Raw genomic sequence first — 68,390 nt, 5'->3', positions numbered from 1 at the left:
GTAACTTACTTGGAACCTAACCTGGTCGGTTGCAGCTTTTCTTGAACAAACTCTAGGTTTGTTTCATGTCTTCTCCCTCCTCATAAACCTGAAGCAAGTTGTCAAAAATATCTTAGTCAATAAAAAAATAATCCTTGATTTTAGATATCTAAAAAAATTGTTGGATTTTTTAAATTAAAATTAATAAAGAGAAACATACATTATTTAGTTTTGTTAATAAAACTACAATTAGTACTGTATCCTGCTGAGAGCTGCAGCGTCCTCAAAACTATTACGAGAATGTCCACGGTGGAGCACGCCGGTTCTCATGAGGGCATATCTAAAATTACACAGTAAAAGTGTATAGGAAACATACTATCTTGTCAAAAAAGTAAAAAAAAAAACAAGTTTTACCTTGTTTTCAGGTATTTTTAATATGTTTTAGTCAAAATCAAATTTTAAATGTACTTGAAAAAAAAATCCATCCATCCATTTCCTACCGCTTGTCCCTATCGGGGTCGTGGGTGAATAAAACGTTTAAAAGTAAAAAACGTTATATTTCATTTTTGTACATATAACTAATATTTATAAAAATGGCATATACCAAAAAAAAATCTACTTTAAAAAACTATATAACTAATAATATATGTGAGCTATATTACAACAAGTAAAATAGCCTTCCAAAACCCCTCCTGCAATGTCAAATGATATTCCTTATTTCAAAAAGTATATCTAAGTTTTACTGTGAAGCAAATTGGTCTCTAAGTGCCTGATTAGAAAAGCATACATATAGCCACTCAATGATATTTACTTTGTGTTTGCATTGTATTACATGTCAAATATATTGAAAAAGGACAAGCAGTAGAAAATGGATGGATGGATACATATTATTTTCAGCTGCCTTCATGTGCATTTTTCACCGGTGAGATTGCACCTGAATACAAATGACATTTTATTCCATATCAATATGAATAAGCAAATTAGATGAAATGTTAAATCAATATAGTGTTGCATTCAAACCTATGTGGCAGTAATTATCTCTCCTTTCAGGAAAATATTATTTTTACTGTATTTCTTTATAAAAATGTGTTCATACACTCCTTTTCTGTCCCTAGTTGCTGAATTGTAGATTGATCATGGCTTTTTTATTGTGGCTTTGACGCCTTGGAAACATTAGTGTTGACTAAACTAATATCATAGTCTTAACTTAGAGTCAACATTTTCAGGATTGAATAAACTAATATTGTGGTCTTAACTCAAGAGTCTATACTCAGTATATTAAAGTAATATTATTGTCCTAACTCAGAGTCAACATATTCAGGATTGATTAAACTAATACTTTGGTTTTAACTCTGTTAACATATTCAGGATCAATGAAACTAATATTGTGGTCTTAACTCAAGAGTCTATACTCAGTATTGATTAAAGTAATGTTACTGTCTTAACTCAGAGTCAACATATTCAGGATTGATTAATCTAATACTGTGGTTTTAACTCTTGTCAACATATTCAGGATCGATGAAACTAATATGGTCGTCTTAACTCAAGAGTCTATACTCAGTATTGATTAAAGTAATATTACTGTCTTAACTCAGAGTCCACATATTCAGGTTTGATTAAACTAATATTGTGGTTTTAACTCAAGGTCTATGTATAGTCAGGATTGATTGAACTAACTCAAATTAGCTGTTCTGTAACTCGACTTTCAAAGTTTCCCATTTTAGGGTAGATCAACTGCGACTTCAGGTTTAGACTTAAGAGTTTGTTGAACCTCCTACCTGGAATATCCACCTGATGTCATTCTTGGGTATCTTTTCATCTTAGTATCTCTGAGGACATTACTCAGTAAAGCACATTATATCGCAAACATAAAATGCATTGTCTAAAATAAGGGATTTTAACAAAGTCTGTGCACAGTAAGTACAAGTTCTAGACTATTAAATCAACATGAAATCCCCAAATGCTGCTATAGCATCTCTCCTGGCTAGAATATCAGATTGAGACTGAGCTGTATAAGTTTAATACCCATTAGGAATACAGGCTGTTGGTTTCTATCTCACACTTTTTTCATGGGCCAAAGCACTCGAGCAGCGTAAACTGTCACACACGTTCATTAAAATATAGTTTGGAGATAGCTTGTAGCAGGTGGACTTGGACAAAGGACCACAAGTATAGTGAGTGTTGGTAGAATTTGGCTTGGCAGTGTTCAAGGGAAGAAATCAATTTGTGGACTGGGTCACATGACGAGAACTGTTTTTAATGCATTGGGTGAGGAAAGAATAGGAGTCATAAAGTACAACTTGTCTAAAGGGAATGGAGAATGCCTAGAATGCTTAGAGAATGCCAAGAGGGAATCTTTTCCAGGCGATAAAATGATCACATGTGTATGCATGCAACTACAGTTGAATTATTTATACTTTACTTTCATTTAGTCTGTTTTTACGCCCAGACAATATTATATTTCAATACAGAGTCTTGTCATTGGAGGGGTATCTTGAAAATGTTGTATCCTTGACCAGAGGTTTTCAAAATGCGACATTTAGCCTCCCCTCTGTCATCAGAACACAGGTGTGGGCATCCCTTTAACCCCAAAAAAATGATTTACCGATTTTCCTATAAATTAGCAGATTGGCAGCAAGTGGCAAATATGTAAAAAAAAAAACATGGCTCTCCATGCTAGATTATTTTGTTCTAAAGTTTATATAATGACTCCGAAAATATGTTTGACATATTTGATGCTAGATTATTTTGTCCTGAAGTTGTATAATGACTCCTAAAATATGTTTGTCATCTTTGTAATTCATAAGCTTTCATTTGAAACATCTTTGTAATGCATGCGCTTTCATTTAAAGGAGGAATGGAATGTTTTCTGGCCCATAGCGTAGCTGAACGTTAGTGACCCACTTTTATTTCCCAATAAAACACCTAATATCAAGAGCTAGTTTAAAAAAAAAAGATATCATTAAAAATGTTCCTCTATGACAGGGGTAGGGAACCTTTTTGGCTGAGAGAGCCATGAAAGCCAAATATTTTAAAATGTATTTCCGTAAGAGTCACATAATATTTTTTAACACTGAATACAACTAAATGCGTGCATTTTTAAGTAAGACCAACATTGTTAGAGTATAATACGTCTCTTATTATTTTTAATAAAATTGTTATTCTGAAGCTAACCAATAATAGAATACTTCTTACCATTAATGCGACTTCTTCAACAGGTGCGGTAGAAACGAATGGATGGATTAAAATGCATGACAATGTTTTATATTTTTAACGTTATTTTTAACACTGTGATTACCAGCGGAATTATTCATTACTTATCGTGTTAAGCAATGTCTGCTAAGATTTATCTGAGAGCCAGATGCAGTCATCAAAAGAGCCACAGGTTCCCTACCCCTGCTCTATGACATTCTGACAGTTAAATTGTATGTGTGTCAAAATATTATGGTATTTTAACAGTAATTTAAATTGTGTAAGCAAGTAATTCACTGTGCTTAATCATGATTAATCATATCTCAAAAGTGGGATTCATTTGATTTGAAAGAATAATCATTTGACAGCACTAGCACATAACCTTTTGGAGGGATTGTCATGGTAAAGTCTAATTTTAGTTTTGAAGTTAATTTTGATTAACATTTTAAATTGTATTTATTAGAGCTGTTAAAAATAACGAGTTAAATTATGTGATTAATCACACAATTTATTTTGATCGTACATGCTCCCTTCGTTAAAGGCTGAGCAGGTTGTTATACGGTCAATGATCAGATCAGTGCAAACGACAGTGCAAAGATGAGTGAGGAGACTCTGACTGGTGTGCTTGCTGGTATATTTCACTTCAAAATAAATCCTAACTAGACTTTAGATAAAAAAGTTTTGAGCAAATAAATGACGTGTTTCAAGTACCGGTACATGTTTTGAAATGTTCCTGTGTGACATTCTGCCAGTAACATTATGTGTGTCAATGTATAGGGGTCTTTTTAATGTTAATTTAGATCAGGGGTGTCAAACTCGCGGCCCGTGGGCCATTTACGGCCTGCAGGCCCATATTTTGTGGCCGTCTATTAAGTACTTAAGCTGATTGTTGGATTTCAGTGCATAAGAGTTCTTACTTCTCTGTGAAATCAATGCACAAATGTATACAAATGTAAGTGGCCTCTTAAATCATGTACAATGGCAGAAAGGAGAATACAAATCAATGAATTTGGTCAAGGGATTGTCAATGATTACCTTGCAAAAGCAGTTGAAGCAGGGCATGCTATCTATCTCTATTTTGATGGAAATAAATATACATACATACATATGTGTATGTATATATATATATGTATATATATATATATATAACTGTTATCTAATTTTGAGAAAAAAATCATATATTATCATACATCCCCATTGAAAAAAAAATTATATCACTGAAATATTTACTTAACTTATGATTTCAAAGCATGTTATCCATCATATTATACACTGTAAAAATGAAAATATAAATTCCGATAAAAATTACCATTTTTATATTTACAGTAAAACCACCGTAGATTTTACATAAGAAAACGCTAGAATTTTACCGTACAAAGTTTTTTTACTTTATTAAGCCTGAAAAAAACCCACCATCAATTTTCGGATGACATTTTGGGGATGAGCTACCAGTTTTTATTGCAAAATATAAAAATTTGTCCCTCACAAAAAATAAAAAATAATCAGATGCATAGGTAATTATGTAACAATATTATTAAGTGATTCATTATACATTCATATGCATATATTATTCACTGTTACATACCAGTGATGTGGCCCTCAATGAAAACGAGTTTGACACCCCTGGTTTAGTGTAATTTCCGCCTGCCCACCCTGGGCGGCTAATAGTTGAATATAATATAGCGATCTTGAATCACACTCTAAAAAATATTGGTCCAAACACAACAAATTACAGTGAAACATAACACACATTGGGCACCACAAAGAGAAAAGTGTCTCTGACCATCTCTTGGAATTCAAAAGTGTGAAAATATAGAAAATTTTACATTACATGTACAATCACTTAAGGCCTATCATAGCTTTGCATCACCATATCTGCTGGTAGAAGTAGTTAACACATTTAGTCACAGGGTTCACAAGTGAATACTTTATTCTCAGCCTCACCCCGACTCTACTTCCGGTGGCCCCCAGGTAAATTGAATTTGAGACCCCTGATTTAGATTATGTAAGCAAGTAATTCACTCTGATTAATCACATCTCAAACATGATGAATATAGTATAAGAAAGTAATTTAACACTATAGTAAAAATGTGTGCTGTCAAATGATAAATGTTTAAATCAGATCAATCACATGTATGAATATGGATTAATCTTGATTAATCACAGTAAATTAGAAAAAAAAGACCCAAATATTTAATTGTCACAATGTCATACAGCAATATTGTTTCTTTATTGCACTATATTTATTTGTAGTTTGGTAACAGTTTTATCTAAAGTACGCTCACGGTGTATTTTGAAGTGAAATATGCCAGCAAGCAGACCAATTCCTGTCTATTTTTTTCATTGACCTATGCATTGACCTATGCATTTAACTGATCACTGACCGTATAACCCAGGGGTCCCCAAAATTTTTGACTCGGGGGCCGCATTGGGTTAAAAGAATTTGGCTGGGGGCAAGGCTGTGTGTTTGTGTGTCTGTGTATATATATATATATATATATATATATATATATATATATATATATATATATATATATATATATATATATACACACATTATATATATACAGTATATATATGTATATGTATATATATATATATATATATATATATATATATATATATATATATATATATATATATATATATATATATATATATATATATATATATATATAGGACAAGCGGTAGAAAATGGATGGATAGATGGATTATATATATATATAATGTGTATATATATAAAGGGACAAGCGGTAGAAAATGGATGGATGGATGGATTATATATATATATATATATACTGTATATATATATATATATATATATATATATATATATATATATATATATATATATATATATATATATAAAATTTAGTGTTGATTGGCAACACTAAAAAAAATTGGCCCTAGTGTGTGAATGTGAGTGTGAATGTTGTCTGTCTATCTGTGTTGGCCCTGCGATGAGGTGGCGACTTGTCCAGGGTGTACTCCGCCTTCCGCCCGATTGAAGCTGAGATAGGCTCCAGCACCCCTCGTGACCCCGAAGGGAATAAACGGTAGAAAATGGATGGATGGAGGGATATATATATATCCCTCCATCCATTCATCTTCTTCCGCTTCTCCGAGGTCGGGTCGTGGGGACAGCAGCCTAAGCAGGTAAGCCCTGACTTCCCTCTCCCCTGCCACTTCGTCCAGCTCTTCCCGGGGGATCCTGAGGCGTTCCCAGGCCAGCCGGGAGACATAGTCTTCCCAACGTGTCCTGGGTCTTCCCCGTGGCCTCCTATTGGTCGGACGTGCCCTTAACACCTCCCTAGGGAGGCGTTCGGGTGGCATTCTGACCAGATGCCCGAACCACCTCATCTGGATCCTCTCGATGTGGAGGAGCAGCGGCTTTACTTTGAGCTCCCCCTGTCTGGCAGAGCTTCTCACCCTATCTCTAAGGGAGAGCCCCGCCACCCGGCGAAGGAAACTCATTTCGGCCGCAGCACGGTGGAGGAGGGGTTAGTGCATCTGCCTCACAATACGAAGGTCCTGAGTAGTCTTGGGTTCAATCCCGGGCTCGGGATCTTTCTGTGTGGAGTTTGCATGTCCTCCCCGTGACTGCGTGGGTTCCCTCCGGGTACTCCGGCTTCCTCCCACCTCCAAAGACATGCACCTGGGGATAGGTTGATTGGTAACACTAAATTGGCTCTAGTGTGTGAATGTGAGTGTGAATGTTGTCTGTCTATCTGTGTTGGCCCTGCGATGAGGTGGCGACTTGTCCAGGGTGTACCCTGCCTTCCGCCCGATTGTAGCTGAGATAGGCTCCAGCGCCCCCCGTGACCCCAAAAGGGAATAAGCGGTAGAAAATGGATGGATGGATATATATATATATATATATATATATATATATATATATATATATATATATATATATATATATATATATGTAATATATGTATATTCCTCACGCACTTATTGACTAAAAGAGTGTGCACTTGCCGCATGCCCGCGGCGCGATGTTACGTTATCGATGGGAAAATGCATTTTTAGATATGATATGATTTGCCTGAGCGGCTAGGAGACCCCAAGAGTAACAAGCGGTAAAAAATAGATTAGAAAGGACAAAAAAAAAAAAAAAACTTGAGACTTCCGGTGGGCCGGATTTTGGACGCTGGCGGGCCGTATTTGGCCCGAGGGCCGTAGTTTGGGGACCACTGGTATAACCCTTATCCTGCGGTTAAGGTAAACTCAAAATGACTTGCGTGATTAATCTGCAACTCGACATGATTAATGCGGTATTTTTTAATTTGTATTAATCACATGAGCTAAACGTTATTTTTGATAGCCCTAGTAAAAATATAACCTTTCGGAGGGATTTCAATTAAATTATGCTAAAGTAAAATATTATTTTGAAAATTAGTTTAAATAATATTGTAAATTATATGTATTAATCAGATTAATGAGCAAGATACTTTTTAAATTGTATTTAAGAAAACAATAATTATATCATTTATATTCATAAATAAATAAATTGATATACATTGTATTTTCTATGGACGCGATAATCACGACTGAAGTATGAGTCACAGGAAAACGTAACATCAGCCAATCATGGCAACGCTGTGACGAACTTCCTATATAGCCTTGTTGCACTTTTGTTTGCCACCTTCATGAATAAAAAAAACTGTTAGGAAAACCTGTTTGCTGTAGCATACAAAACAGATTAGATCTGGCTAAGGTGGCGCGCGTCGCTGGTGTTAATGCAAGCAGTAAGGACAAAAGTGTCTCACTCCCGCAAACAGACCAGACTTTATTGAACGTTCGCCGTCGCACGGAGACAACTTAAGTGAACAGAGCTCGCTTTGGACGCCACGTCCTGACAAGATAAGACGAAGTATTCGCTCATAAACCGCACCGGGCCTCCTATTCTTCTTCTTCTCCCTGCTGTTAGTCGGCTAGCAAGCTGCTAGCAAGGCAGCGATATAGCAAGTAGCTTATTAGCTCCAACAAAAGAGGGGAGGAAGCGGAAGGTCTGCTGACTGTCATCTGGAAACACATCGACGAAGAAACCCGATGTTGCGAAATCGCTGAATTATCCCCTTCGCTTCTGCGGAGAATGGCCGACCGCCGAATAGCTGCGCTAACACTGGCTCCACACCTTCATCGCACTCTCGTCTCCTCTTCTCTCCTGCAGGAAGCCTTCATTGCCATTGAGGGGATTTATGGGCTCACAAGGTAAACAGCAAGATGCCAAACACGAACGGAGACTTGTTTTTTTGTGTCGTTATGTGTGTCGTGACGTCATGCGATTCCCTTTTTGTTTACAGCCTCAAATTTGCGATCAGCTGATCGGCACGCAGTGTTTTGACGTGGCGTCACGCGCAGCTGTGCAAAATGTGACATGTCGTGATAGGGAGTAAAAGCCCTGACGACGTGCTTGTTTGGCTTTGCTTAAAACGTGCAACGTGATGCATGCAAGGCAATCATGGAGAAAGTAGCACTAAACTAGACTGGAGTGTTTTTTGTGTATGAGAGACTTTTTAATTGTGTTTGCATGTGTGTGTGCAGTTTCATCTGATGAAATGAGTGTGCGTGCCGGCCAGGGGAGTGATGAGGTGCTGGTGTCACAGGCTGTGTGGGACTACCTGGCGGCGGCCGGGAGGCCGTGGCTCCTCGACTTCCAGCACAAACAGGGCATGAGCGCCGGCATTATCCGGCGGGGAGAGCGAGGTGGCTGCTGTGCTGTGAGGCTGCAGCCTGTTGGAGGCTCCAGGCTTTCCGGGGTTACAGACGCACCCGTCTCCAGCGAGGCGAGGAAAGCTTTCATCGACCTGTGCCGCTGCGCCCGCAAAGAGATGAGCAAGCAGGAGGGAGGCTCCAAAAGAAAGAGGACCCTACTGCCATGCGTGGGGGTCCTGGAGCCCAAAGGAGAGGGGAACCCGCTTCACGCTCAGCCGCCACCGCCACAGCCTCGCCGCTCCCAGAGACAGCAGCAGCAGAAGTTCAGGAAGGCTGCCGAAGAAGAGGCCTGCTCCATGTTCCACGAGGTGGCCCACAGGAAGGATTGTGGGATGGCTTCCCACAGCGAGGCCGAGGACAACACGTCATGCTCCATTTGCATGGGAGACATTGTGGAGAAGACCACCCTGGAAAAGTGTGGCCACTCCTTTTGCCGCTCTTGCCTGGATCAAGCTTTCAAGGTGAAGAGGGCCTGTCCTGTGTGTCGGCTTGTTTACGGCCAGTTGATTGGTAACCAGCCCGCCAATGGCACCATGATTGTTGAGCGAGATCCGTACCTGCAGCTTCCGGGTCACGAAGGCTACGGGTGTATCTGCATCATTTACAGCTTCCCTTCTGGCTCACAGGCGGTGAGTACACCAAAATCAAATGTTATGAATTGCTCAGATTTATTCAAAAACTTTACCACCAACTCAAACTTTTACTGGCTAATTCCTTAGTTGCCTGAATTCTTGAGTCTCAATCGTTTGTGCCCCATGGATCAATTAAAGAAAATAACTCACTGTACAGTATATGTAGGAATGGGAATTTTACAACAACTCTTGATCATTTATTTTTTACAAACCTCATTTTGGTTTGCGACGCTTGGATAAATGTGAAATAAAGGAGGCAGTACACGAGTGGAATGAGGGAAATCACATCAAATGTTCACTTTTTACTTTGTTACATATGCTCTATATAAATAGTCAGTGGCATGCCATTTGTAGTTATTGGCCTCAACCCGAGTGAACCTAATGCTAACAAGCTAACACTATATCAGATGTGTTCATGCCATCGCCATGGGATTGATTGATTGATTGATTGAGACTTTTATTAGTAGGTTGCACAGTGCAGTACATATTCCGTACAATTGACCACTAAATGGTAACACCCGAATAAGTTTTTGAACTTATTTAAGTCGGAGTCCACTTAAATTGATTCATGATAGATATATACTATCTTCATAATACAGTCATCACACAAGATAAACACATTTATTATTTATATATTGTAATTTATATCTAAAAGGGACCATAAAGACTCGCCTGGTCCTCATGAATTCATCATTTACTGAGAGGACGACTTTCTGACTGTTGTACACTGTGGACAAAAGCCTGACTTTTTATTAACAATTCGGTACACTTTGTTTTTAAATCATATTGTTTTCTATATTATGGTTTTGTATTTAATTTACTTATACTTGAGTAAAAGAAATTAACTATTGTTGTCTGTTTATTGACATGGTATCAATGTAGAAGTATACTAAACTACTCCTCCGTACGTCATCAGATTTGTATAAACTACCCTGAAACTATGAAATGCGATGGAAACACAAACCACACACTTCTCAGAGAATCTCTAGTTCCAAGAACTAGAGGTTCCTGTAACTTAAAAGTTCCTGAACTTTTTTGGAAAAGGGCCTATAGACTTACATTGTTGATACCTTGACATGAAATGTGAGACGAGAGATGTGACGATCGCTAACAAAGTGAGTCTTCTAAGTGAACGATAAGAACCGATTTGCAATTGTGAGCTGCTTTTTTTTATGCACATGCAGACTGGACTGGCAAATGGACTTGACGGGTGTATTATTTTATTTTAGTTTTATTCATACTTTGTATAGATTCATACATTTTATTTTTGTGTGTAATTTCCCCAAAGTCTTGTTAAAATGGTCTTTTGCTAAAATTAATATCAAGGTCAAGGTCAAGGTTCAACTTTATTGTCCCCGCGGGGAAATTTGTCTTGGGCACAGTGCATCATTGCTTTCTTAACATACCCAAAAACAACAGAACAAAAACACAAGCACAGACACAACCACAACCATACAACTACCGGTAACATTTAAACATCAGAACATGGAGCTTGATAGACATAGGTGGCACTTTGATGTAGGCATAAAATCTACAGTATGGAGATAAAGATAAAGTACCAATGTGCATTGCACTAGAGCTCATGGATAAAGTGCTGTGTGCTAAAGTGCTTAGTTCTAAAGTGCTATGTGCTAAAGTGCTATGTGCTAAAAAAGTGCTAACCTATGTATTAAAATTAATTTTTATTAATATCAAATACAAATGTATGTCAGTGCCAAAGCATAGGCATATGGCTGCATCTTAAGGAATGTTTGTGATAGAAACACAACATAAATACAATTATAGTCAATATTTCAGAATTCCCACCAATAGAGTAATATTGGTGTACATTTAAATTATTTTGATCCATATCTTATCTTATAACTGCTACCAGTGATTTGTCCTTGATAAAAAAAACAAAAAAACTTTAATAACAAACCAGTCATTTGAACGGCTCTTTTGAAAGGAACGACTCTTCAAGATCTGGCTACCTTCAAAGAGCCATTAATCCTATCTCTCTGCTAGCGCCAAATTGTTCCGTATATGTTGAAATGTGTTGTAGTATTCCCCTTTTTCACTAAACCCCACCATAACTACAGTTTAAGTTAGGGCTACCAAATTTGGCCTGTCGAGTCGTTTCGTTTGGCCCGCCAAAGTTATGGGAATTTTAATATTTACATTTAAGCTGTTTGCACGTTGAAAATTGTTGGGTTTTGCCTGAAGCCTATCAACACATTTTCTCTTTGGTGCTTGGAGGCAATCCTTGTCTAGTTACACATGATTAAAATGTGCACACGGTGGCTTTAAAATAACAGCGTAGTAGTATTAACCTATATTCTTTACCCATTTGTTTTATTTTTTTTAGATTGTTAGCTACTGGCAAAAAGATTTGCACATGTTGGGAAGTTTTGTCATTGTAGTCAAGACTTAAAGTGAAATTACCGCAGCAGCTATAAGAGTATAGAAAGAGTACGTTTATAACGTATTGTAATGTCGGTTGAATGCCGATGAGACAGCATGACTGTGCACAAATCAGCCTTTTATTGGCATCTACAAAACAGCACTGTAAACCTTACAGCAAGAGGCACTCCACACTTCAATGCAGCCAACGGGGCTCAGCAATCCTTATCCTCTCTTACACACACACGCAAACGTGACTGCCTCGTATAGACAAACCCTGAATCACAGCTTATCACCCTACACAATACTCCCATTGGGACAATATCATATACAAACAGAATATAATAAAAAAAACATTCACAAATGGAGTAAAACGATGTCAACGAACCTCCGTAGAGTAAAAAAAAAAGTATTGTATTATTACGCTGTTAAAAGGGAACTGCCCTTTTTTGGGATTTTGCCTATCGTTCACAATCATTATGAAAGACATATCAGCAGATGCATTTTTTTTAGCTATACATAAATGTAAAAAAAAAATCCACTTACAGCGGAGCCAACGGGAGGTCCTCTATTCTGCCCATAAAACCCAACATTTATATTTTGTGACTTGAATATTAACCAAGTGTTAGTGATATTATTATTAACCCAGACAAACTAGTTATAGCTGTGCTGCGATCACTAGTGTGTGTGCTTATGTTTTCAATCCAGTGGTCATCTGCTTTTTCTCCTTGCTCATAGAAGTTTATTGCAGATAATTCACCTGAATAATAGAAGGACGAGGATGTAATTCGACATGTTGGTACGCTTTGACAGCCAATTTAGACCCGGTAATGGTGAGAACGACACGAAAAAAACCGCTTGGTTCCACCCACCTTTTCTCTGTGAGGATTATGAGTTATTTTTAATAAAAATGGGAATATCACAAAATCTTATCAGTCGGCATCCTAGTGACAGCAGACATTGCACAGTAAGTGATGTTGAATTATATTTGTTACTGCTCATGAAGTCTCCAGTGATTAATAATCAGTGATAAAGTTGGGGGGGAAAAAAGCCAATGTTGTGCTGTGTTTTTAAGTCAATGTTCCGCGTATGCTTAAAATGAGCAAAATACGTAAATATTACATGTTGTTATGAATATGTCTGTTACTACGTTACATATATACTTACATCATGTATATAAAACCTCAATGGCGGTGTTCGGATGTTTTTCACGGGATTTAGAGGCATAATAGAGTGACTCCCAAAGGCTCCATTGTTAGCGGACTTTTGATCGCATTTATTTTAATATTTAGAATGCATAGAAAAAAACAAACGCGTGGACCTAAGAAGGATTGTGAAATGATAGGCAAAATTCCCCAAAATGTGCAGATCCCTTTAAGAAAGCAGTCGTTTAAGTATGACAGTCAGTCCGAAGGGCGTTGAGATAGAAACTACCGTATTTTTCGGAGTATAAGTCGCACCGGAGTATAAGTCGCACCTGCCGAAAATGCATAATAAAAAAGGAAAAAAACATATATAAGTCGCACTGGAGCCCGGCCAAACTATGAAAAAAACTGACTTATAGTCCGAAAAATACGGTACTAGTTCTTTAGTAGAATAGGCCTAACTCCATTTCATTTTTGTTCCCTAGATACATTGTAACGTTTATACATCAGGATTTAAAAGGAATGATCTCAATACAGTGCAAGATTGACGTCTAACATGTTTAAGGGCTAAATTAGTGCTAAGTCTTATTGAATAACTACGGGGAATGTGGGCACCACAATGTTTGTGGGTGTTGATATGGTGCTTTTTTGTTTGTTTATGTATGTACAACACATGTGCCAACATGTATTATTTATTTCCCTTCTTTTTGTTTTTCGTTTTAATTTTTGTAGAAAGAGTGCCTCTGGAGTGGTTCTTTAATGTTTCCCTCTTGTTTTCCTAACAAAAATGGTGCTGCGGATGGCCGCCACGCTACTGTGCTCTCTCTAGTTGTTGAGTTTTTCTTTGTTTCTTGCATTAAACACGAAGGAGTCAAATTCCTTGTGTGTTAAACATATTTGGCCAATAAATCTGATTCCGATTTTGCTGAATGTTATAAAGGAATCCTGTTTTCATGCCAGTGTTGTGTCAACTGGAGTTGTACTTATCACTACCTGATTTACTCAGCGGTCAGATTCGTTTGCGCATGCTATGCATTACACATGCTCCAACATAACAACTTCTTGTCATCCTATACTTGTTACCGTACTGAAAATATCACAAACATAAGAACACATGTGCATAGAAGTGTTTAGATAAGCGACAACTATTTCAAATAACTTCAGTTATTACCGTTAAGTGCAAGTTTATTTATCGGTAGGTACAGCAATGTGACCACTAATATGTCACCAGAGTTAACGCTAAGATAGAAAGAGCAGTAAATATAAATAATGAACGATGTAGATGACAGACACAGATTGTCCATAACGAACACCATGTTCAAACATAAGGGTGTCCATATGTGCACTTGGCACCAGGACACCCTAGGCCGCGGTTCCATGATCGACTTTGTAGTTGTGTCATCGGATTTGCGGCCTCATGTTTTGGACACTCGGGTGAAGAGAGGGGCGGAGCTATCTACCGATCACCACCTGGTGGTGAGTTGGCTGCGATGGTGGGGGAGGATGCCGGACAGACCTGGCAGGCCCAAACGCATTGTGAGGGTTTGCTGGGAACGTCTGGCAGTCTCCTGTCAGAGAGAGTTTCAATTCACACCTCCGGAACGACTTTGAACATGTCACGAGGGGGGTGTTGGACATTGAGTCCGAATGGACCATGTTCCGCGCCTCTATTGTCGAGGCGGCTGATTGGAGCTGTGGCCGCAAGGTAGTTGGTGCTTGTCGTGGCGGTAATCCTAGAACCCGTTGGTGGACACCAGCGGTGAGGGATGCCGTCAAGCTGAAGAAGGAGTCCTATCGGGTTCTTTTGGCTCATAGGACTCCTGAGGCAGCGGACAGGTACCGACAGGCCAAGCGGTCTGCGACTTCAGCGGTCGCAGAGGCAAAAACTCGGACATGGGAGGAGTTCGGGGAAGCCATGGAAAACGACTTCCGGACGGCTTCGAAGCAATTCTGGACCACCATCCTCCGCCTCAGGAAGGGGAAGCAGTGCAGTGTCAACACCGTGTATGGTGGGGATGGTGCTCTGCTGACCTCGACTGCGGATGTTGTGGATCGGTGGAGAGAATACTTCGAAGACCTCCTCAATCCTACCAGCACGTCTTCCTATGAGGAAGCAGGGCCTGTGGAATCTGAGGTGGGCTCTCCTATTTCTGGGGATGAGGTTGCCGAGGTAGTTAAAAAGCTCCTCGGTGGCAAGGCCCCGGGGGTGGATGAGATCCGCCCGGAGTTCCTTAAGGCTCTGGATGTTGTGGGGCTGTCTTGGTTGACAAGACTCTGCAACATCGCGTGGACATCGGGGGCGATACCTCTGGATTGGCAGACCGGGGTGGTGGTTCCTCTCTTTAAGAAGGGGAACCGGAGGGTGTGTTCCAACTATCGTGGGATCACACTCCTCAGCCTTCCCGGTAAAGTCTATTCAGGTGTACTGGAGAGGAGGCTACGCCGGATAGTCGAACCTCAGATTCAGGAGGAACAGTGTGGTTTTCGTCCTGGTCGTGGAACTGTGGACCAGCTCTCTACTCTCGGCAGGGTCCTTGAAGGTGCATGGGAGTTTGCCCAACCAGTCTACATGTGCTTTGTGGACTTGGAGAAGGCATTCGACCGTGTACCCCGGAAAGTCCTGTGGGGAGTGCTCAGAGAGTATGGGGTAACGGACTGTCTTATTGTGGCAGTTCGCTCCCTGTATAATCAGTGTCAGAGCTTGGTCCGCATTGCCGGCAGTAAGTCGGACACGTTTCCAGTGAGGGTTGGACTCCGCCAAGGCTGCCCTTTGTCACCGATTCTGTTCATAACCTTTATGGACAGAATTTCTAGGCGCAGTCAGGGCGTTGAGGGTATCTGGTTTGGTGGCTGCAGGATTAGGTCTCTGCTATTTGCAGATGATGTGGTCCTGATGGCTTCCTCCGGCCAAGATCTTCAGCTCTCACTGGATCGGTTCGCAGCCGAGTGTGAAGCGACTGGGATGGGAATCAGCACCTCCAAGTCCGAGTCCATGGTTCTCGCCCGGAAAAGGGTTGAGTGCCATCTCCGGGTTGGGGAGGAGATCTTGCCCCAAGTGGAGGAGTTCAAGTACCTCGGAGTCTTGTTCACGAGTGGGGGAAGAGTGGATCGTGAGATCGACAGGCGGATCGGTGCGGCGTCTTCAGTAATGCGGACACTGTATCGATCCGTTGTAGTGAAGAAGGAGCTGAGCCGGAAGGCAAAGCTCTCGATTTACCGGTCGATCTACGTTCCCATCCTCACCTATGGTCATGAGCTTTGGGTCATGACCGAAAGGACAAGATCACGGGTACAAGCGGCCGAAATGAGTTTCCTCCGCCGAGTGGCGGGGCTCTCCCTTAGAGATAGGGTGAGAAGCTCTGTCATTCGGGGGGAGCTCAAAGTAAAGCCGCTGCTCCTCCACATCGAGAGGAGCCAGATGAGGTGGTTCGGGCATCTGGTCAGGATGCCACCCGAACGCCTCCCTAGGAAGGTGTTTCGGGCACGTCCGACCGGTAGGAGGCCACGGGGAAGACCCAGGACACGCTGGGAAGACTATCTCTCCCGGCTGGCCTGGGAACGCCTCGGGATCCCCCGGGAGGAGCTGGACGAAGTGGCTGGGGAGAGGGAAGTCTGGGCTTCCCTGCTTAAGCTGCTGCCCCCGTGACCCGACCTCGGATAAGCGGAAGAAGATGGATGGATGGATGGATGTAGATGTATAAAAGTTCTTGACATCCATCCATCGATTTTCTACCGTTTGTCCCTATCAGGGTCGCGGGGTGTGCCGGAGCCTATCTCAGCTGCATTCGGGCAGAAGGCGGGGTACACCCTGGACAAGTCGCCACCTCATCACAGGGCCAACACAGATTGACAGACAACATTCACACTCACATTCACACACTAGGGCCAATTTAGTGTTGCCAATCAACCTATCCCCAGGTGCATGTCTTTGGAGGTGGGAGGAAGCCAGAGTACCCGGAGGGAGCCTACGCAGTCACGGGGAGAACATGCAAACTCCACACAGAAAGACTCCGAGCCCAGATTTGATTGGTTCATGAACAGGGTTTGTAAATAGAATAGTTTGAATATCGAAGCAAATTTCTCCTTAAGATACAATGGAAAAATGAATAATGAGTTCCAGCCTCGGGGAGCACGGTGATTCAGGGGTTAGTGCGTGTGCCTCACCTTACAAATGTCCTGGATTCGATGCTGGCCTTGGGATCTTTCTGTGTGGAGTTTGCATGTTCTCCCCGTGACTGCGTGGGTTCCCTCCGGGCACTCCGGCTTCCTCCCACCTCCAAAGACATGCACCTGGGGATAGGTTGATTGGCAACACTAAATGGGCCCTAGTGTGTGAATGCGAGTGTGAATGTTGTCTGTCTATCTGTGTTGGCCCTGATATGAGGTGGCGACTTGTCCAGGGTGTACCCCGCCTACCGCCTGAATGCAGCTGAGATTGGCCCCGTGACCCCGAAAGGGACAAGCAATAGAAAATGGATGGATGGATGGAGTTCCAGCCTCGATAAAAGTCCATATTTCAGTAACAGTTTGTACACTTTAAACACAGTATAAAGCGCTATACGCACTGTACATCAAACAACCATAACAAGGGGGTAGTAGATAACTTTCTATTTCCTCACACATTGGCACTATGCCTTTGAGGCACACAGTGTGAAATCACAAACAATCTTTAATTTTAACAGCCAGGTTGCTACAATGATTAAGAATAAAAGATGAAATCCACTTCACGTTGTTGGTTAATCTTCTTGGTGTGCAGCGAGAAAAATAGGGATTGGGGTGAGGCAGTGTTGACAACGCTATGGATCCTTCCAGACAGTTTCAATACATCGCTTGTCCATTGCTTTCTTTGGCATAATGAGCTAGCAAAATTAGAAAAATGCTGTAAAAAGGCTAAAAAGGACACAGCAATTAGCACAGCAGCTAACGACAGCATTGCTGTGCTGACTGAATGCGCACCAGAGATCGATCAACCCGCCCATAACGGATGTGCTGTTGGACACAAAATGGCTGCGCTTCGAGGCACACAATGGGTGGATGAAGTTCGTAGACTGAGACAAGGTTCCTACAACAAAGCATATTTGTATTCGGTCTGTGGTTCGTAAATCGAAAAGTTCACACAGTGAGGGGGTTCGTAAATTGAGGTTCCAACGTAGATTGCACTTCTACATTTTTATATTTTTATATATTTGCACATTGTTTTTCTAGCATGCACACATCGCACTGTATGGAATGGCCTCAATCTCGTTACCTTGCGTAATGACAATAAAGCTGATTCTGATTCTGAGATACTTTCGCAAACTGCCAAAAAGTTGTAAAATACCTACATTCTGGAAATCTGCATGAAAGTACGGAAAGGAAGTGGCTTATATTTTAGTGCCTGCACAAACGGATCGGGCTGCTCAGTAACTCTGGCAGTAAATGTGCTGCCCAGAGGAGGATCGTGGAGTTTTGTGTGGTTGTAGCTCAACTGCCTGGATCGTTCGATATGCCCAGTGACTTTCATGACTCGTTGACCCTAAATCAACAGCACCTCTGCTGATTGCAATAAGTAGTGCGCACCAGTTTGCCTCAGTTGTTAATCAACACAGTTATTAGCAGTCATATTCTGCATATGATGCCCATTCCTGCATGTGACACCAGGCTCTTTGTTTCAGTAGCAGTTTTAAGTCTTGTGAACTCTTGATGCCTACAGCTAGAGCATCCAAACCCGGGTGTGCGGTACCCAGGAACAGACCGTGTGGCCTACCTCCCTGACAGCCCTGAGGGGAACCGCGTGCTGGGCCTCCTGCGCCGGGCCTTCGAGCAGCGCCTTACTTTCACGATCGGTACCTCGATGACGACAGGCTTTCAAAATGTCATCACCTGGAACGACATTCACCACAAGACCTCAATATGGGGCGGGCCCCGCTGGTATGTTCTAATAGTTGTTTTGGTAACTTCCTCAGAGGAAACAACAGTGACCGTTATGTTTTTTTCCCCCCTCCCTTACCATTTCCAGTTTTGGCTACCCAGACCCAACTTATCTAGTGCGAGTGACAGAGGAGCTCAGAGAGAAAGGCATCACGGCAGACTGACAGCACTAAAGTGAAAACCCCTTCAGGACTTGCTGGTGTCAAGGTGGTGGACATGGCTTGGCTCCAGGTTTTTTCTGTCAATGTTCTCCCGCTCGTCCCCGTGAAGGTGTTTGGGCCCTCAGCAGACAGGTGCTGCAACCGAGTCCCCATCCATTCATTTGCACTCATTTTTCTTCGAGGGTTCAGTTTAACTTGTGGGAGGAAGGCGAGAATGAGTGCAGTGCATTCTCAAAGGACACAATCCTCCACCTGTTTCTTTTGGCAATAGCACTCGCATCTGTTGCACATGCTTGAATTCATGGTATTTTATTATTATTTAGGACATCGCACTTGCTCTTATGATGAAAAATTATGTTAAGAATGTTTGTGTTTCTGCTATGGCCATTTCATAATCACCTCTAGGCACATGTTTATGATTTTGTCTTATTTTGTTTGCTCACGTCTCTAAAGTAGATGTCCTTATTTCCTGTTGACAGAAAAGCACTGCTTATTTCCCCCCCCCCCCACTTTCTCCTAAAGTTATTGCATTCTACAGCACTCAGCTGCACTTTTTTGATAAATGAGTGTTTGTTTCTTTATAAAGCACCTGTTTTTCTTCCTGATTCTCTTTGAACATTTAGGGGAAACAGTTCACAAAAGTTGATGTAATTTGTTTTTCCTAAAATGAGAAGTGTGTTAAATGATATGTTCCTTTATATAGCGCACACCAGGATGCCCTCCCTGCTGGCCAACAGTCACCCATCTTGTTTCAGGATGTCTCTCAGGCATCAAGCCCATGACCTTACTTGTTAGTAATCTGCTCATCTAATTATCAGATTTATGAAGATGTCAAATATTAAGGGCATACAAGCCACTAAACCAAATCAAAGGCACAAACGCTCTTTAAAAAAATCTAATCTATGCCTCTGTCCCTGTTATACTGGGAGATTTGCTTGCTGGACCTCATTAAAAATGAGACTGCTGTTGGAAATATGTCATCGGAATTCATGATAAATCTACAGAGGGAAAAAAATTAAACAATGATTAATGATTCGAATTGTTAAGATGTGGGTTTTTTGTGCCTTTTCTGATGCTCACTTTTGATAAAACTCAAGCATGTTCCAATGGATGGTAAACAAAGTACATTTGGGCATATTTCAATGTTTTTGGTCAACCAGATGATGTTTGTTGCTATACTTAAATTGCTTTAAGGTAAAATACACTGTTCATTCAAACATTTTATTTGGATTATCTTTTCCTTGAACTTTGTAGTCCAAATATTCTTGATTTAATGGCGTTCTATGGAGGTGATTTGCTAAGTGCAGTAACCTGCTTGGCCAGTGATACATTAATACCCTTTGGTTTTACACCCCCATATTTTTGTTAAGGGACCAAGTGATTTTCTTTTTTGGACACAGGATTGTAGTTTACTAAAAGCTACTGTGCAAACATTTCTATGCATTATGAGGTAGAGGAGTGGCCATGAGGAGGCGAACCGTTTGAGAGCTTACACATGGTACAAATAGATAAGGTTCCAGTTTTGCTTTTCTAACTGTCAATTTGTTGATATTCAGAATAATGTGCTTTACATTTTAATACTTGAATAAAAAACTTATGTTTGAGATTGTGTCGGATATTCAATGTCCCGAACCGAAAAATAAAAACTTAAAATAATAGCTCGTCAACATGTGGCTTAGATTTTTTGTTTTCTGAAAAACTTGTAAAATTATTTTAAGAAGGCGACGATATCCAATACTAACACACGTAATACTCCTACATTAATGTCATGTGTTTTCTTGCGAAATACCTATACCAGTGGTTCTTAACCTGGGTTCGATCGAACCCTAGGGCTTCGGTGAGTCAGTCTCGGGTTCGGCGGAGCCTCCACCGCGGAGCACCCGACTCATCGTGTAAATAAAAACTTCTCCCTATCGACGTATTATGGATACCCCCAAACAATGTTCCCTCAAACTCAGTGGCCTAGTGGTTAGAGTGTCCGCCCTGAGATCGGTAGGTTGTGAGTTAAAACCCCGGCCGAGTCATACTAAAGACTATAAAATGGGACCCATTACCTCCCTGCTTGGCACTCAGCATCAGGGGTTGGAATTGGGGGTTAAATCACCAAAAATTATTCCCGGACGCGGCACCACTGCTGCCCGCTGCTCCCCTCACCTCCCAGGGGGTGAACAAGGATGATGCATAGGACAAATTTCACCACACTTAGTGTGACAATCATTGGTACTTTAACTTAGATGTGCACACTGTGGCCACACCTGTCCCAAACCTGACTAAATACCAAGTTAATGATGCCAAAAGGGACAATAAGCGGTAGAAAATGGATGGATGTTTTATTATTATAATCAAATGACAGCAGTCATTTCCATGGGATTATTTTCTAAAATAAGGGTTTTGGCACACTTACAATGACAGTAACACAACATTGTTTTTCATGAGCTGTGTACTAGTATTGTATGTCTGGGTGGGGGTTCTGCTTTGGAAATAATTTGTACCTCTTTCCGATATCGCATTTAGTTCCCACTAAAACATTCACATTTTGCACAATGAGATGTAAACATGGGATCATGTGTACATTCCTGTAAAGTTCTGTTTGTAAAATATATCTTTATTTGTATTTATTTAATATAATATAAGTTAATGATTCATATTTATAAATTAAGATTAAATTAAGAAAACCCCCCCACAATTTTTCACTAAAGAAGGGTTCGGTGAATGTGCATATGAAACTGGTGGGGTTCGGTACCTCCATCAAGGTTAAGAACCACTGACCTATACATTACGACTATCAAAAAAGCTATTAATTTAAGAACGACAATATCACATTATACAATAATTTACTAACCCTTTATATACGTTGTGGTGTAATGAAAAATTTAAATACAACATTTGCACTTAACACATTTAAACAAAATGACATCGAGTGATGTTTTGTTAATGCATTTCCGCTTACTGCTCGACCAATCAGGATTTAGTATCTGACTCACGTGAGCAGTTGGGCTGTTTAACGTCAGAGGCATCACATCCCGGAAAAAGTATGGCAAAGACACCAGAGAAACACGTCGCGGATCCCAACAGCGTGGAAAACTGTGCCATTTGTTTGGACAAAATTCACGAGAAAAAGACATTAGATTGTCTTCATTCATACTGCTCGGGCTGCATCGACACTGCCTTGAAGTTGAAACCGGCGTGTCCGATTTGTAACACGTACTACGGGGTGTACACGGGAACACAACCGGAAGGCACCATGGAGGTGTTACGCTGCCGACAAGGCTTACCAGGCTATGAGAAATGTGACTCGATTGTTATTTCTTACACTTTCAAGGCCGGCATTCAAGGGGTAAGGATGCCTTTCAATACAAACTTTTTTTTAAAGCAGCGGACAAAAAAAAATCGTGGTTTTCCACACGTGTCCAGCAGAGAGCAGCGTTTAGTCACATATCAATGGTTGACACATTTCAGTTATAAAGAATCTCTGTCCAATATTTGACTGGTGCCCAATGATGTCAGGAATTTCAAAACCCTATTGGTATTTATATTAGTGTAAACACAGCAATTGTTTATTACAATGTCTCCACTTTGTTAACTGGTGTCTGTGTGATATGATACTTGATGCAACTAGACTAGAAGTGTCCAAATTGCTGCCCAGGGGCCATTTGCGGCCCTCAGCTGATATTTAGAGAGACCACAGCACATTCTGAAAAATACTATTTGAAAAAATACATGAACACGCAGAGTAAGAAAGCAAAAAGGGGAAACGTAATGGGAAAAGGTTGCAATGTTGACTCTCATAACACAAAGCTGCCATGCAGGCTGTTTTTATTTTTTATTATTTTAGACTTCCTTTTATTGTCATTCTAATTTGAACTTTACAGTACAAATAATAACGGAATTTCGTAGCATTAGCTCGTTGTAGTGCAGGATTTGATAAAAGAGCAATAAGGTGCAGATATGAATAAAAAGATTACTGTACAGATACATATATTACACTTTTGCATATGCATCCACATTTATGGATGTATGTTGTATTGTCTTTATATTCCAGCGAGTTAATCCATTTTTGGAGGGAATTGAGGGGATTATTATGACGCGTTCAAGATAGAGATGTCCGATAATATCGACCGATAAATGCTTTAAAATGTAATATTGGAAATTATCGGTATCGTTTTTTTTTTTATTATCGGTATTGTTTTTTTGTTTTTGTTTTTTTTATTAAATCAACATAAAAAAACATAAGATACACTTACAATTAGTGCACCAACCCAAAAAACCTGCCTCCCCCATTCACACAAAAGGGTTGTTTCTTTCTGTTATTAATATTCTGGTTCCTACATTATATATCAATACAGTCTGCAAGGGATACAGTCCGTAAGCACACATGATTGTGCGTGCTGCTGGTCCACTAATACTAACCTTCCATTCATCCATTTTCTACCGCTTATTCCCTTCGGAGTCGCGGGGTGCGCTGGAGCCTATCTCAGCTACAATCGGGCGGAAGGCGGGGTACACCCTGGACAAGTCACCACCTCATCGCAGGGCCAACACAGATAGACAGACAACATTCACACTCACATTCACACACTAGGGCCAATTTAGTGTTGCCAATCAACCTATCCCAAGGTGCATGTCTTTGGAGGTGGGAGGAAGACCACGCAGTCACGGGGAGGACATGCAAACTCCACACAGAAAGATCCCGAGGCCGGGATTGAACTCGCGACTACTCAGGACCTTCGTATTGTGAGGCAGACGCACTAAACCCTCTTCCACCGTGCTGCCCACTAATACTAACCTTTAACAGTTAATTTTACTCATTTTCATTAATTACTAGTTTCTATGTAACTGTTTTTATATTGTTTTACTTTGTATTTTATTCAAGAAAATGTTTTTAATTTATTTATCTTATTTTATTTTATTAATATTTTAAAAAAGGACCTTATCTTCACCATACCTGGTTGTCCAAATTAGGCATAATAATGTGTTGATTCCACGACTGTATATATCAGTATCGGTTGATATCAGTATCGGTTGATATCGGTATCGGTCATTAAAGAGTTGGACAATATCGGATATTGGCAAAAAGCCATTATCGGACATCCCTAGTTCAAGAGTCTTACGGCCTGAGGGAAGAAGCTGTTACAGAACCTGGAGGTTCTGCTACGGAGGCTCCGGAACCTCCTTCTAGAGTCCAGCAGTGAAAACAGTCCTTGGTGGAGGTGGGAGGAGTCTGCAGATTTTCTGAGCCATGGTCACTTTAATTGCTCAAAAAATAATGATGAATCAAAATGTTATGAATTACTGACCTATTTAAGGCTCTCAATTACTTCACAGTAAAATTCCATCCATCCATCCATTTTCTACCGCTTGTCCCTTTAAGGGCGAGCAGGGGGTGCTGGAGCCTATCAGCTGCATTCGGGCAGAAGGCTCTACACCCTGGACAAGTCGCCACCTCATCGCAGGGCCAACACAGATAGACAGATAACATTCACACTCACATTCACACACTAGGGCCAATTTAGTGTTGCCAATCAACATATCCCCAGGTACATTCCACTCTGAAAAAATTTTGGGGGGAAATATTATTTTGTGTGTTTACCATCAAAAACTGAATTGTCTTTGACAAAAAACACCACCAAAAAAAACCATGAAAAAAGAACCCAACTTATGTTAATATCAAAATGGCCCCTGCATGCTTTAAGTTTTCAGTGTGCGGCCCTCAGGGGAAAATGTTGGGACACCCCTGAACCCGACACTATATGAGTAAGATAATCATTTCCTAATACAGTGGGTGTGGGTTTCTTTATTTTCCCCTTGTGGATCATTAAAGTCTAAAAGTCTAAGTTCATCCAATGGTGGAAAGCAGCAGAAATCTATTATGGGTACACTTATTGTACCAGTAGACAAACGGACTGCTCATACTTACATTCACACCTATAGACCATTTAGAATCTACATTTAACCAAACATGCATGTTTTTGGAATGTGTGAGGGAGCCGGAATCTGGGGCATAGCATGCACCAAAGTCCTTACACGCACACCTGGTATGTTTATATGCACTAAAAATGTGATTTGGTTCCTTTAACCACAGCCGAGACACCCAAACCCTGGCGTGAGGTACAGCGGGACAACTCGAAAGGCTTTCCTGCCAGCCTGTGACGAGGGAGAAAAAGTCCTCAGGCTGCTGAGGAAAGCTTTTGACAGGAGGCTCATCTTCACCATCGGGCAGTCACACACCACCGGGCTCAACAATGTCATCACCTGGAATGACATTCATCATAAAACCAACACATGGGGGGGTCCACCGTGGTATGTATTCTACACTCACATAGATCCGACAACTCATTAATAATATTCCAACAACACAAGTTGTCAATGTCTTACAAAATAATCCTGTTAAGTAGGGTTGCACGATATAGACGGTATACCATATAAATTATATTCATTTGTCTGGTGATAGAGCTTTTAATACTATTGTTGTATTGCGATAATGCATGTTGAGGACACATTCTAGCTGTCCATCCATCCATTTTCTACCGCTTATTCCCTTCGGGGTCGCGGGGGGTGCTGGAGCCTATCTCAGTTACAATCGGGCGGAAGGCAGTGTACACCCTGGACAAGTCGCCACCTCATCGCAGGGCCAACACAGATAGACAGACAACATTCACACTCACATTCACACACTAGGGCCAATGTAGTGTTGCCAATCAACCTATCCCCAGGTGCATGTCTTTGGAGGTAGGAGGAAGCCGGAGTACCCGGAGGGAACCCACACAAACTACACACAGAAAGATCACGAGGCCGGGATTGAACTCACGACTACTCAGGACCTTCGTATTGTGAGGCAGACGCACTAACCCCTCTTCCACCGTGCTACATTCTAGCTGTGTCCCGCTAAATTGACAGCTATTAGCAAACATGGACGTCCTCGGTGCAAAGTAGCATCTCCACTACAGTGCAGCTTCTAAATTACTAACTCTCAAATAAAAATAGTTTCTTACAGCTACCATTATCACTGAAGGACTTGAAGACAAGGAATAGCTACATTACAAACTGTAGGAAGATACAAAAAACGCTCAGCTAAAGAGCTCTTGAATGTAAACAGAGCAAGGTAGATTGATACAAATATCGACAGCAACGATACCAAGTATATGGTTGATGTTTTTTATTATTACTAAATTGTTTTGTGCCATTTTTGTTACGGTTTACAAACTTAAGAAGTAAGAACCGATAGTTTGTAGGGATGTGAATCTTTTGGAGTGATGATTCGGAATTGATTCTCGATTCGCGCAGCTAGGGATGCCACGGTATGAAAATATCTTATCACGGTTATTGTGACCAAAATTATCAGGGTTATTATTATTGCGGTATTTTTAAATGTGCTCAAAATTTTCTAAAAGTATTTACTGGTATACTGAAATCTTTTAACCAAGGTTTCCTTTGTAGAAGAAACATTATTGTAGATAAAAACACTGTTTCATGGACCTCAAGTAGAAATTGAATGTGCACCTGAAAGCAACACCAGCTTTATAAACAAAGTACCGTATTTTTCGGACTATAAGTCGCAGTTTTTTTCATAGTTTGGCCGGGGGTGCGACTTATACTCAGGAGCGACTTATGTGTGAAATTATTAACACATTATCGTAAAATATCAAATAATATTATTTAGCTCATTCACGTAAGAGACTAGACGTATAACATTTCATCGGATTTAGCGATTAGGAGTTACAGATTGTTTGGTAAACGTATAGCATGTTCTATATGTTATAGTTATTTGAATGACTCTTACCATAATATGTTACGTTAACATACCAGGCACGTTCTCAGTTGGTTATTTATGCCTCATATAACGTACAATTATTCAGCCTGTTGTTCACTATTCTTTATTTATTTTAAATTGCCTTTCAAATGTCTATTCTTGGTGTTGGGTTTTATCAAATACATTTCCCCAAAAAATGTGACTTATACTCCAGTGCGACTTATATATTTTTTCCTTCTTTATTATGCATTTTCGGCCGGTGCGACTTGTACTCCGGAGCGACTTGTACTCTGAAAAATACGGTTATATGGCAGAAAAAAAAAAAAACATAAATAACTACATAAAATGTGAACATTGTGAAAGATAGCACTTAATGGACGTTAAAAATAAAAAAAATAAAAACCAATGTAAGAATTTTGAAAGATGGCACCTGTTAGCCATAAGACTTAACTGCAGTTTTTGTCCATATAGATACAAACAGTGTTCATGTATGAAATCTAGTCTTACACATAGGGCTGCAAGATTATGACCAAAATAATAATTAAGATAATTTTTTATCAATATTGAAGTCATGATTGCTGATTGTTAGGTAAAACAGTGTTGGGGTGAGGTGTGAATGCAATACCATCATGTAATGTGTAATGTCTAATAAAAATGCTGTAGATAAAGATTACCCATATATTTAAAGACAATATATTTTTTTGTTCATTAACAATATTAACGTGTCAGCTTTTTCTCATTACATGATGCCTTTATCTCTATTTTTACATGTTGATAGAGAGATATATTTTTTTAAGTTATGTACATTTATATGTACATGTACATGCTGTATTGGGACGGATCCATTAAGAATTTGAGCACAAATATGTCGTATAGTAATTAACTATACACCATAAAACCTTAACAAAATGCTGTGTCACATCAATGGTTTTTGAAGTAATACCTTTGTAACATGAAAAAAACACAAGTAATGTAAAAAAGAAACATTAACATAAAACAGGAGTGATACTCCACACACCTAACACGGATTCTTCACAGCCTGCGTTCAGTTCGATGAGATGACAAAACATTATAGCTAGTATTTGTTATTTGAACACTGATACAGTTTGCAGCTAAATAAAGGACGAGTGAGCATACCAGTAAATTAACAAAAAAATGTATAAACGAGTTGTAGCAACTTTCCCGACACATCACCTGCTGCATGTTTACTCACGTCATTAACTCTCAGTCACAGCTGATGGACGCTGTATTGAGAAAATGAAAGCAACATCAAATAATTTTCTCATTCGCTGAATATTTTTAGTGTGAGACAAATGAGTCCGTCTCCTATAAACAGCAGTGCGCTCTTAGATGCACACCAAGACTCCACGGAAATGAAGCGAGGGAAAATTAAGTTAAATCAAGCGCTGCGCTATGTTTACTCCGAGGGGAAATCTCCATGGCAAAGTCCGTGTAGTTTATCTGCCATGATTTTCAAGCCAAACGACACCAGTGCTCATGCGCCAGCGCGGCTGTAACTTCGTTTCCAGGAAGTAAGCAGTGTTGCCTAAAATGCATTAATAAATGACGTTTTTTCGGTAATTAAAATTTTAAATGGTATTAGTAACGGTCAGGAAATTTTACCGCGGTTTATCATTATGCCGTTTACTGTTGCATTCCTTACACGCAGCAATGAAACAGGGACATGGCCAAAAAAACATATTTTCAAAAATGTATTCTTAATATATATATATATATATTTTTAAATTATGAATCGATTTAAGATCATAATAAATAGTAATAGTGATTCGGATGTGAATCAATTTTTTTCAGCACCCCTCATAATTCTTGCGTTTGTTTTGTTTTTTGCACTATTGCCTTTATTACGCATTTTGCATGTGATGAAAGGGATTAAGGAAACCATATATTAATGTTATTAATCATTTTAATTGATATTGTTACATTCGAACGACATTTGTGATCAAAAAGGAAATCTTGAACATTTTAAGTATTGGTATGACCAATACTGCCCGATGTAAAACTACTTGGCATTGGATCAACACCATAATTTGTGGTATAGTCCAAAACTAATGTAAAATATCCAAACACCAGAAGAATATGTGCTTATTACATGTTAAGATATATTTTAGATGGAACAATGTTACAACAGAAAGTAACCAACTATTACTGGTAAATTAAGAAGTAGATTATTAACAGTTTTGACAAAATAATACAACTGAAAATGACGCAATATAGCCCCGCTTACATCAGCGGCCAATTTAGTTATTAAATCACTACTAATATAATTTACATACCAAATAATAAATCGGGATATACAATATATCTCAATATTTATCTTAGACTGTATCGCCCATCCCTTCTGTTAATAAGGACACAATACAACAACAATCCCACAGTTGTTATTTACAGAAAAAATGTACATATTTCTAAACAATGTCTATCTTGTCTTCTGCCAGTTTTGGATACCCAGATCCAGATTACTTGAACAGAGTTCAAGAGGAGCTCCGTCTTAAAGGGGTGACCGAGGATTGACTCCACAGCCGGTTCGAGCACATGTCGCTCTTATCTAATACTCTGTAGTTCATTGTTCTATTTTTGCAGTTATAGTTTGTTCTAAGTCTTAAAGCAGAGGTAACGTATGAGTCGCCTCAGTTTGATGTTTTTTCTAAATGCAATTTATGTACTTGACCAGAAGGGGGCGCTCTTTTATAACTTTGTGGTGACCGCTTCAACAACTGGATGTCATCACAGGTCCACGGTCTTGCAGCCACTCCCAAACCTTCATATCTGCTTGCTTCAAAGTCCGTGATCATCCATCTAGTTTCCATGGTGATCAGGGCAGGGATGTTTAGGTTTGGAATGTAGTTTTGCTCACAGGCAGGTTCAAAGACTATCCTGTTTGCTTTTGTTGTGTATTTGTTCAACTGCAAGGACGACTAAGCAAGGTGAAAGTGGAGTTAAGTTATTCGACAAAAAAAAAAATGGCTTAAAGGAAATTGCAAGGAGATAGCAAAAACATAGGCAGGCTGGACAGACGACTGGGTGGAACCAATGAGATTGCATGTTGCATAAACACGGAAAATACTACACCGTCAGTACTGTCCTGTCTCGATGTATGTAAGATCAGCTGTATTACTTGTTTATAATCCGTAAAACTTTTAAAATGATTTAATATATTATATCAATTTGAATTGAAGAAACTGTTAGGGTGTTACCACTTTTTTTTTTCCTAAGGGGAAAATATTGTGTCTTTTTGAAAGTGGCATTTTCTTGTCTTGAGAATGACATGATAACATGTCATGGAAGGACACTTTATTGACATGCTACTCTCAATTGTTACCCTAATGCAGGGGCGACCAAAATTTGGCCAGTTTACACTTGTTTTTTTATTGGACCCTCAAATATATTGTTAGACACTTGCCTTGTCACCTATAATTTAGAATGAACGAAAGTGTCAATATTGACGTGCATTGGATTTGTTTGTACATAATTATTGCACAAATTGTATCAAAGTGGCCTGCTACAGCTTTCTTTTTCTGTGGGCAGCTCTTGTTTTGGACGCCTCTGACCTGAATTTGAAAGTAGTTTGTCTTTAGCAATTTGCGCACATGCTGACATGACAAGCTGTTGCACATTGTTCCATATGTTCCCTATTAGTAAATGCACGGAAGTGGTCAACATGTTAAGATTCAGGATGTGTCTTTATTATATTTTGCACGTATAAGCCATTCAGGGTGTTGCCTATGGCAGCAGTATTGTATTTTGCACAAAATAAAGCAGATATCACCTTTAGTTTTTTTGCTTCTTCAATTCTGCATATGAGTCCTAACCTATATTTCAATCAGAAAGCATGCATGTGATAAGGCGGCGTTATGGAGCTCAGTCACTTTAGCACTTAGTCTAAGCGTCTAGCGGCTTCAGGCGTATGTGCAGCCGCACACACAGGAGGGCATCTGCTGCTCTTCTAAAGCAGAGCATGACCCATCTGCTTCAACCTTTCAGCCTTTCTGTCATTTGTAACATATTTTATGGCTGCACATCCAGCAAAATAACCCCACTTCATTATTGCACAGTATATTGTGTCCAGTAGTTCATTGGATTAGACCACATGGTTTATAAAAAATGAATCTACAAAGATGTGCTACAGTCATGTTCATGTTTACACTTTTATTCCAGTTTAGATAAATATTTGCAGCTAAATAACTTTGAATACCATGTTTACAGGACAATCTGCACTTTATGTTGATTTATTTTCCACTGTGGTTATTTACTTTGTGTGATTATGTTAAAACGATTCATTTCTCAGTAATTTGTATTATTTATGTTACTATTGAAATTATCTATTGTAAATCTATATCTATACTAAATCTATTTATTATAATAGTTTTTAAAAAACGAGTTAAATCAATTTGCGGGTTCACCGTCAAACTCAAACGTGTACAGCAGATCGTAAACTATAACTATAACGCATCGAAAAAAGTAATCGCTGGCTCGTCGACTATTAGAATAATCATTATTTGCAGCCCCAGTTCAAATCTAATACAGTATTACCTTTAAAGCTGTCGAACAAGTTTCACTTTAATCAACCCAGATTTTCTCTAAACTCTTAAGAGGTCAAGCCAGTCATGCATGATGTGTGTTTTACAGCAAAATTGCATCAGTGCTGTCAAAGAGAAAATGAAGGTATGATAATGATTATAGAGTCAATAATAAACTCAGTTGATTGTTTGAAAGGTTTAAATACATTGCAGTTGACTTATTTTTACACTTGAATAGCAGAATACTACAATTGTATTTAAAACATTGTCTGCACACTTACTGATATTTATAATAGTGAGAGATTGACCCTGAAATGGATTATATTCCTTTGGAGAAACACATTCAAAATATAAACTCATAGTAAGTCATAAATCCAACAGCATCTGGGAAAGTGTTTGACCTTGACGTCCCACTGATTTTGTGTACAATCCAACAAAGTTCCTATAAGAACACATCGCATGTTTTAGATCAGGTGTGTCCAGACTTTTTGCCTCTAAGGATCGAAGTAAGAATGTGCTAACGGGCTGTGGGCACAGGGAGTTTAAACACATAGCAGGACCATGAGTAAGGAGATGATCTCAATACTGGCAAGCAAAATTAGATGCCATTGTTGGCCCTCTTGGAACTACAGATCATAATAGCGGTCATTGCCACTCCTTTGATGGACCTTGTATGGGTGACTTAAAATAGTTGACAATGTGATGTAGAGGAGTCTGATTCAAGTATCAACCTAAGTCCAATCATTTGACGTTGAACCTCCCTCCTCAATGTTAGGGGCATCAGGATGGACGACAGGAACTGCACTTTGGAACCAACAAGAACGGAAGAGGAGTAGCAGCATTGTACGTGATGAAGGACTTGCAATATAAAAAAAACACGGCATTTGCTATTGAAAATATTTTGGAATGTGTAACTATTGAAATGTGTCATGGAAGAAGCAAACATTTATTGATCAGTTGTATATACAGAAAATCTAAGTCAAGTATTGAAATGTTTGAGGATTTGGAGGTAATCCTCCTTTTTCATTGTCCCATTTACTCTGTAAAGCACCTACCTGTTCCATTGGCAGCAAAACAGGCCCAGAGCATAATACAACCACCACCATGCTTGACGGTAGGAATGGGTATTGTATTAACATATTGCTGGGTATTGTGGCCAAACAGCTCAATTTGTGTTTCATCTGACATCACATGGACAAAAATAAGACTTTCTGGAGGAAAGTTCTGTGGAGATGCCTCATTCGGCGCAACAAAATCGTCTGGTTTGAGCCAGGTTTCGCTGAGACCAATGACGTGAAGATTGTTGTCTCTAATGACCTCATTAACTAATAACGTTTTGGGAGACAATGATTTTATGTTTAAAAAGCCCATATTATAGGTACAAACAACACTAAAAAGCAGTGCAGAGGCCACAAAAGTGCCTCCCCTTGTTGTGCTGTCCCTGTTCGAAAGACAAAAACACACCAAAACTAGAGGGAAAAATTAAAAACACAAAGGAGGAAACACACAAGCACAGAGCTCCTGCAACCAGCAGCCAATACAGCTGTGCCATCTTGGACATTTTTCTTTGAGGTGGAAAAAGTTGTGAATTATATATCTTTGTAGTTCTCTTAAATGAAAGCCTGTATTCCTTTTAAATGTTCCTTTTGTTAACTTTGTAAGTCACATCACCATCGAATTCCTCGTGATCCATTGTCCTCCTTGCTGTAGCGGCTATATATCTACATACATGTGATGTTACTGACACCTAGTGATCAGTGTGTGGTGCTACATATAATCACAATCTGTGGGGATGCCATTAGCTGTTCTCTTAACAAAACAAGACAAAAAACCCCATCATATATGCAACTGAACCTGGAGAGGCGGGATTGGGAGGAATGCCCGCCCGAATCTTAACCCGGGTGGTGTTTTGTTATTGGACTTTTGTACTTGTCACAGATTGTCCATAACAAAAACCATGTTCAAACATAAGTGTGTCTATATGTGCACTTGGCACCAGGACACCCTAAGACGCAGTTCGATGATCAACTTTGTAGTTTTGTCATCGGATTTGCTGTCTCATGTTTTGGACACTCGGGTGAAGAGAGGGCTGGAGCTTTCTACCGATCACCACCTAGTGGTGAGTTGGCTACGGTGGTGGGGAAGATGCCAGTCAGACCTGGTAGGCCCAAATGCATTGTGAGGTTCTGCTGGGAATGCTAGCAGGGTCTCCCATCAGAGAGAGTTTAAATTCCCACCTCTGGAAGAACTTTAAACATGACTCGAAGAAGGCGCTAGACATTTAGTCCGAGTGGACCATGTTCCGTACCTCTAGTGTCAAGGCAGCCGATCGGAGCTGTGGCCGCAAGGTGGTTTGTGCCTGTTGTGGTGGTAATCCCAGAACATGCTAGTGTCCACCAGCGATAAGGGATGCCGTCAAGCTGAAGAAGGAGTCCTATCGGGTCCTTTCGGCTAATCGGACCCCGGAGGCAGCGGACAGGTACCCACAGGCCGAGCGTTGCGCAGCTTTGGCTGTCACAGAGGCAAAAACTTGGACATAGGAGGAGTGCGGCGAAGACATGTAAAACGATGTCCGGATGGCTTCAAAGCGATTCTGGACCACCATCCGCCGCTACAAGAGGGGGAAGCAGTGCACTGTCAACATTGTGTATGGTCGGGAGGGTTTGCTGGTGACTTCGACTCAGGACGTTGTGGATCGGTGGAGGGAATACTCCAAAGACCTCCTCAATCCCACCTACACGTCTTCCTATAAGGAAGCAGTGCCTGGGGAATCTGTGGTTGGCTCTCCTATTTCTGGGGCTGAGGTTGCCGAGGTAGTTAAAAAGCTCCTCGGTGGCAGGGCCACAGAGGTGGATGAGATCCGCCCAGAGTTCCTTAAGGCTCTGGATGCTGTGGGGCTCTCTTGGTTGACAAGACTCTCGGCATTGCGTGGACATCGGGAGCGATGCCTCTGGATTGGCAGACCGGGGTGGTGGATCCTCTCTTTAAGAAGGGGAACCGGAGGGTGTGTTCCAACTGTCGTTGAATCACACTCCTCAGCCTTCCTTGTAAGGTCTATTCCGGTGTACTGCAGTGGAAATTACGCCGGATAGTTGAACCTCAGATTTAGGAGGAGCCTTGTCGTTTTTGTCCTCGTCATGGAACTGTGGACCAACTCTATTCGTCTGATTGTGGTGGTCCGCTCCCTGTTTGATCAGTGTCATAGCTTGGTCCTGCCAGGGCTGCCATCTGTAAACCAAATCTGTTCATAACTTTTATGGACAGAATTTCTAAGAGAAGTCATGGCGTTGAGGGGATGTAATTTGGTCGCTGTAGGATTAGGTCTCTGCTTTTTGCAGATGCTGTGGTTATGATAGCTTCATGTGGCCAGGATCTTCAGCTCTCACTGGATTGGATCGCAGCCAAGTGTGAAGCGACTGGGATGAGAATCCGCACCTCCAAGTCCGAGTTTATGGTTCTTGCCCATAATAGGATAGGCTGTCATCTCCGGGTTGGGGAGGATATCCTGCCCCATGTGGAGCAGATCTAGTACCTCTGAGTCTTGTTCACGAGTGAGGAAAGAGTGAATCGTGAGATTGACAGGCGGATTGGTGCGGCGTCTGCAGTGATGCGGACTCTGTATCGATCTTCGTGGTGTAGAAGGAGCTGAGCCGGAAGGCAAAGCTCTCAATTTACCGGTTGATCTACGTTCCCATCCTCACCTATAGTCATAAGATTTGGGTTACGACCAAAAGGACAACATCACTGGTACAAGCCGCCGAAATGAGTTTGTTCCGTCGGGTAGTGGGGCTCTGCCTTTGAGATAAAGTGAGAAGCTCTGTCATCCGGGAGGAGCTCAAAGTAAAACCGCCGATCCTCCACATCGAGAGGAGCCAGATGAGGTGGTTCGGACATCTGGTCAGGATGCCCCATGGACGCCTCCCTGGGGAGGTGTTTAGGGCACGTCCGACCGGTAGGAGGCCACGGGGAAGACTGGCCTGGGACCACCTCTGGCTTTTCTTCTTAGGCTGCTGCCCCCGCAACCTGACCTCGGGTAAGCGGAAGAAGATGGATGGATATTCAACTGATCGTCGACTACGGGAAAAATCTAACAAATCAGATTCGGCTATGGAAATCCTTATACAGTAGTCAAAGACAGCTCAAGTGGTGTGCTGATGGGGTATTGACTCCATATTTACTTATCTTATATACTGCTGTAAAACGTCACAGTAGGCGACCATAAGCACACAGCCAAGATATCAAATGAATGGCTTCAGGACAATTATGTAAATATCCTTGAGTGGCCCAGCCAGAGCCCAGACTTGAATCCGATTGAACATCCCTGGAGAGATCTGAAAATGACTGTGCACCAATGCTTCCCATCCAATCTAATGTAGTTTGAGAAGTGCTGCAAATAGGAATGGGCGAAACTGATAGGTTTGCCAAGCTTGTGGCATTGTATTCAAAAGACTTGAGGCTGTAATTGCTGCCAAAGGTGCATCGACAAAGTATTGAGCAAAGGCTGTGAATACTTATTTACACATGATTTGTAAAAACATTTCCAAAAAATACTTTTACACGTATTCATTGTGGGGTATTGTGTGTAGAATTGTGAGGACAAAAATGCATTTTTTACATTATGAGATAAGGCTGTAACTAGAGGCCGATAAATGCGTAAAAATGTAATATCGGAAATTATCGGTATCGTTTTTTTTATTATCGTATTGGTTATTTATTAATTTTTTTCATTTTTATTAAATCAACATAAAAAACACAAGGTACACTTACAATTAGTGTACCAACCCAACCCCCCCCCCCCCCCGCCCCCCATTCACACTCATTCACACAAAAGGGTTGTTTCGTTCTGTTATTGATATTCTGGTTCCTACATTATATATCAATATATATCAATACAGTCTGCAAGGGATACAGTCCGTAAGCACACATGATTGTGCGTGCTGCTGGTCCACTAATAGTACTAACCTTTAACAGTTAATTTTGCTAATTTTCATTAATTACTAGTTTCTATGTAACTGTTTTTATATTGTTTTACTTTCTTTTTTATTCAAGAAAATGTTTTTAATTTATTTATCTTATTTTATTTTATTTTATTTTTTTAAAAGTAACTTATCTTCACCATACCTGGTTGTCCAAATTAGACATGATAATGTGTTAATTCCACGACTGTATGTATCGGTTGATATCGGTATCGGTTGATATCGGTATCGGTAATTAAAGAGTTGGACAATATCGGAATATCGGATATCGGCAAAAAGCCATTATCGGACATCCCTAGCTGTAACCTAACAAAATGTGGAAAAAGTGAAGCGCTGTGAGTACTTTCCGGATTGTACTGTAGTTTCACTCCTCGTGTTGCATAATGCTTTAGTATTGTTTGACCCATGGCTCCTGTTCACCAGTCAATCCCAGGACACATTGCTCCACCAATGGCCTACTTTATTGTGTTCATTAATGTCTCCCTATAACATTTTCTGCTGAAAGGCAGTGTTCTGCTCTGCTCATGTGAGAGAAGAAATATTAAGCCATAACTTTGTAGAGATGATTATGCGGGCATTATTAAGGGTGGATTAAAGATGCACCTATGTAAATGTGCCTTGCGAGATGCATCGATGAAAAATGAAAACAGACGATACACCGCGTGGATTAAGTCTAATCTCTTATCATTTTCTATGCCCGCTGCAGCGAAAATAGCATAGTGTCTTCCTGTGGGTGTGACTAGACGGCCGATCAGGAGGAGCTCCCAGAAAACACACACAGATGTTGTGTATAGCCAAGTGATGCACAGCCTTTCCTGTACTAGACATGATAAGAAAATCATTATGTAGCAGAGCATAGTCGGTGGGTGCTCTCGCCCCCTCTCCTCACTGTGCTCCTTAATTAGTGTGCATGTGGGTATAGGAGAAGGCTGGCATATTGCCTTCCTGCCTGCATCGTCTCATCATCTGCTACTGAAGCCACACATCATAGCGTGTGTGTGTGTGCGTGTGTATGTGCTTCGCCTCGTACTGAAATGTGCTCCTTCCATGCAGACCCACTTTTGCATTTCTTTGAAGGCAGACCCGTTTTCATCTTTCTCTCATTTTTAATAACACATTTGACGGAGGCTCTGCTCAATTCCTAATCTCTGCATCCAAATCGGCAAGGATAAGAATGCAATCTGTGATTGTGTGTTAAGCAAACGGACAGACAGGAGGCCAAGGAGGCATCTGTCCCCGTGCGCTCCCTTTGTCAGCTTACATGCTCGCTCTCTCTGCCTCGGGCTGTTTGCTTAAGAACAACAAAGTGAAGGTGGCTGTGTGGGTGCTTCTGTGGCTTTTGTCTGTGTAGCCTTGACTGCGTGTATACGCCTGCAGGATTTGCAGAATACATCAGCCGTCTGATAGCACAAGATCTACACTAAATTTTGTTGGCGATTATAACTAATGCCAAGAGTGCGTCTTTGCATGGCAATATCATATGTTTGTATCAGATCTTCATTGTGCCTCAAATGCAGCCAAATAAAATTGTGGCATTCAATGATAGATTAATCAAAGTCAACAGTAGACTTAGGGGCTGATTGACTAAGATCCAAATACCACGCGCTCCACAGCGTATGCAAAAAATAAAATGGCGTGTACTATGAGTGGGCGTGTTGCTTGCGAACAAAGCAAAGGATTTTACCACGGAGACGATCATTTTCTTCACAGCAGGACACATCCATTATCCATAACACCTTTTCTGATTTGCAATCGAGAGCAGTGTTTTTCAACCTTTTTTAAACCAAGGCACATATTTTTCATTGAAAAAATCCTGAGGCACACCACAAGCAGAAATCATTAAAAAAATGAAACTCAGCAGCCGATATTGACAATAAAAAGTCGTTCTCGCAATTGTTGGATATAAATTCAACCCGTAACCAACCATGGATCACTATAACTCTTGTCTCAAAGTAGGTGTACTGTCACCACCTGTCACATAACGCTGTGACTTATTTAGAGTTTTTTTGGTGTTTTCCTATGTGTAGTGTTTTAGTTCTTGTCTTGCACTCCTATTTTGGTGTTTTTTCCTGTTGCGGTTTCTTGTCTTCCTTGAGCGCTATTCTCCGCACCGGCTTTGTTTTCGCCATCAAGACTATATAAGTTGTGCGGACGCTATCCTTCTTTGTGTGGACATTGTTGATTGTCATGTCATGGACGGATGTACTTTGTGGATGCCGTCTCTGCTCTACACGCTGTAAGTAAATGGTAAATCGGTCGTACTTGTATAGCGCTTTTTTACCTTTTTTTTAAGGAACTCAAAGCGCTTTGGCACTATTTTCCACATGCACGGCGCTAACCAGTCCCATCAGGAGCAAGGGTGAAGTGTCTTGCTCAAGGACACAACGGACGTGACTAGGATGGTAGAAGGTGGGGATCGAACCAGTAACCCTCAGATTGCTGGCACGGCCACTCTCCCAACTTCGCCACGCCGTAAGTCTTTGTTGTTGTCCAGCATTCTGTGTTTTTGTTTACTTTGCAGCCTGTTCAGTTTTAGTGTCGTTTTGCATAGCCATGCCTTAGCGTCAATGCCTTTTCTTAGCGGCGCTCGCCTTTTGTTCATTTTTGGTTTAAGAATTAGATACCTTTTTACCTGCACACTGCCTCCCGCTGTCGTCGTCTGCATATTGTGATCATGACACGACGTGTTCCCGACATCTACAAAGCAATTAGCAGGATATGGAAGAGAATAACATGGTGACTCTGCCGAGCTCTGGACAGAACCGACACTCAACAACGGCACATTATTTGCGTATTATAATTACCTATTTAATTATATTTTTAACACAATTAGGGGAAATTACATAATCACTAGTGTGCCGTGAAATACAGTCTGGTGTACCGTGGCACAGTGGTTGAAAAACACTGATCTAGACCAGTGTTTTTCAACCACTGTGCCGCGGCACACTAGTGTGCCGTGAGATACAGTCTGGTGTGCCGTGGGAGATTATGTAATTTCACATATTTGGGTTAAAAATATTTTTTGCCAACCACTAATTATAATCTGCAAATTATGTGCCGATGTTGTGTGTCGGTGCTGTATAGAGCTCGGTAGCGTAACCGTGTAATACTCTTCCATATCAGTAGGTGGGAACTGGTAATTAATTGCTTTGTAGATGTCGGGAACACGTTGTGTGAGACGACAAAGGTTTGTCGTCGTATCTAATGCTTAAACCAAAAATAAACAAAAGGTGAGTGCCCCTAAGAAAAGGCATTGTAGCTTAGGGAAGGCTATGCAGAACGAAACTAAAACCTAACTGGCTACAAAGTAAACAAAAACAGAATGCTGGACAACAGCAAAGACTTACTGTGGAGCAAAGACGGCGTCCACAAAGTACATCCGAACATGACATGACAATCAACGATGTCCCCACAAAGAAGGATAAAAACAACTGAAATATTCTTGATTGCTAAAACAAAGTAGATGCGGGAAATATCGCTCAAAGGAAGACATGAAACTGCTACAGGAAAATACCAAAAAAATAGGAGCGTAAGACAAGAACTAAAAAAATCACACACAGGAAAACAGCAAACAATATAAAATAAATCAGGGCGTGATGTGACAGGTGGTGACAGTACACCTACTTTGAGACAAGAGCTATATTGATACAGTACACCTACTTTGAGACAAGAGCTATAGTGATGCTTGGTTGGTTATGGTTTAAAGTCATATCCAAAAATTGCGACTACGACTTTTTACTGTCAACTGTGTTTCTTTTTTTAATGATTTCTGCTGGTGGTGTGCCTCCGCATTTTTTCAACGGAAAAAATGTGCCTTGGCTCAAAAAAGGTTGAAAAACACTGATCTAGACAAATGGGTTGTAAATGGGTTGTACTTGTATAGCGCTTTTCTACCTTCAAGGTACTCAAAGCGCTTTGACACTACTTCCACATTTACCCATTCACACACACATTCACACACTGATGGAGCGGTCACACAACAGTGTGACCGCTTGTCATGTCTCACATGTTTGATTGTTTTCCTTAGTTTCTGGTTATTTCCTTTCCAGCGCTCTTAGTGGCACAGGGATGGAAGCTCGTCCGCAGAAAATTGCGTCTTTTAAATAAGCAAAATACAGAGCGAAATTCATTAGCGCGTTTGTCTTCATGTATATACAGGATATATACTGATTATCAGAACGCCCACAATACTGCAAGGAAATGGAATGGCCACATCACTTTGGGAAGCCGAGGGGCAGGAACAGGTGGAGATCAGGCTTTGGGAAGAAGGGGGGGGGGCAGTACCGGTGGAGCTTGAGGAAGCGGAAACGAGCTTGGCCTTCAACTTCTCCAGGATATGTGCGGCACAGAACGCCGGCTGCATGTCGCCCATGGGCGCCTCTGCGAGACCACTCGCTGGCAAGATGATTCTGTCACAAGCACGCATAGCTGTGGTGGTTGTGACCAGATGCGGGGACAGGAGGCGGCGTGCAGTTAAGAATTTTAATTACCGCAGTGTAGTGCAACAACAAAGTGCACAAAAACATAAGCACGCTTGATAAGCAAGGCAAAGCAAGCAGGATAAGAAAGGTAACAATTACATGAACAGTTTACAATCATCCAGCCCCGACTAGAAGGTCAGGCTGGCATATATAGCTCTCTGATTAGCAATCACAAGCAGGTGAGGGAAACAGCCCTCAGGCCAGAGAGGTGGAGCCGAACAGAAAGTGTAATTAAAAAAAGAGCGCTGAAAAGGAAGTAAACACATAACTAAGGAAGAAGAATTTAGACCTGAGTGACAGGTCATGACAGCGATTGCACTGCAAAGACAGACTATTGAGAGAATATTACGTCTGTGTGTGTCAACATAGTCAGAAATACAAATATTAGACATGTTATCTATTCAGCAATTACATTTTATAATGTTATAGTTGCTGAATGACTGACAAGGTTGATTAAAACTAATTCAATTGGTTTGGTTTTTTTGGCATTAGTTTTTTTTAAATATATGAAATATAATATTATGTCTCCCATATGAAAAAACTTCTTGTGATATGCATTTTCTTACATCCTGATCATTCCAGACACACATTCACAATACTGTAGCACCTCCTAGAGTGCACCTTCAGTGTGCTAAATGTAGGTTCTGTTGACTAGATCAGTGTTTTTCAACCTTTTTTGAGCCGAGGCACATTTTTTGCGTTGAAAAAAATCCGGAGGCACACCACCAGCAGAAATCATTAAAAAACAAAACTCAGTTGACAGTAAAAAGTCGTTGTCGCAATTGTTGGATATGACTTCAAAGCATTACCAAGCATGCATCAATGTAGCTCTTGTCTCAAAGTAGGTGTACTGTCACCACCTGTCACATCATGCCGTGACTTATTTGGAGTTTTTTGCTGTTTTCCTGTGTGTAGTGTTTTAGTTCTTGTTTGGGCTGCCATTTTGGTGGCTTTTTCTCTTTTTTTGGTATTTTCCTGTAGCAGTTTCATGTCTTCCTTTGAGCGATAATTCCCGCATCTACTTTGTTTTAGCAATCAAGAATATTTCAGTTGTTTTTATCCTTCTCTGTGGGGACAATGTCATGTTCGGATGTACATTGTGGACGCCGTCTTTGCTCCACAGTAAGTCTTTGCTGTCGTCCAGCATTCTGTTTTTGTTTACTTTGTAGCAAGTTCAGTTTCTAGTTTCGTTCCTTAAGCTTCAATGCCTTTTCTTAGGGGCACTCAACTTTTGTTTAGTTTTGGTTTTAGCATTAGATACCTTTTCATCTGCATACTGCCTCCCACTGTCGTCTGCATATTGGGATCAAGACATACCATGTTCCGACATCTACAAAGCAATTAGCTACCTGCTGCCACCTAATGATATGGAAGAGTATTACACGGTTACTCTGCCGAGCTCTAGACAGCACAGACACTCAACAACGGCACATCATTTGCAGACTATAATTACTGGTTTGCAAAAAATATTTTTACCCCAAATAGGTGAAATTAGATAATCTCCCATGGCACACCAGACCATATCTCACGGCACACTAGTGTGCCGCGGCACAGTGGTTGAAAAACACTGGACTAGATGGCACAACACGCCCAATACTACTTCACGCAATTTTATAGTTAGCACACGCTATTTAGCATGTGTTATTTGGATATAGATCAGGTCAGAAGAGAACTGCAAGTGCTGCTTGTGATTCGCCTCCTTAAATGTACCAGAAAGCCTGGAAGATTAGTTCCACCTTGTATTCCCTGCTGATGTAAAGCAAGGAGGTGGGACCAGGCATTTTGCCAGAACACGTAAGACTGCACGTAATGTGGCAGAGTCACGACAGTCTGATGATGTTAAATCATAATCTGATGAATTAATAATGACGATGTTAAAAAAAAAGAAAAAAGAAGAAAATCATTAAAGTGATTTTCCTCTCCATCATGTATTGTGCCTCTTTGCAACCATTGGCTCCTTTTCCTGCGAGAGCGCTCTGCAGTCTGCATGGACATATGGCGCTACCCACACACACGTCAGTGTTTCCCATTTATTCATTTATTTGTGGCAACAAAAAACTCACAAATGCAGATTTTGCGCTTCTGGGTTCGCCTCACTCATAAACAAATGATAATGAAACTGTGGCGTACGCGTCGTAACTCCACTTTATACACATCTGCTTTGCTAGAGAGTAAGACGCAGCATAAAAAGGCCTGGTGGTTAGAGTGTCCGCCCTGAGATCGGTAGGTCATGAGTTCAAACCCCGGCCGAGTCATACCAAAGATTATAAAAATGGGACCCATTACCTCCCTGCTTGGCACTCAGCATCAAGGGTTGGAATTGGGGGTTGAATCACCAAAAATGATTCCCGGGCGCGGCCACCGCTGCTGCTCACTGCTCCCCTCACCTCTCAGGGGGTGATCAAGGGTAATGGGTCAAATGCAGAGAATAATTTCGCCACACTTTGTGTGTGTGACAATCATTGGTACTTTAACTTTAATAAGGGTTCTGTGCGGCCAAATTTGCGACTTTGTTGTTATATTCAGCGAGGAGAATGCATTAATGTGAAAGAGAGGAGTGAGTCTTACATCGTGTATTTATTCAGTTAGCAAGCATGTACGAAATGTGAATAATTCGCTGATTGAGCAAATGTCCGCCTTGAGCGCTTAGAGCAGGGCTATTCAACTGGCAGCCAGGCAGTAACACCGGACCTCCCAGTTCAGTTCAAAATGTGTGAGAGACTTATTTTTCAGCAAATTCCTTAAAACACTACAGCACTTCTTTTGTATGGACAAGGGTCCTACATCTCGGTTGGCAGAGCGGCCGTGCCAGCAACCTGAAGGTTCTAGGTTCGATCCCCGCTTCTGCCATCCTAGTCATAGCTGTTGTGTCCTTGGGCAAGACACTTCACCCACCTGCTCCCAGTGCCACCCACACCGGTTTAAAAATAAATGTAACTTAGATAATGGGTTTCACTATGTAAAGCGCTTTGAGTCACTGGAGAAAAGCGCTATATAAATATAATTCACTTCACTCTCCCAAGGTTTCACATTGTTCCCATTGGGTTAAAATGGGAACAATGATCCCACATCCCACATCATCTGTATATATATTATTCTGTACACATATTATGTATATATTCGTATATATGTTAGATTTTTTATCACTATATTAGTCTATTTATACCTGCATTGTCCTTTCCATCCTTACACTTTCCATCATTGTAAATGAGCTACTGTGTTGAACAATTTCCCTTATGGATCATTAAAGTTTGTCTAAGTCTAAGTCTAATCCCTGATGTGGGATCAGAGTCGAGGATGTCATTGTGGTTTGTGCAGCCCTTTGAGACTTTTGTGACTAAGGGCTATAATAAACTTTGATTGATGCCTCTCTGTTGGACTCTGGAACTGCACATTTCTTCCGAGAGGAGCCACCCTCTCAACACCACCTCGGCTTGTATTGCTTGTGTTCCGACACGTGACTTCTTCCCAGAAGTGAAAACCAGAGGTGGTCAACCAAGCTAAGATGGATTGTGCAGCAAGCAGGGTGCACACTATTTGAGTACACAAAGGGCCTATATATTCCTGCGAAAAGCAGATATGAGCAAAAAATCCAACTCTTCAATGGAATAGATCGCTATACTTGATCAAAAAAAGGATTTTTCGCATGATCAAGAATTATTCGTCGGTGGAGTTCACAAACATATCGAACTACCGTGTGCTCCAGACGTCATTCTACACGACAAAACAGATGGAAACTTGTAAAAGCATGGAGTTCTCCAACTTCTTTGTGTGTGGCTGGGTCAAAGAAATTACTATCAAGACTCTCCTGGATAAATATGAATATTTTTTGATCGGGTAAGGTTGCATTTCATGATTTAAAGGTCTACTGAAATGCGATTTTCTTATTTAAACGGGGATAGCAGGTCCATTCTATGTGTCATACTTGATCATTTCGCGATATTGCCATATTTTTGCTGAAAGGATTTAGTAGAGAACATTGACGATAAAGTTCGCAACTTTTGGTCGTTGATAAAAAAAGCCTTGCCTGTACTAGAAGTAGCAGACGAGTAGCGTGACGTCACAGGTTGTGGAGCTCCTCACATCCGCACATTGTTTACAATCATGGCCACCAGCAGCGAGAGCGATTCGGACCAAGAAAGCAATGATTTCCCCATTAATTTGAGCGAGGATGAAAGATTTGTGAATGAGGAAAGTGAGAGTGAAAGACTAGAGGGCAGTGGGAGCGATTCAGATAGGGAAGATGCTGTGAGAGGCGGGTGGGACCTGATATTCAGCTGGGAATGACTAAAACAGTAAATAAACACAAGACATATATATACTCTATTAGCCACAACACAACCAGGCTTATATTTAATATGCCACAAATTAATCCCGCATAACAAACACCTCCCCCCTCCCGTCCATATAACCCGCCAATACAACTCAAACACCTGCACAACACACTCAATCCCGCAGCCCAAAGTACCGTTCACCTCTCCAAAGTTCATACAGCACATATACTTCCCCAAAGTCCCCAAAGTTACGTATGTGACATGCACATAGCGGCACGCACGTACGGGCAAGCGATCAAATGTTTGGAAGCCGCAGCTGCATGCGTACTCACGGCACCGCGTCTGCGTATCCAACTCAAAGTCCTCCTGGTAAGAGTCTCTGTTGTCCCAGTTCTCCACAGGCCAATGGTAAAGATTGACTGTCATCTTTCGGGAATGTAAACAATGAAACACCGGCTGTGTTTGTGTTGCTGCAGCCGCCCGCAATACACTGCTTCCCACCTACAGCTTTTTTCTTTGCTGTCTCCATTGTTCATTTAACAAATTGCAAAAGATTCACCAACACAGATGTCCAGAATACTGTGGAATTTTGCAATGAAAACAGACGACTTAATAGCTGGCCAACATGCTGTCCCAAAATGTCCGCTACAATCCGTGATGTCACACGCTGACGTCATCATACCGAGACGTTTTCAGCAGGATATTACGCGTGAAATTTAAAATTGCACTTTAGTAAGCTAACCCGGCCGTATTGGCATGTGTTGCAATGTTAAGATTTCATCATTGATATATAAACTATCAGACTGCGTGGTCGGTAGTAGTGGGTTTCAGTAGGCCTTTAACTTTGTGTCTGTGTTTGTTGCCTGCCACTGCTGTTCATTGCTGTTGCAGGCGACGTTTACGAGTACACGTATTTTCCCCCATCTTTGTCAAAATATAACTATAGATGTCAACATTGTGTATGTCTGCTTTTTGCAGGAATATGTAGGCCCCCTATGTGCTCGCTGCACAGCAGATTTACTACTGAGTCATCAGACAGCCATTGCTGTCCAAATAACTGGCAACATAAGTGAGTAGCAATATAATTGGGTCTTGCATACAGTCAAACATAGTGGTGGAAGCATCATGGTCTGAGGCTGCCAACACTGGGGAGCTGTGGTTCATATAGTGCGGGAAACTTGAATTCCAACATACAGTGAGATTGTTAAGCAGAGCAGGAGCTTCTGCCTTGGGAAAGTGGATAAATATCATTGTTAACATTTGTGTACTTCTTCAGTCACATGTTTCTAAACTGTAAATGTGTAAAACAGTTTCTTTTTAAAATACATTTCTCAACTGATGTTTTGCTTGGCTGGCTCAGTCAAGTAGGTCATCAAGTGATTGAATGACTGACTGATGATCTGTGTGTGTGTGTGTGTGTGTGTGTGTGTGTGTGTGTGTGTGTGTGTGTGTGTGTGTGTGTGTGTGTGTGTGTGTGTGTACACTAATATAGAGTGGGCTGAGCAGGAGTTCCTGCAATTAGCAAATGAAGCAGCTGCGCTAACGGCAGCAAACAGCTCATTCAGCACATTGGAGGTTGAATCATAACAGTAAACAGAACAATGAATCATGTCTGATAATTATAGCAAGAGTTTTGACAATGTCAGCATCCTTCAGGTGCGGTCATGTGACACACACATGCAGTGTTTACATTGCAAGATGCATGGAAATGCAACAGGCTGGTAAAGTAGAAACTTTAATGTGTCAAATATTGTCTGAACCGTTGATCTTTCCCAGGTAATAGGGAGACTGCGTGTGTGTGAACACATTACAAGTGAAAATTCCCTCTGGGATCTCAACAACAATAAAAAATTGCCTTTCATCTCAAATATATTCTCTGCATATTTCCAAAGGGGCTGATGCATATTGAAGCAAAGATTTTGGCTTCGCTTTTGATGGCCATCCAGAGTTGCGTGATTATATAATAAGGAGAGAGCACACAGGAATACAGATGAGAAGGCAGTGTATAAGCAACAGGGAGATCTTCCTGGCCGTATAGTAAACAATATCATCCTATAAGAACATATTAACTGTGCTACTGTCATATTTTATATATACATCTTTTATATATATATATATATATATATATATATATATATATATATATATATATGTATATATAGAGGTGTGGGAAAAAATCGATTCGAATTCGAATCGTGATTCTCACCTTGTGCGAATCAGAATCGATTCTCATTTTTAAATAATCTATTTATTTAAATGTTTTAATTTTTTAAAATTAATTCTTTTTTTTTTTTTTTAATTAATCAATCCAACAAAAAAATACACAGCAATACCTTAACAATGCAATCCAATTCCAAAACCAAACCCGAGCCAGCAACACTGCAATAAACAGAGCAATTGAGAGGAGACACAAACACGACACAGAACAAACCAAAAGTAGCGAAACAAAAATGAATATTATCAACAACAGTATCAATATTAGTAACAATTTCAACATAGCAGTGATTAAAAATCCCTCATTGACATTATCATTAGACATTAATAAAAATAAAGAACAATAGTGGGGAATGGCGTGGTGTAGTTGGGAGACTGGCCGTGCTAGCAGCCTGAGGGTTCCTGGTTCAATCCCCACCTTCTACCAACCTCGTCACGTCCGTTGTGTCCTTGAGCAAGACACTTCACCCTTGCTCCTGATGGATCGTGGTTAGGGCCTTGCATGGCAGTGAATGGGTGAATGTGGAAATAGTGTCAAAGCGCTTTGAGTACCTTGAAGGTAGAAAAGCGCTATACAAGTATAACCCATTTACCATTTAGTGTCACAGTGGCTTACACTTGCATGGCATCTCATAAGCTTGACAACACACGGTGTCCAATATTTTCACAAAGATAAAATAAGTCATATTTTTGGTTCATTTAATAGTTAAAACAAATTTATGTTATTGCAATCAGTTGATAAAACATTGTCCTTTACAATTATAAAAGCTTTTTACAAAAATCTACTACTCTGCTTGCATGTCAGCAGACTGGGGTAGATCCTGCTGAAATCCTATGTATTGAATGAATAGAGAATCATTTTGAATCGGGAAAAAATCGTTTTTGAATCGAGAATCGTGTTGAATTGGAAAAAATTATCGATTTTGAATCTAATCGTGACTCCAAGAATCGACATTGAATCGAATCGTGGGACACCCTAAGATTCACAGCCCTAATATACATGTATATACTGTATATAAACATTGTGTCTGTCTCAGGCTTGTCTGACTTTTTTTTAGCCCGCAAAGAGCTCGTACTCCCAATGGAGTACTTACGTAATCTGCATCAGCCCAATGCTTCGTTTCCTCTTTTGAGTATGTGTACATGCAAGAACATCCCTCTGGACTTTTTGTGTGTGTACGTGCGTGCGCGTGCGTGCGCGCGTGTGTGTGTGTGTGTGTGTGTGTGTGTACACTTTCACAGCCTCCTTGTCTCCAAGGATCAATGTCAGTACATTGCATTGCAGCTATATACACTACCGCACTCACTGCAGCTGCTGCAGATAAACAAAGCACACCACAGTATAACATAAGAGTATTACTCAAAAATGAATTAATGAATGACACATAAACATACAATTAAATTCTGGTTTCCTTCCACACGCACTAAATTGCCCATATGTGTGGAAAAAGAGTGTGGATTGTTTGTATGTGTGTGTCCATGTGATTAAAATTTTTTTCAATTGCTTACACACTAAATTTTTAATTTTCACACAGTTAACAAAGTCTACACAGTAAATAAAACCACTGTGCAGATTTGCCTAATATTAGGCATAGACTTTGCTTCGCAGTTTTTTGCGAAATATTACACACAATGCTTTACACACACCTTCCCATCTTGCACATGTGTTGTGGATGAGATACTATGGCCTGGTCCAGCTAGACGGGCAGGTGATGACTAGAATCAGTAACTGAGGCTTTTGAGTACGTTCTTTCATAGTGTTGCTGTTGCCTAAGTCTGCACATGTAGCCTGTACTCTATGCCAGGGGTAGGGAACCTATGGCTCTCGAGCCAGATGTGGCTCTTTTGATGACTGCATCTGGCTCTCAGATAAATCTTAGCTGACATTGCTTAACACGATAAGTAATGAGTAATCCCGCTGGCAATCAGTGTTAAAAATTGCGTTCAAAATATGAAAGATTCTACCGTACCTGTTCAAGAAGTCGCATTAATGGTAAGAAGTATTATATTTATTATTGGTTAGCTTCAGAATAACAATGTTATTGAAAAGAATAAGAGACTTATTATACTCTAAAAATGTTGGCCTTACTTAAAAATGCACGCATTTAGTGGTATTCAGTGTTAAAAAAAATATGATATGGCTCTCACAGAAATACATTTTAAAATATTTGGCTTTTTATGGCTCTCTCAGCCAAAAAGGTTCTTGACCCCTGCTCTATGCTGTCATTTTTATTTATCTCCAGATTTTTTTTCAAACCTTTTTATTTGTCTCAGATTTTAATTTGTACCGCATGTCATTGTTGACTACTGTGATATGTTACTTTACCTGACTGTGGTAAAAACATAATATTTTCAGTTCGCAGCATCATTGTTGAGCAGTTCTTCAAAAAGATTCCAGGATATTTTTACTTTAGGTCCTTACTTCTAGGCCCACTTCAAAGTAAACAATGACGATTGCGATGGATTGGCCAATATATTTTGTCAAGTTACAGTAATCATTCATCACATATGCTAAAAAGGTCAGGCAAAATGCCCCAAACATGTGATTTCTTATAGTAAAATAGGTTTTTTTTACAAATGTGTTTTGTATTTACAGTTTTTTCCAATTGCTTACACACTAAATTTTACAATTTCAACAGTTAACAAAAGTCCACACACAGTAAACAAAATCACTGTGCAGATTTGCCTAATATTAGGCATACATTCTGCTTCACATTTTTTTGTAAAATATTACACACAATGCTTTACACACACCTTCCCATCTTGCACACAGATAACGATTGTGATACACACATTTTCACACTTTACACACACACTAGGATTGTGATACACACATCTTTACACTTTACACAAAGAGAAGGATTGTGAAGTTACTTCCTGGTCAATCCAAAGGGCTGGCTTGCCAACGACCACACAATTGAACACGTTGGATAATCACATCGACCAGGTGTAAAGACACACAGGTGATACATTGAAAATACAACTTTCAAGTGGGTGCTACAGCTATACAGTTTTTTCCATTTGTAAATTTTATCTCCAGATTTTATTTGTTTTAGATTTTAACTTGTACCGCATGTCATTGTTGACTACTGTTATATGTTACTTTACCTGACTGTGGTAAAAAATAAATATTTTCAGTTTGCAGCATCATTGTTGAGCAGTTCTTGAAAAGATTACAGGATATTTTTACTTTCTCTTTAGGTCCTTACATATAGGCCCACTTCAATGTAAACAATGGCGATTGCTGTGGATTTGCCAATTTATTTTGTCAAGTTACAGTAATCATTCATCACATATCGGACTATGTTAAGGTAATGTGTGGAGTTCCCCAGGGTTCGGTTCTTGGCCCTGCACACTTCAGTATCCACATGCTGCCGCTAGGCGACATCATACGCAAATACGGTGTTAGCTTTCATTGTTATGCTGATGACACCCAACTCTACATGCCCCTAAAGCTGACCAACACGCCGGATTGTAGTCAGCTGGAGGCGTGTCTTAATGAAATGTCCGCTAACTTTTTGCAACTCAATGCCAAGAAAACGGAAATGCTGATTATCGGTCCTGCTAGACACCGACATTTATTTAACAATACCACCTTAACATTTGACAACCAAACAATTACACAAGGCGACTCGGTAAAGAATCTGGGTATTATCTTCGACCCGACTCTCTCGTTTGAGTCACACATTAAGAGTGTTACTAGAACAGCCTTCTTTCATCTCCGTAATATCGCTATAATTTGTTCCATTATGTCCACTAGCGACGCTGAGATCATTATTCATGCGTTTGTTACGTCTCGTCTCGATTACTGTAACGTATTATTTTTGGGTCACCCTATGTCTAGCATTAAAAGATTACAGTTGGTACAAAATGCGGCTGCTAGACTTTTGACAAGAACAAGAAAGTTTGATCATATTACGCCTATACTGGCTCACCTGCACTGGCTTCCTGTGCTCTTAAGATGTGACTTTAAGGTTTTACTACTTACGTATAAAATACTACACGGTCTAGCTCCAGCCTATCTTGCCAATTGTATTGTACCATAGGTCCCCGCAAGAAATCTGCGTTCAAAGAACTCTGGCTTATTAGTGATTCCCAGATTCCTATTCGGGCTCCAGTACTATGGAATGCCCTCCCGGTAACAGTTAGAGATGCTACCTCAATAGAAGCATATAAGTCCCATCTTAAAACTCATTTGTATACTCTAGCCTTTAAATAGACCCCCTTTTTAGACCAGTTGATCTGCCGTTTCTTTTCTTTTCTCCTCTGCCCCCCTCTCCCTTGTAGAGTGGGGGGGGGGGGGGGGGTGGCAGGTCCCGTGGCAGTGGATGAAGTGCTGGCTGTCCAGAGTCGGGACCCGGGGTGGACCGCTGGCCTGTGCATCGGTTGGGGACATTTCTGCGCTGCTGACCCGTCTCTGTTCTGCTCGAGATGGTCTCCTGCTGGCCCCACTATGGACTGGACTCTCACTATTATGTTAGATCTACTATGGACTGGACTTTCACAATATTATGTCAGACCCACTCGACGTCCATTGCATCCGGTCTCCCCTAGAGGGAGGGGTGGGGGGTCACCCACATATGCGGTCCTCTCCAAGGTTTCTCATAGTCATTCACATCGACGTCCCATTGGGGTTGTGAGTTTTTCCTTGCCCTTATGTGGGCTCTGTACCGCGGATGTCGTTGTGGCTCTTGCAGCCCTTTGAGACACTTGTGATTTAGGGCTATATAAAAAAACATTGATTGATTGATTGACATATGCTAAAAAGGTCGGGCAAAATGCCCCAAATGTGTGATTTCTCATAGTAAAATAGGGGTTTTTACAAATGTGTTTTGTATTTATCACTGTTCTGGGTAGTGTCTTATCATTTGAAGTCTGTGAGTGAGATGAAAATAGAACTGCATTTTTACAAATGCTTGCTTTATTTTGATCAATGGGCATATGTTTTGACCCAAGTGTGTCATTTTGCAAAATAATCTTGGAAAAGTGTGTAAATCCTTTTGAAAAAAGGCACACAGTTAGTAAAATTGTGTGTAAGCAAATGGAAAAAAACTGTAACAGGTGATCAGTCCAGGCCTGCCTCTCACCCAAAGTCAGCTGGGATAGGCTCTGTCCTGTGAACCCTAAACAGGAAAAGTGGTTAAAATGAAAATGATTTTGATTGAAACTTTTGTTCTATTGTATAAACAACCCTAAAGCTGACGGCAAGTACGTCCCTACTCTCTTAGTTATTGCTCACTGGGACAGCCTGGCCACTTTAACATGGCACATACTCCCGCCTGTAGCCATGGTTCCCTAAAGAGGAGCGGCAGAGAGAAAAATGAGCAGAGTGCCGCCTGAGGTTGCCGCAGCCTCCCTTTTGTCTGTCTTCTTCTATTCTACCCAAGAACACCGCCGTCGTAGCTGCAGGGACCGAAAGGATAACCACTGCTAGCATGCATGTGGAAATGGATCTGTGATGGAGCTGGTCTTTTTGCTCATGTACCGAATCATAGATAGAGCAGGATCAGTATGTGTTCAGATCTCATACGTGCAATCACTGGCTGTAAAAAAGTAGTGTTCAATGATGTTGAAAAAAAGAAGTGAAATTATGGCCTCACGGTCTGCTGCAGCTGACCTCATCATGCGTTTTAATCAGCTTGGGGAGAACGACGGACAAAGCATTGGACCGCTTATGTACATCCCAGCTGAGGGCACAGTGCATGTGACCACTTGAGTTGGACCATGTCCGCAATATTCTATATTGTGTATGGACACACACTGGATGTGGTCCACTGCCTACAATGTGTGTGTGTGTGTGTGTGTGTGTGTGTGTGTGTGTGTGTGTGTGTGTGTGTGTGTGTGTGTGTGTGTGTGTGTGTGTAAGCCAGTCATTTTGTTTACGGCTGCTGCTCACCCTGTCACGTTCTGATAGTGTCACATTGTGAACAACAAGAGCTCACCTCGACCCTTTGTGTGTATCTCCACCATGCAGCTGCACGCTCTTTGTACTTTCCATGTGGTTTTAGGTGTACATCCGGACTATACCTTTTTAATTTTAATGTGTTTTGTATTACTGCATACAAAAGGATGAAAATCAATACACATGTATATTTGAATTATTTTTCTGACAAATAAACCTAGTGGGCCATCATGACTAGGGATGTCCGATAATGGCTTTTTGCCGATATCCGATATTCCGATATTGTCCAACTCTTTAATTACCGATACCGATATCAACCGATATATGCAGTCGTGGAATTAACACATTATTATGCCTAATTTGGACAACCAGGTATGGTGAAGATAAGGTACTTTAAAAAAAATAAAATAAAATAAGATAAATAAATTAAAAACATTTTCTTGAATAAAAAAGAAAGTAAAACAATATAAAAACAGTTACATAGAAACTAGTAATTAATGAAAATGAGTCAAATTAACTGTTAAAGGTTAGTACTATTAGTGGACCAGCAGCACGCACAATCATGTGTGCTTACGGACTGTATCCCTTGCAGACTGTATTGATATATATTGATATATAATGTAGGAACCAGAATATTAATAACAGAAAGAAACAACCCTTTTGTGTGAATGAGTGGGAATGAGTGTAAATGGGGGAGGGAGGTTTTTTGGGGTTGGTGCACTAATTGTAAGTGTATCTTGTGTTTTTTATGTTGATTTAATAAAAATAAAAAAAAATAAAAAAACCATACCGATCATTTCCGATTTTAACGCATATATCGGCCGATAATATCGGCAGGCCGATATTATCGGACATCTCTAATTATAACTTTAATAATTGATTGGATTTATTTAGCACCTTTCTGGACTCTACTATCTTGATAGTCGACTATCTCAATGATTAGTCGACTAATTGGATTTGAAACCTAGCCTACATCTATTTAGTGGCTTTAATTTAGCCATGGGCTTTTAAATTCAGGTTGAGATATTTTAGGCATTTGCTAACAAACAATGAAGATGATTACCTCCTTTAGAACAGGGAACCTTTTTGGCTGAGAGAGCCATGAAAGCCAAATATTTTAAAATGTATTTCCGTAAGAGCCATATAATATTTTTTAACACTGAATACAACTAAATGCGTGCATTTTTAAGTAAGACCAACATTTTTAGAGTATAGTAAGTCTCTTATTATTTTTGATAACATTGTTATTCTGAAGCTAACCAGAAATAAATAGAATACTTCTTACCATTAATGCGACTTCTTGAACAGGTGCGGTAGAAAAACGGATGGATGGATTAAAATGCATGAGAATGTTTTATATTTTGAACGTTATTTTTAACACTGTGATTACCAGCGGAATTATTCATTACTTATCGTGTTAAGCAATGTCAGCTAAGATTTATCTGAGAGCCAGATGCAGTCATCAAAAGAGCCACATCTGGCTCCAGAGCCATAGGTTCCCTATCCCTGCTTTAGAAGTATTTATTTAAACCGACTTAGACTTAGACTTCCTTTATTGTCATTCAAATTTGAACTTTACAGTACAGATAAGAACGCAATTTAATTGCATTAGCTCGTTGTAGTGCAGGATAAAAGAGCAATAAGGTGCAGATATAAATAAATAGATTACTGTACAGATAAATATATTGCACTTTTGCATATGCATGGGGGGAAATTGAGAGGATTATTATGATGCGTTCAAAGGTTTTATGGCCTGAGGGAAGAAGCTGTTACAATAACTCTTTTAAACTTTTGTCCATTTAAAAGCAAGCACAGAGAATGTGGTGATTAAAACAAAGTGTCAATTTTCATGTAAACAAATGAAAGTCAAAATAGCAGCAATAAAAACAATCAACGGAACACTAAAGCTAACTTGCTCTCCCAAAAAGGGAATTGCATTTTGTGATGATGAGTTTAGAAATCTGAACACAGGTATATGGACAAAGTTTAGCTGGTGGACTTTGGCTGAATTGCCTGCTCCCACCACGGCAGATCGCACGTCTTCCTGAACCATCTTGCGACTCTCCTTTCCACCGACTGTGTCTATTCAAGTCAATGGAAAACTTCCGGGCCCGGCTGGACTACCTGCCATATTCCCAAGCAGGGCCTTGAGCTGCAGGCACTTCAGCCTGTTGCACCGACACTACTGCCTTCCACTTCCTTCCACTTCCTCATTTTCCTCAAAATGATACTTGCCCCGGACACTTTGTTGTCTCTCCGGTGCTCTGGAGATGCTTTCTTGCCCGAGTCGTGACAAACGCCTCCCTGACAGAACTAAGAAGTAGCCTCAGCTTATTTGTGTTCCTGCACAGAGCGATACTGCACAAGCTACAAGGTATACCCAGCCATCAACAAAGGTAGCGTCTTACATTGCGCTCGAATCCTTCCACTACAGTCTTTGGAAAGTCATATATCAGGAACCGAAGGATTCTTGGGCGGATTCCATGCTGGAAGAACCATGACTTGAATCGCCCAGGTAAACCAGCCCCATCCACTACCTTCAAGCACCTTTGGAGGTCGGTTTTTGTTTCCTTAAAGTTAAAGTTAAAGTGCCAATGATAGTCACACACATACTAGGTGCGGTGAAATTATCCTCTGCATTTGACCCATCCCCACAGGTGAGCAGTAAGCAGCAGCGGTGGCTGCGCCCGGGAATCATTTTGTGATTTAACCCAGAATTCCAACTCTTGATGCTGAGTGCCAAGCAGGGAGGTAATGGGCAATTTTTATAGTCTTTGGTATGACTCGGCCGGGATTTGAATTCACGACCTACCGATCTAAGGACGGATACTCTAACCACAAGGCCACTGAGCAGGTCTTGATGGAATCTGTGTATTTTAAACTACAGTGGAAGACCTTCCCAATGCTCTTTACTGTTACTGGGATCTTCTTAAAGCCTAAATTGTACTCTGTCTATGACCTTATCTTTACGTTTTAAGCTCATGCATCTTGCCCAGGACATGGGCTTCTCCAATTATTTTGTTAACCTCCCATTTCGCCTTTTCCTTTGGCTCGCCGCTCTTTCTAAGGTAAGCTGATCTTTCCTCAGGATCGCCCGAAGACCTGTAAGACCTTTCTTCTCCACTTCTCTGACCTTCCTGTATTGCCTCTTGAGTGCCTTAAAGGTCTTCCGTGAGGCTCTGGATTATACTGTTTTGGTGGTTGGGAACATAGGCCTTCTGGATCCCGAATGAACGACTGTCGTCATAATAGTCGTCCCCGCCAAGATCTGGTCTACGTCTACGTCAAACTGATGCCATGCGGTTTTATTCAAAGACTGGGGCCATCAGATCCTTACATAGGCCGATGGCTCACGACCATGATCGTGATCTTGGTGGCTCTGCAGACTCTGATCACGAGTGGCAGCTGATGGTACTAGAATGCTTTTAATACTACTGACAGCTGGGGTGGCCAGTAAAGCGCAAGAATTTGGAGAGACTGACACTTGGAGGCTTTGGGCGCAGTGGTTTGCCTCTGGGCCAAGCTCCTCCGTTGGGTTATCAGAAGAAACTTCAGGCGCTGTGTCATAACTTCACGTATCATGCACCCTTTTCTTGTCTGCTGAATCTTCAATCTTATGTTTTGATGTTCTGTAGTACAGGTATGCTAGCATAACAAAATACATATTTCATTTGCAGTTATGTGATGATAATTATAAGACTTAGACTTAGACAAACTGTATTGATCCACAAGGAAAATTGTTCCACACAGTAGCTCGGTTTCAAAGAATGGAAAAGATAATGCAGGTATTAAGTAGACTAAAAATGTACCATAGTAGCAATACAAAATATAACATACATGTAATATTTACAAATTATATATACAGTATATAATATATACAGATATATTATTATATTATATTTTTATATAATATATACAATATATAACAAATCCCAATTACCAAATAAATAAATAAATACTAGTCTATCATTATTTACCTTTTCTTTTCAATGGTTCAGTCCAGTTCCTTACTTACAAAGTCTACAATAATATCTATAGCACAGCAATTCTATAAACATAAATATTCACTTAGTTTATGGCTAAGTTTTGCTCTCATGGAAACCTGCAAAATACTTCATTTCCGACTGCCAAAATCAAACCTGTCCAATTATTATGACCTGTAAATAATGTAATGAACACCGTCTCACTCCGCCGTGTGGTCCATAATAAAAACCACGGTTTTCCAACCAGTAATTACCTATAATTGTATGTTGAGAGGATTGAGTGAAATGTTGCCTCCAGCAAGGGGGATCAGGTAAAGCAAAGGCGACGCAAACACACACAAATGGTGCACAAGGATTAGAATAAAGCCATGATTACTCTCCCAATCTGCTTCATTTGTGTGGCCTGAAAACACAACAACATCCTGACTAATGCATTAGAATGTGTCTCCTAAGCCACTCATGGTGCACATCCAGGGGGAACAAGTGATGGGAATATTTCACATTTTCTCATACTTTGAATGAGGAGCAATAATGGAGGAAGTGAAGTGAAGTGAATTATATTTATATAGCGCTTTTCTCTAGTGACTCAAAGTGCTTTACATAGTGAAACCCAATATCTAATTTACATTTAAACCAGTGTGGGTGGCACTGGGAGCAAGTGGGTAAAGTGTCTTGCCCAAGGACACAACAGCAGTGACTAGGATGGCGGAAGCGGGGATCGAACCTGCAACCCTCATGTTGCTGGCACGGCCGCTCTACCAACCGAGCTATACCGCCCAGGAAGGGGTCAGAGGTCACACAGACAGGAGCAACATTATCTTGACATAAGAGAAAGATGTGTGGAAATACACTATATTTCCAAAAGTATTTGGCCACCTGCCTTGACTCACATACTGTATGAACTTGAAGTGACATCCCATTCCTAACCCATAGGGTTCTATATGATGTCGGTCCACCTTTTGCAGCTATTACAGCTTCAACTCTTCTGGGAAGGCTGTCCATAAAGTTGCGGAGTGTGTTTTTAGGAATTTTCGACCATTTTTCCAAAAGCGCATTGGTGAGGTCACACACTGATGTTGGTCGAGAAGGCCTGGCTCTCCGTCTCCATTCTAATTCATTCCAAAGGTGTTCTATCGAGTTCAGGTCAAGACTCTGTGCAGGCCAGTCAAGTTCATCCACACCAGACTCTGTCATCCATGTCTTTATGGGTCTTGCTTTGTGCACTGGTGCACAGTCATGTTGGAAGAGGAAAGGGCCCTCTCCAAACTGTTCCCACAAAATGTTTTGGTATCCTGGAGCATTCAAAGTTTCTTTCACTGGAAATAAGGGGCCAAGCCCAACTCCTGAAAAACAACCCCGCACTATAATTCCTCCTCCACCAAATTTCACACTCGGCACAATGCAGTCCAAAATGTACCATTCTCATGGCAACCTCCAAACCCAGACTCGTCCATCAGATTGCCAGATGGAAAAGCGTGATTCATCACTCCGGAGAAGGCGTCTCCACTGCTCTAGAGTCCAGTGGCGACTTGCTTTACACCACTGCATCCGACGCTTTGCATTGGACTTGGTGATGTATGACTTAGATGCAGCTGCTCGGCCATGGAAACCTGTTCCATGAAGCTCTCTGCGTACTGTACGTGGGCTAATTGGAAGGTCACATGAAGTGTGGAGCTCTGTAGCGACTGACTGTGCAGAAAGTCGACGACCTCTTTGCACTATGCGCTTCAGCATCCGCTGACGCCTCTCTGTCAGTTTACGTGGCCTACCACTTGGTGGCTGAGTTGCTGTTGTTCCCAAACTCTTCCATTTTCTTATAATAAAGCCGACAGTTGACTTTGGAATATTTAGGAACGAGGAAATTTCACGACTGGATTTGTTGCACAGGTGGCATCCTATGACAGTTCCACGCCCATTCTTTCACAAATGTTTGTAGAAACAGTCTCCATGCCTAAGTGCTTGATTTTATACACCGGGCCAAGTGATTAGGCACCTGATTCTGATCATTTGGATGGGTGGCCAAATACTTTTGGTAATATAAGGTATTTGGAAGGCATCTCCTGGGTAGGTTTTGTATCCACATCCTCTCCATTATGTGAATGTTTCTACATTTCAGATAGTACCGTAGTCTTTGGGATTCATGAAACCGAGAGGATGTGCTCCACCTCATACGGCTTCTTTGTGTGAGCCAGGCTGAATAGGATAGGGATGTCTTTGGCCATTGTGCTGCTGCCCTGCACTGCGCCACATAATGAGAGAGCTCCGCAGGATCCTGACACCTCATTGCACTTAACTAATAATCAAAGACCAGCGTAGATGCCAACAGACGTGTTGCTGTTTGGTGCGATATGTGAACTAAATTCACCTTCCATCACGCAAAGTGAGAGGAAAATCTGATCATATTTAAATATGTTTGCATGAATCAAAGAGCTTTAAAGCATACTTGCCAACCCTCCCGGATTTTCCGGGAGACTCCCGAAATTCAGCGCCTCTCCCGAAAACCTCCCGGGACAAATTTTCTCCCGAAAATCTCCCGAAATTCAGGCGGAGCTGGAGGCCGCGCCCCCTCCAGCTCCATGCGGACCTGAGTGACGTGTTGACAGTCTGTTCACACGTCCGCTTTCCCACAATATAAGCAGCTAATGATCGAGGGCGAGTTCTTGGTTTCTTATGTGGGTTTATTGTTAGGCAGTTTCATTAACGTCCTCCCAGCGCGGTAACAACACACAACAACAGCAGTCAAGTTTTCGTCTGCCATAAAGCAGTTCGTCTGCCGTAAAGCAGTTTGTCTGCCGTAAACAGCAATGTTGTGACACTTTTAAACAGGACAATACTGCCATCTACTGTACATGCATATGTGACCCACCCATAATGTGTCACATTTTTGTGTTGATTTATTTATTTTATTTTGTGGTTTGAATTCGTTTTTGGAGCTGTCATTACACATTTATCAGTATTCACATTGGTCAGTAGGGGGCAGTAGGGCGTTTCTTCCCAATTGAATGCTATCACCTGCACACCGGAAGTGTCTTGTCATTCTGATGAGCGCGACCAGTCTGTGAACAATTGAAACGTCCTGTGTGCTTTTTCCTCCTGCATAACAGGTTAGTTTTGGTGAATCAACTCACTGAATAATATCCATGTGATCTTTATAAGTTTAAGTACACATTCTGATGGTGGAGCCTAACTCTAAAGTGTTTGTGAGTTGTAGTTTGTATTTGTGAATGAATCCAGTGTACAGCTGCAGTAATCAATACAAAAAGGCGACGTGAGTACGCAATGTTTATATAGGAACTTCTGATCCTAATTCAGACTCCCAAATTAGAGCTCCCGTTTTCTTATTGATTTTATAATGTATATTTGTATAATGTGTGTGTTCTGAAATAGTGACAGAGAATAGAACAAGGATGGACAATTCAACCCTTAACTCAACAATGAGTAGATGAGTGTTATGTGTGTGTAAATGTGTAAATAAATGAACACAGAAATTCAAGTATTTCTTTTATTTATTTATATATATATATATATATATATATATATATATGTAATAAAATATATATATATAGCTAGAATTCACTGAAAGTCAAGTATTTCTTATATATATATATATATCTTAACCACGCCCCCAACCACGCCCCACGCCCCCCCCCCCCCTGACCACGCCCCCCCACCCCCCACCTCCCGAAATCGGAGGTCTCAAGGTTGGCAAGTATGCTTTAAAGCCATTAAATTGGCTTTGTGCGGGTAAATGCTTCCTGTCTCTAGATTTTGTCCATGGCAACGGACTAATGTGTTCAATGTGGTCCACTGTTTGTGTAGAGAACAAAGAGGATTCCATGTTATGTATGGCAAAAAGCCTCACCAAAAAAAGGCACGCTGGATTCCAAAAGCTCAGTGGACTGTGTCACGATGCCACTTCTCCTTAACCGAGCCCTGGAGGTACGAGCCACAGCTGAGTGGGCAATTGAACTTGCCGTGCCTGTCCAGATGTTGGCCTAATTTAGGCGGGCGAGCAGCGTATGGCTCATTTGCATGTCCTCAAAGCCCACTGCAGATCTCTGCATACGTGTCAGCATGTCAGCCTCCACCTCAGCTCCACATGTTCCGCTAATAGGAGTTCTAGTCTTCTATGCCAGTGGTTCTCAAATGGGGGTACGCGTACCCTTGGGGGTACTTGAAGGTATGCCAAGGGGTACGTGAGATTTTTTTTTAAATATTCTAAAAATAGCAACAATTCAAAAATCCTTTGTAAATATAAATAAAAACCTATCTTTTTTTCCAAATAATTCAAGAAAGACCACTGCAAATGAGCAATATTTTGCACTGTTATACAATTTAATAAATCAGAAACTGATGACATAGTGCTGTATTTTACTTCTTTATCTCTTTTTTTCAACCATAAATGCTTTGCTCTGATTAGGGGGTACTTGAATTAAAAAAAATTTCACAGGGCGTACATCACTGAAAAAAGGTTGAGAACCACTGTTCTATGCCATCAGAGGAACATCAGAATTCCAAATCCTTTGCATGGGTAAAATCAGAAACAGTTTGTAAATTCTATAAATAATCCGCTGAATTATGTTAGAACTTTAATTTTCAAATATTTATGTACAGGTTACATGCCTAGAATGCATATTGGAACAACTGGGAGAATAATGATAATGATAACAGTAATAAAAAAAACACAGCTATTTCAAGGAGGCCTGCTCAGGCCCTAAAAACAAAATGTGAAATGTAATAAACTGAAAATATTTATAAGTTACTTTTGGCCTGAACTCTATCTTCCCATGCTACTTTTGCTGAATCTCATATAAAACTCAATGAGGCAATTCCTGAAGGAATGGCGTGTGAATGCTCCAATGCTGAAGTTGAACTAAATCTTGGAATTTTTTTTTAGAATTGTTGAAGTGGAGCACACAATTCCCAAACAGGCTGAATATTATGAAGTTGGAACAGTTTGAACTAAATTAAAAATGTGGGAGTTGTGGAACTTTGAAGAATGTCCCATTGATTTCAATGGGAATTTCCCAAAAATGTGTGAATTTCAGGAAACGTGGGAACTTGTTTGAAAATGGGGAAAAAAACTTGAATGGTCTGAATGAGTTGAAATAGTTGGTGTTGAAATTTTTCAAATCGGTCGAGAAATGTTGAAGTAGTAACATGTTGAATTGAGAAATGGTATTACGGAATTCCTGAAATTTCGGGAAAACCGATAATTTTTCCAGTTCAAAAATCAACTTTGGTTTTTTGTCCTGATTAAGAGCAATGTTTTGATGGTAAAACGGTTGAAATGCGTTGAAAAATGTGGATGGAGTAGTCGCCAGAAAAAAGGGTGGAATAAGGCTTTGGAAAAGCAGGAATTCTAGAAAATCCTTGAATTTTTTTTAACTTAGAAAAATTGGAAATGCAGCGGTGGCCGTGCTCAGGAATCATTTTAGTGATTCAACCCCCAATTCCAAGCCTTTATGCTCAGTGCCAAGCAGGGAGGTAATGGGTCCCATTTTTTTTATAGTCTTTGGTATGATTCGGCTGGGGTTTGAACTCACGACCTACCAATCTCAGGGCGGAGACTCTCACCACAAGTGAAGTGAAGTGAAGTGAAGTGAAGTGAAGTGAAGTGAAGTGAATTATATTTATATAGCGCTTTTCTCTAGTGACTCAAAGCGCTTTACATAGTGAAACCCAATATCTAAGTTACATTTTTAAACCAGTGTGGGTGGCACTGGGAGCAGGTGGGTAAAGTGTCTTGCCCAAGGACACAACGGCAGTGACTAGGATGGCAGAAGCGGGGATCGAACCTGCAACCCTCAAGTTGCTGGCACGGACACTCTACCAACCGAGCTTTACCGTTATACCCAAGGCCACTGAGCATGCTTTATTGCCATAAATTAAGTATTTTCAAGCATAAATATGGATAAATGAATAGAAAAAAAAATCAATACTACATCATAATTGGCCACTAGATCACCAATTAGAGCTCACTATTCAGTATTGGTGCCACTGATTGGCTCAGCCTCGATAATCATGCTGTGTTAAAAGAGTGTAAAGGTTACTAAAGGAGGTTATTTTATGTCCAGAGGGCTCCCATAATGTTGCAAAATTTATTTAGAAGGTAGCAAAGTGTATTTTTATGCTTTTTATGCTTTTATTTGATTTAAAATGAATGGTTCCTGCTTTGCAGATATTCATGTATTGTGTCCGTAACCATTTAACAGCAATAAACGAGGGATTACTGCATCACGATTATTATAACGGCTTTCAAAACAATACATATTCTTGTTTTATTTAGTCAATGTACTGTGTTAAAATACCATAATAAGTGGTTTTAATTAGAGATGTCTGATAATGGCTTTTTGCCGATATCCGATATTCCGATATTGTCCAAATCTTTAATTACTGATACCGATATCAACCGATACCGATATCAACAGATATATGCAGTCGTGGAATTAACACATTATTATGCCTAATTTGGACAACCAGGTATGGTGAAGATAAGGCACTTTTTAAAAAATTAATAAAATAAGATAAATAAATTAAAAACATTTTCTTGAATAAAAAAAGAAAGTAAAACAATATAAAAACAGTTACATAGAAACTAGTAATTAATGAAAATTAGTAAAATTAACTGTTAAAGGTTAGTACTATTAGTGGACCAGCAGCACGCACAATCATGTGTGCTTACGGACTGTATCCCTTGCAGACTGTATTGATATATATTGATATATAATGTAGGAACCAGAATATTAATAACAGAAACAACACTTTTGTGTGAATGAGTGTGAATGAGTGTGGGGGAGGGAGTTTTTTTAGGTTGGTGCACTAATTGTAAGTGTATCTTGTGTTTTTTATGTTGATTTAATAAAAATAAAAACAAACAAAAAAAACGATACCGATAATAAAAAAAACGATACCGATAACTATTACATTTTGACGCACATCCCTAGTTTTAATCTCACCCACACTTTCCAACGGTCATTAAGATGCAACACACTTTAACCAAAGCCAAGCAAATATGTATGTTTTCAAGTTAATCTATGCCATCTTTTTAAATTTAAATTATATTTGCATAAATCAAATGTGGAAACATGCAAACTGCATGCATAAAAATAATGAATACAGTCAAAGTCACCTGCAAAATGAACCTAAAGAACTCCACAAAATAAGAGACATTGACTAAACAATACTCATCAACAAAAATCATTGTATTACAAAAAGTTGAAAACAAATGACATCAACTGGACATTATTATCAATAAATAATGAAAGATATATATTTTAATGCAAAGCATTGAATTCACAAGTCTTGTACGCCACCCAACTTTCCAGCCTGTGTCACCCGAGGAGGCTGCCTGGTGTGCCGACACCTTGGTCACAGCTTGTGGCAGCCAGCCACCTTTTTGGCAGCATTGCAGCTGCCACACAGCAGATGTCAAGACTTGAAGGACAGATGTGCATCTTCACAGGAAGATTTCCAACAACCTGTTAGGATGAATCTCTTTTATCTTCTCGATGTCACTCATCACCATGCAGTCAAAGGCCAAATATAGAATCATTCAGTGGAACCCACATTTACTGTAATCTCCAAAGATGCTAATTTCGCTGCCTATAATATACAACTCATTAACACTTACCCTGTAATCACCACAAACTCAACTCAAAGATGACAATAATCCAACAGATGATTTAATCATATTATTTGCACAGCAGCATATTAATGAGACAATGTGCGTACAACGATGTGGCGCTTGCTCCAGTTCCGCGTTCTGACTACCACAACGCTACAAAAATGATGTGCTTGCCTTATTTATTAAGCATGTGACCAGCAATGAACAGAGTGTGTTTATTATGCACCCTTGGTGTAGTGATAGTGTTTTAACACATGGGAAACTAATTATTACATATTTAATGTATACTAATGATAACATAAAATGTAAAAATAACAGGATTAACAGAATAAAATAACATTTTATTTGTTTATTTAATGTTAGTACTATGATTTAGTTGAACTTTTACGTTCTTATGTTGGCGTTGTTGGTTTGGACCCCAGGATGCAGAGCAAGGAAGGCAAAGTACAGGCCAGAAGTCTATATAATTGGAAAACACAAGTGGTGCCGTGACTGCGTGGGTTCCCTCCGGGTACTCCGGCTTCCTCCCACCTCCAAAGACATGCACCTGGGGATAGGTTGATTGGCAACACTAAATTGGCCCTAGTGTGTGAATGTGAGTGTGAATGTTGTCTGTCTATCTGTGTTGGCCCTGCGATGAGGTGGCGACTTGTCCAGGGTGTACCCCGCCTTCCGCCCGATTGTAGCTGAGATAGGCTCCAGCGCCCCCCGCGACCCCAAAAGGGAATAAGCGGTAGAAAATGGATGGATGGATGGAAGTGGTGCAGAAAAAAAAATCTAGTGTAAATGGGTTATACTTGTATAGTGCTTTTCTACCTTCAAGGTACTCAAAGTGCTTTGACACTATTTCCACATTCACCCATTCACACACACATTCACACACTGATGGCGGGAGCTGCCATGCAAGGCCCTAACCACGACCCATCAGGAGCAAGGGTGAAGTGTCTTGCTCAAGGACATAACGGACGTGACAAGGTTGGTAGAAGGTGGGGATTGAACCAGGAACCCTAAGGTTGCTGGCACAGCCACTCTCCCAACAGCGCCACGCCGTTGTAGCGTGGAAGGGCAAAGAAGACACTTGTCAAGGCACTGTACAAAGCAAAATGATCCAGCACCGGCAAGGAGCAACAGGTGATATAACATTTTTCGGACTAAAAGGCACACTTAAAATCCTTTCATTTTCTCAAAAATTGAGAGTGCGAAATTATAACCCGGAGCACCTAATGTACGTATTAATTCTGGTTGTGCTCACTAACCTCGAACCAATTTTATTTGGTACATGGTGTAATGATACGTGTGACCAGTAGATGGCAGTCACACATGAGAGACACGTGTGAACTGCAAGTTGATGCCTGTTCAATAATCGACGCTAGCAAGTGCTGGTAAGCAAGCGACACCAAAATGTTGATGTTTCATTGAGAATATATAACATTACACACGGCGCTCAAAAATCTGTCAAAATGTAAGCTATGAAGCTGCACCACTTGATGGAACACGGAGCATTAGGGATACAGTAGTCAAACGTACTGTGCTTCAACGTACTGGTATTATTATGGTGTGTGTATAAGGACCCCCAAATGGCACCTGAAGGGAGACATATTGTTGGGCGCTTTGTTTCGCAATATTATGCAAAACCAACTTTTCTTACCTTCAGGTACCTGCTGATGTGTATTTGAGATCCGCATAAATCCCAAAAATGTGCGTGCGCCCGCCATTGTAGTACGAGTCGTAGTCAATAAGCTCCTTCTTTTTCTCTATCCTATTGTTGTGAGGCATTCATCCTACGCTGTTGCCATTTCTAATGCAAAGTAGTGTATAGTTCTAACTTATATGTGTCAGTAGACTCGCTATGGAAGCGCTAAAAACTAACAAGATGGCTAACGGGGAAAAGACGCAGTAGAAGGTGAGCCACGTATATAAGACTGCTCGCCGAACGGCACATCCTGAAGAGACGGTCAGAAGGCGGCTTGAAGATGGTCTGTAAAACAAAATCGATGCAAATTGTTGACCAAAGAACCACCATTATGTTATGTAGACCACAAGGAAGTGTTTTAAATGTTAAAAAAAAAATCATAAGATGACCCCTTTAACGCGCCTTATATTCCGATGTGCCTTTTGTATGAAAATAGACCTGAATAGACCCGCTCATCAACCGTGCGCCTTATAATCCGGTGAGGTGTGCTGGCAGGAAACAGTGTAGAAAGTACATCAAAAATAAAAAAAATCCAACAGGAAGTAGAACCAAAATAAGAGTACCAGGACAGGAAATGATACAAAACACAGGAAAATAGCGAACAAGGTCAACACTGTGTCTTATCTGAGATCCGAACCATCGTCCTCTGAAACAAAAGAGAAATACATAAACCAGTGCGCATCAGGGATTGACAGGAGAGATGGTGTGATGTGTTTTCTTATTCTCCCAGCAATGACAGCTAGGTTGTTTTATTTCAACAACATAGTTTTTGGAGTGGGGCACAAGACTCCCCGTGTTCTATTTTGTGATTCGTATTGTTGCTTGGAGGCCATATCTTCTATCCAACTGCCTGTTGGTGTCAGGAGCTGGTAGTATTGAGTCGAACGACACTGATGCATCGATGCATCATGAAACACGAAGTGCAATGCTGTGTTGCTTGACCTGTGTGTGACCAATACGGCTGCTGTGTGTCGCTTGACTGCGAAGCACCAAACTGTGTTCGTCAGGAAGCATTTCTTTTGGCTAAAAGTGAAAACTCGTACTAAAGAAATGGGAAGAAGAGTGTGTCGTGTTTGACGTTTGATTCCGTCGCCATCGTCAATCTAAATAGAACGGAAAAAAAAAGGGGAAATCCCAAAATTTGGGATCATTTCTGATCTTACAGCGCCAAATACCCCATATCATGCCTGTCAGTAGGCAAGTCACAAGAATCTTGTGTTGCCAGCTATTTACGAGATTCAAGATTCAAGATGCTTTATTATTATCCATTCTTTAAATTTCATTTTCGGCACAGTCCCACTAAGAGCAGACATACGTTACAGGGAGACAAGACGGGACCGCCAACGGATCAGCCACTTATGGCGCTCTTTAAAAAAGGTGGGAAAAAGGTGATAATGGGAAAGGGGGGGAAGAGTAAAACATATCAGTCTAAGGCTGGACCCTCGGGAGGGGGTCCAGACTGAGTCCAAGGGAAAAAAAACTCATTTAGCATGGCACACATAAACATGTTACATATAATCACAACAACTCGCAACAGAGGGGGGAGGATTTGGGGCCATGGAGGCCGGCCTGCTGCTATAAAGCGCTACTAGCCGTCCATAACCCCGAAGAGGAATTAAGCAGTGGTGGTGAGGGGCGTTGGATGGGGATGGGGAGTGTGTTTGTATATATGCCCATTGTCTTTGGGTGAAGTGTAAATGTTCATAAGCCCAGAGTCGTTCTGCATGCAATGCAAGTAAAGTTCGATTCCCAGGTGTCGTTGAGGAGGGGAGGAGGGAGGGAGGTCAAAAAGCGTCCATCTTTGAAATTCCTCAGGGGATGATTTCAGAACAG

At 40.7% G+C, this 68,390-nt stretch overlaps 2 protein-coding genes across 3 annotated transcripts; both read left to right on the top strand.

Annotated features, from left to right (window-relative positions):
- The first annotated feature begins 7,751 nt into the window (after nucleotides 1-7,751).
- Nucleotides 7,752-20,723, top strand: dtx3 (deltex E3 ubiquitin ligase 3). 2 transcript variants are annotated; one of them, XM_061986826.2, is made up of 4 exons: nucleotides 7,752-8,388; nucleotides 8,481-9,521; nucleotides 18,741-18,958; nucleotides 19,047-20,723. In XM_061986826.2, the coding sequence occupies exons 2-4, from the start codon at nucleotides 8,682-8,684 to the stop codon at nucleotides 19,120-19,122; spliced, it is 1,134 nt and encodes a 377-aa protein (XP_061842810.1). In that variant the 5' UTR covers nucleotides 7,752-8,388; nucleotides 8,481-8,681; the 3' UTR covers nucleotides 19,123-20,723. The 2 variants fall into 2 exon arrangements, with proteins under 2 accessions (XP_061842810.1, XP_061842816.1); XM_061986832.2 differs by having other exon boundaries at nucleotides 7,753-8,388; nucleotides 8,722-9,521.
- Nucleotides 20,724-22,104: 1,381 nt separating this feature from the next.
- LOC133614027 (probable E3 ubiquitin-protein ligase DTX3) lies at nucleotides 22,105-30,661 on the top strand. The gene is made up of 3 exons (XM_061971945.2): nucleotides 22,105-22,456; nucleotides 25,202-25,419; nucleotides 29,326-30,661. Exons 1-3 carry the CDS (start codon nucleotides 22,154-22,156, stop codon nucleotides 29,399-29,401), a joined length of 597 nt encoding a protein of 198 aa, XP_061827929.1. The 5' UTR covers nucleotides 22,105-22,153; the 3' UTR covers nucleotides 29,402-30,661.
- Nucleotides 30,662-68,390: the final 37,729 nt, after the last annotated feature.

This window comes from Nerophis lumbriciformis, linkage group LG01 (genome assembly GCF_033978685.3).
Source record: "Nerophis lumbriciformis linkage group LG01, RoL_Nlum_v2.1, whole genome shotgun sequence".
In the NCBI taxonomy this organism is placed as follows: Eukaryota; Metazoa; Chordata; class Actinopteri; order Syngnathiformes; family Syngnathidae; genus Nerophis; species Nerophis lumbriciformis.
This window is presented reverse-complemented; position numbering and strand designations above follow the sequence as displayed.

Excerpts from the sequence above, each read along its gene's own strand:
- dtx3 (XM_061986826.2), top strand. The coding sequence starts at position 8,682 with ATGAGAGACTTTTTAATTGTGTTTGCATGTGTGTGTGCAGTTTCATCT. Across the intron at positions 9,522-18,740 it reads TCCCTTCTGGCTCACAGGCG|CTAGAGCATCCAAACCCGGG; the intron begins GTGAGTACACCA and ends TGATGCCTACAG. Across the intron at positions 18,959-19,046 it reads ATATGGGGCGGGCCCCGCTG|TTTTGGCTACCCAGACCCAA; the intron begins GTATGTTCTAAT and ends TACCATTTCCAG.
- LOC133614027 (XM_061971945.2), top strand. The coding sequence starts at position 22,154 with ATGGCAAAGACACCAGAGAAACACGTCGCGGATCCCAACAGCGTGGAA. Across the intron at positions 22,457-25,201 it reads TCAAGGCCGGCATTCAAGGG|CCGAGACACCCAAACCCTGG; the intron begins GTAAGGATGCCT and ends CTTTAACCACAG. Across the intron at positions 25,420-29,325 it reads ACATGGGGGGGTCCACCGTG|TTTTGGATACCCAGATCCAG; the intron begins GTATGTATTCTA and ends GTCTTCTGCCAG.